At 38.0% G+C, this 58,486-nt stretch overlaps 5 protein-coding genes and 2 pseudogenes across 6 annotated transcripts; 3 read left to right on the top strand and 4 right to left on the bottom strand.

Moving 5' to 3' along the window:
* Window positions 1-3,458: 3,458 nt before the first annotated feature.
* LOC143533442 (non-specific lipid-transfer protein-like) lies at window positions 3,459-4,138 on the bottom strand. The gene is made up of 2 exons (XM_077028229.1): window positions 3,722-4,138; window positions 3,459-3,566 (listed from the first exon to the last, which is right to left on the bottom strand). The coding sequence occupies exons 1-2, from the start codon at window positions 4,060-4,062 to the stop codon at window positions 3,557-3,559; spliced, it is 351 nt and encodes a 116-aa protein (XP_076884344.1). The 5' UTR covers window positions 4,063-4,138; the 3' UTR covers window positions 3,459-3,556.
* A 9,918-nt stretch (window positions 4,139-14,056) lies between these two features.
* Window positions 14,057-14,608, bottom strand: LOC143533423 (uncharacterized). The gene has a single exon (XM_077028219.1). It carries the CDS (start codon window positions 14,606-14,608, stop codon window positions 14,057-14,059), a length of 552 nt encoding a protein of 183 aa, XP_076884334.1.
* Window positions 14,609-14,749: 141 nt separating this feature from the next.
* Window positions 14,750-17,423, bottom strand: LOC143533422 (uncharacterized). The gene is made up of 3 exons (XM_077028218.1): window positions 15,966-17,423; window positions 15,712-15,861; window positions 14,750-15,400 (listed from the first exon to the last, which is right to left on the bottom strand). The coding sequence occupies exons 1-3, from the start codon at window positions 17,421-17,423 to the stop codon at window positions 14,750-14,752; spliced, it is 2,259 nt and encodes a 752-aa protein (XP_076884333.1).
* Window positions 17,424-27,676: 10,253 nt separating this feature from the next.
* On the top strand, window positions 27,677-31,719 carry LOC143533465 (BTB/POZ and MATH domain-containing protein 4-like; annotated as a pseudogene). The gene is made up of 4 exons (XR_013135362.1): window positions 27,677-28,033; window positions 29,641-29,982; window positions 30,072-30,339; window positions 31,509-31,719. The product of XR_013135362.1 is annotated as a BTB/POZ and MATH domain-containing protein 4-like (transcript).
* A 962-nt stretch (window positions 31,720-32,681) lies between these two features.
* LOC143533466 (calmodulin-7) lies at window positions 32,682-34,234 on the bottom strand. Its single transcript, XM_077028243.1, has 2 exons — window positions 34,148-34,234; window positions 32,682-33,213 (listed from the first exon to the last, which is right to left on the bottom strand). Exons 1-2 carry the CDS (start codon window positions 34,221-34,223, stop codon window positions 32,840-32,842), a joined length of 450 nt encoding a protein of 149 aa, XP_076884358.1. The 5' UTR covers window positions 34,224-34,234; the 3' UTR covers window positions 32,682-32,839.
* Window positions 34,235-40,302: 6,068 nt separating this feature from the next.
* LOC143533441 (root allergen protein-like) lies at window positions 40,303-40,989 on the top strand (annotated as a pseudogene).
* A 2,328-nt stretch (window positions 40,990-43,317) lies between these two features.
* On the top strand, window positions 43,318-45,044 carry LOC143533420 (protein LURP-one-related 10-like). The gene is made up of 3 exons (XM_077028217.1): window positions 43,318-43,554; window positions 44,529-44,759; window positions 44,847-45,044. The coding sequence occupies exons 1-3, from the start codon at window positions 43,318-43,320 to the stop codon at window positions 45,042-45,044; spliced, it is 666 nt and encodes a 221-aa protein (XP_076884332.1).
* The last annotated feature ends 13,442 nt before the right edge of the window (window positions 45,045-58,486 follow it).

The raw sequence follows: 58,486 nt of genomic DNA, 5'->3' as shown, positions 1-58,486 counted from the left end.
AGCTACGCTTAGTGAGTTCTAGTTAATTAACATACAATACATTCACTTGCTTACCAATACGCGTCCGAAGATACGTATTAATACTTACATGTTCGTCTATCATTCAATCATACATACGTACATACATTTATACATTCATACTTCTTACTGACAACATACCTCGGATACTATAAAGATCCGGTCCTCACTTACCTTGGATATTATAAGGGTCCAGTGCCCTACATACCTCGGAATTTATATGGATCCGGTGTCCTTCATACCTTGGATCTCCTCAGAGTCCAGTCCCTACTTACCTTGGATATTATAAGGGTCCAGTGCCCTACATACCTCGGTAACATATCATACCATTCTAACTCCATTACATTTCCTTTCTAATTCCTTCAATCATAACTAATATACATTACGTGCACACTAGTTAATCAATCTATAACATTCACATTCATACACAAACATATATCTAATATACACTTACCATTTAAGTTAAGTGTATAAATCTAAACACATTGTAGTATGCACACAGCCCCGAAAACATACACATAAAAGGGGCTAGAACTCCTGTTACGTTCGCCGTTAATAGTAATTCTCTTCCTGAGTTGTGTGCGGCTAACTATTAATTCTCTATATTTGTTTATTATTTATTTTCTTGAGTTAACGGGGTTAATCGTTAAATTAACTGAACCGTCATGTATTCATCTTAAACCGATCTTATTCATTTATTATACTTAACTTCGTTTTATTAACAAACCGACTTCGTTAGTTTATATCCTTGACGATAGTTATATATTTGCTATTATATTTACTTCATTATTATTAATTCACGTTCTTGACACGTCTACGAGTCAACGTTTCTTTAAACAAGTTCGGGTTCGCGGGTTTGGCTCATCTTCGTCTCCTATTCCTTCGCTTGAGGCGGAATGCGTCGGAATAGGGAGTTTCGCGTCGGAATGCGAAATCAACCTTTCGCATGGAGGGGTTCGCAAACCGGGTTTCGCTTGGGTTCATTTGGCGCGAAGTGGGTGTTTCGCTTGACCTTTTTCGCATGAGACTTCTTCGCTCAGACTTTTTTTTTTCGCTTCGCTTGGTATGCGGAAATCTTATTTCGTATGTGATGCGAAATCCTCCCATCGCACGGCCTTTCTCCAGATCTGGTTCGAGTTCTAACTGTGGCCATCGGGGTTCGTTGAACAATCGGTTTCGATCCGGGTTTTGTTCAAGCCATTTAGGATTTCGGTCCCGTCGAAACCCGTCTACCCGAGCCTCTGCTACGGCCGTGCTTCCCTTAATATTTTGCAATTCAGTATTATTATCTGAATTATTTGTAGATCTCATGTTACTGTTATTTTTATAACAGAAGTCGTATTAATATTTATGTAAAATTGTAATACTTTAGCTATATTAGAATAATGTTATAATAATCAAGTGCATAGTTATAATTAGATGGTTCACTGTCGTATTCATTCAATACAGGTATATGTATAAAATATAATAGAATATTTATATGATTAACTCAGATGACGTAAGATTTGGTTGTAATCCGTTTATCATGGTTCGTTTACGTCGGTTTTGACTCGGTTTACTTGTTAACAATCTTAATAAGAAATATATTGAAATCATTATAATGTTTACCTTTTGGATTTGGTTACACTTGAATAACTTGAATGGATGAGATTGGATTTAGTAATGTTGGTGTACAAGAGATTTTGTGTGTATGGGTGTGTGTACAATGATTGGTATGTTGACGGTGAAATGATAAGGATAGGGATAAATTAGGGTTTAAATAGGCAAAGCCCAAAGGCTTTTAGGCCCATAAACATGCTTAAGTCCATAAGTCCTTCTTACCCTATCAAATTTCTACATCTTATTTAACTAATTTAAACGACATCTAACTAAAATAAACTCGATCGTTTTATTTATTATTATCGAAATTAGGACGTTACACTTACAATGCACTTTGGATATGAATGAACAAGAGAACCATTCTCTTCACTTGCCTTGGTTTAATACAACAAAGATGCAGCGGAATACACTTTTACCATGAAGCAACCATCAAATATTTTATCCCCTTTCTTGTTCCATTTTGAAGGTTTTCAAGAACCCCGTCATGCAAATGATCACAAATTCAAACTTCTGATCCTCGATTGTCATAATACCAATAAGATGACTCTTACCCATGATCATACTTTACCATCTCGATCCATGAAGTCAGCAAGATTTATAGCGGAAGAGCGTTAACACATTTTGGGATTTCTTGACAAGAAGAACTCTAGATGGACTATAGCGCCCAGAATAATAATGAATCGGTAAATCAAATGCCCATGGCTCTGATACCATGTCATGAACCATGGATTTACACACGAAATACCCAAACCAATTTTATTAAATCCCAAATTGTTTATACAGATATAACAATTCTCTCATCAGAATGATGGAGAACAATACAAACATACAAGGAACACTTAAGATCAGAAAAAAATACAAGTTGATCTTAAGACTTGATCTGTATAAACAACTAAAGAACATACCCTAATTTTACTTTACCAAAAAATAAAATAGATGAATGAGATGCCCAATTGAACTTTAGTCCTCAAAGAATCCAACAGCTCTGCTTAGCAAACCCCCTATTTTCCAAGACTTGCATAATAAGCCCCTCACTTTATCTTGACATGCAATCAACCAACAAAACAAACAACCAACAATTAGCACTAATCATCTCCTTAATATTTAATATTGTTTGCTATTGAATTGAAGTTTGACATATTTCAACACATTTCTTACTTTTGGGTCTTATCTAACATTCAAAAAGCAAGTAAAGTTTCTTAATCTTCAGCAAAAAGCACATTTCTTGCTATTGAATCGATTGCTATAATAATTGCTTATAGGATTGTTTGACCTGTTAATTGCAATAAAGCATACGTTTGCCCTTAGTTGAGTCACACTGGCAGGGACCGTTTGATAACCAGTGCCGTGTGTTAGCGAGCGTGGATGCCTAAGGTTTAACCGGTTAGTCAGTCTGTAGTTGACACAAGATAGTTAATCTGTTAAGTTTGTATGAGATTGCTGTTTGATTGCTTACTTGGATTCCCATGTTTGATTTGCTTTATTTGATTGACTGAATCTTGAGTACTTGTTCGTTTCTTATACAACTAAATTGTTTGCTAGTGTGATTAGCACTTTAATTGAATTACTTCATAAGTTTAGAAATTAATTTCACTTCACACTGATCACATACTCCTGGTGGATACGATACCTGACTTACCCTAGCTGCTTAGGTTAATTAGGTTTTTGCATGACTCAAACGACGGTCATCATTTACCGATTTAGTCTTTGAGATGTAGAGAAATAAAACAAAATTACACAAAAGGGTAGGTTTATAACCAAGTTGGCAAGACAACATAGTTATATAACAAGAACACTATTTGAAGTCAAAAGGCATTACGAAGCAAAGATGCATCACACATGCAGCCATATATGTTATCTTCTAACAAAACAGTGTTCTCTTTATTTTTTATTATAATTTATATGCTTCTTTAAACTTCCAAAAGTATTCCACATATCCTCACTGAACCCTGCAAAAAAATCACAATATGTAACATATTTACAAGTAGAAGTGTTCTGCATATATATAGTGTGTGCACAAAAAGCGTATGAATGTATGCACAAGCCAAATATTATCCAGAGTAAGAGAAATTTAAATACAAAAGCACATATTAATTAAACATACTTGGTACAGTCAGTGCTTGGGCTTATCTTGTAAGGGATGTTGACACCACACTTGCCGGGAAGGCCGGCAGCATTGGCGGCGTTGATGCCGTTGATGGAGCTGTAAGCACTCTTTAAGCAGTTGCAGGCAGCCTGACGATTAGGGGTTGTCTTTGCGGCGTTGTTGAGACTTTTTACCCCATTGCAACATCCTGGTGGCACAACACCACCTTTGGTAAGGTAGCCAATGCATGGTGCTAGGCTGCTGGACACCTGACCACAGCTAAGAGCCTCTGCATAGGGTGCAGCCAACACCATGCAAGTCACCACTGCACATAAAACCATCGTTGCAATCTTTGCCATTTTCAAAGTATTTGTGGTAAATGATATATGGCTTTGTTATGTATGTATGTATGTATGTATGTATGTTTGTAAGTTTGTTTGTGCTAGAATATGCTGTCCAAGGTTACAATTTATAAGAGTGTTTGTCGGTGTGCATCTGCGCATGAACGAATAACCTGAGGAGGGTTGGTTTGGAACTTGTTAGTTGGAAGTTGGTTTAACATTAATTAACCTTGTTCATCTTTGATCTTCACCAAGTGTAAGGTTGAGATATTTGATTTGATCTCCTCATAATAATGGAGTCGGGTTTTATTAGATTGTGAGCAAACTAACTCTGCCAGTGCCGACCATTTTTGACATATTGAAAGCACCGTGCCTAGAAATCAAAGCGTCTACATTAGAGAATGGTAAGCAGCATCTGTTGTTCACATTTACGGTACCTTAATAGGGGCGGATTCAGTGTTGGGTCAGGGGAGCGTAGGCGCCCACTCAAATCTCTAGTTTATGATAAACTTCAAATATATTAAGCACAACTATCCATGTGCCCCATCTTATTATTTTCAGTGCCCAAAACCCAACCTTTTGAGCTAACTTTCCAAACCTAAATTTTATTTTGTTTTGAAAATTAACAATTAAGCTCACATTGCTTAATTGTCTAACCACGTCATAAATTGAATATTTGGAATCTGCAAGTTATACGGGAGCTATAGATGAAAAGGTTTTAAAATATCAGATCAGGTATATGTCGTCCAGATTTTTTTGTGATTTCGGTTTCTTGTTTTATTTTGAAATACGAGATACGCTCAACTATTTACAGTTTTTATTTTGATTTTTGTTGGTTTCGTTTTGATTTAATTGGATTGTTTGTGTTTCTTGAAATTCAAAAGGTGTGAGATTTTTGTTGTCATTTGAGAAACGATGATTTGGATTCTAGATTTTTAAAACATTCTAGCTAATTTAGAGCCTAATATGAATGTTATAACAATTAGACCAAAGTATGCATTTATTCATAGTATCATTTTTAATGATTAATAATTCTACACTATTTAAATGATGAAAAAAAAGCACTCGCAGGTGTTATGAATGAGGCTATAGTTAACCGTTTTCAAAAAATAAAATCACGTAAAGATCAATTTTAATATGTATGTTGTTTATTATGTTTAATGAAATTTGTTGCTTAAATTTATATACATGTTTTATTTCATGTAACTTTGTTACCCGTCCCATTTTTGTTTGACCATATCCATCTTGGGTTGACCCATTTTAGTATGACCAGACCCGTTCTAGGTTAACCTTTTTTGGTACCTACTGACTAAAATTTCTGGATTTGTCACTAGACTTAATACTCATGGGCACATGTATTTTTTTTATTTTGACCAACTTCTTATTAGATCAATTTCTTTTTCACTAGTCCTACCCATTTCTTTTTCTCAATTTGACTCTATTGTAATTAAAATCCGTCAACATTAGGCCAGCAAGCGAGCGAAATGTTCAATGAAAAGTTTAATAAATGAATGAATATGAAGAAAAAATTTTGTTCATTCAATTTAACAAAAAAGACATGAATATACTTTTTGTTCGTTAATTTATTTATATACAATATTCGTTTATGTTTGTTCGTTCTTTTGTGTTACTTTGCTTGTTTATGTTCTTTTGTGTTTGTTTACTTTCGCAAATTGTTTTATATTATAAAAAAATTGTATGATTATATGGTCATGCTCATGTTCAGTTAAAGTTTAATAAACGAACAAGAACACAAATATTCGTGTTTGTTGGGTTTTTTACAGGCCTAGTCAACATCATTAATTAGCTAGATAGCTGATAGCTTCCAACTTCCAAATTATTACAACTAGGTTTTTAGTTTGATACTATACTACATACATAATTTTAAAACTCGACAATTTTCTCATTGGTCACCATTATCGACTCATAATTTTAGCTTAGTGAAAACATCAAAGATCAACTCGAGTGAGAAGTAAATACCACACAGTAACTAATTTAACATAAGTTGAAACATTGCATCAGGAGGTTGTTGAGATTATTTATACTAGTGTTTCCTAACACAAAAAAACATATGATAAATTTCTTTAATTGTATGTGGGCCGTTTTCTGTAACCTTTTAGACAATATAATACGTGTAAAAAGGATTGTGGATGAAAATAAATCAGCCATTAAGACATAAACAACTTAAAAAATACAATAAATTTGATTTACATGAGATTTTCATAATATACGACTCCTTGTTTGATTCCTTTAAAAAGCTATTGGATCTTTTTCTGTGTTTGGGAATCCCCTCCCTTCTTCCTCAGTTATATGAGAGCTGACAACCATCTTAGCCTTGTTTCTACTGAGCTATGCAGAAAACTATATTTGTATTATAAAGAACTTAAAAATATTTTAGAGTCAGTCAACCGTTTCACGAGCATATCACTGACGTATTTTTTAACATATCTAGTAACTAAGATTAAGCAGCATATATTAGGAGTCATTAATGAAGACAGAGGATCACGACTCAAAGATGGCTCAATCTTGTTCATTAAAATCCTTGTAAACGAATGATACAAATATTTTGTAAACCGAATACTCAGGTATTTAATTCCGAAGAAAATTTCAACGTAAATTAATATGATATTTTAAACTGTTTTAAGTAATTATAACTTTTAAAATTACATATGATACATATTTCACATGCAAGCTACATTCAAGTTCTCTCATCTTTTTAAAACGTCAATAACCTTTTTATTTTATATTTAAAAAAATTACACCGTAATAATTGGTGATTTTATGTTTAACTAGTTTCTCTACCCGGTGCGTTACGCCGGGGGCTGCCGGCAAAACCCAAACATGTTGAAATCCAGGCGTTGGTAAAACCCGAGCGTTACGACAGTGATTCGACACGAATGCGGTTAGTACCTGTTGCGTTCGTTACATTATAGACACCATTGGTAAAATTTGAGCGTTAAACCCCAAAAATTTAATTCGTCAAATTAACACAAAATAAAAACATTAACATATAAAGAAAAAAATATTTAAGACGATGTATATTTGGTTGGCAAACCCGAGCGGTGTTAAAACCCAAGCGTTGTCGATCCCGAGCATTGAGGCGGTAACTTCACACGAATTCGGTCGGTTTTGATTACGTACGCTACGTTACCGGAACTAAAAGAAAAGAAAAAAGAATATAAAAATTGAGGTGGACCAACGACCAATTTGGGGAGGGGGGGGGGTTGGTAAACTTGCGCATTGGTAAATCCCGAGCGTTGCCGGTCATGGGCTTTAAATAAAACCGTGAGTTTACGCGAGCTCGGCCAGTTTCTTTCAGGTTTGTTATGGTACTGGGATTAAAACAAAAAAAGTTGATGTCTGGTCGGTTTCCATTACGTTTATTATGGTAACTGAACTAAAAAAAATTCCTGATCAATACGGTGCCGCCAAGTGACCCAATAGGCTACTTGCGACACCAAAGTTCTTTTTTATATATATTAGTAATAGTAATAGTAATAGTAATAGTAATATGAGTGTGTTATTGCTACATAACGTTTTTCAATTTTTTTAACTGTGTTTTTTGTTAATTGTATAATTTCTTTTCCTATAAATAAAATATAAATCACCAACCTACCTAATTAAGTGTTGTGATCTCAGCTGAATTACGTGGGCACCTCTCTAGTATCTGTGTAGTATGTGTGGCTCAAGTTCTTTCTAAGTACGAAAAAAAGTAATATCTTCAAAATTGTCATTTTGAACAAGAAGTAAAATACAAAATAAAAGAATTTTGGTTTAGTCAAAATCACAAGGACCCAATATGAGGTTAACACCTCACTTTAATCGGCAAAGAAAACACCATTCTAGCTACCATTTTGAATAACACAAACAAAAATAATTATAATATAAAAATACTTGGGTTTACACAATCTCCAACCAACATCGAGGACGTACTAACTCAGTTATATGAAAGTCGACAATCACCTTTGCCGGATACTAAGGAGTCGGGGCTCTTGTGTAGATGAAAAGTTGGTAATTGAGCTCTCTCAAACTCATGGTGGAGACGCCTATTGTGTAGTCGAAAAGTTGGTAATCTGACTCTTGGATACATATAAGGTTGCATGTAAGATGATAGTAGATGCCCAGTTGGTTTTTCATGTGTGCCTGCTAGAATGATGCATTCTCTACTAAACTAGCTAAGATGTCAACATTCGGTTGGGTATGTCTTTTAATGTTGCATTTGATTTGGTAAAATATCTTTATCGATCAACTAGACAATTTTAGAGATTTTTTCATAATTTATTTTTATTTCTGTGATCAGATAAGGCAGTTTCTTTAGACCCTTATGATCCTTGTATTCACATGATCAGCCCTTATGCTTTATCAACCAAAGTCCTAGTTTTGGGGCTCATATTTTAGGCCCCCACAAAAAATTTAGGTGCTAGGCTAACATTTAAGTGAGAACTATTTTTTTTTTCTCTTTGAACAACTAATTTCTGTTTTGTAGAATACGTGAACTCAAAACTTCTTAAATTCTTGATGTTTAAACTTTAAAGGCTTTGTTTACCATCAATCTCATTAGTAAGTGAGATAACTACGTTGTTACATGATGTTAATAGTTTATCCTTAAATAAATTGCCCTAAACAACATTCATATTTATAGTTTTTTAATAGGTTATTTTACATATTTATGTTTTTTATTTTAGAGGAAATAATTTAGCAAACATTCCGGTGGTAATCATTTATAATACCACAAATTTTATGTTTGTTTAATGAACAAAAGAGTCCAAATTTTGTGAGTCTGACTTTCTATCTGTCTTCGTCGCCTTACAATACATGTCGTTATCCAATATTGATCTGTATTTCGACTTATGAGAATTTTTGGCAAAATATTAATTATTTTTCACCAAAAGGGTCCTAATTTTAGAATTCGCTTTACGCCACCTAATCGTTGGGCAGGCCCAATGTGTTCATATTCCTAGTTTTTAACTTCATTGGTGATTAAATCATTAATTACGAACGTGTGATATAAAAGGAAAAGATTACGTAAAATGAAAGGTTTATAGATAAGATGGAGACACATATAGTTATATAACAAGAACACCATTTAAAGCCGTGGGCATCACAAAGCAAAGAGACACACACAGTCATATGTCTTCTTTAAGCTAAAACAGCGCTCGTTAATTATGTTTATTGTGATTAATATATATGCCTCTATAAGCTCCAACCCTTTTTCCATGCATGATAATCCCATCCTCACTGCACCCTGCAAACACCAAATGCCAGATCACATATTAATTTCAATATATTTGGAGCCGGTAAAATGAATATAATTATAAAAGCACATATTATATGAACATACTTGGAGCAATCAGTGCTTGGGCTGATCTTGTAAGGGATGCTGACACCACACTTTCCGGAAGGCCAGCAGCATTGGCGGCGTTGATGCCGTTGATGGAGCCCTAAGCACTCTTTAAGCAGTTGCAGGCAGCCTGACGATCAGGGGTTGTCTTTGCAGCGCTATTGAGTGATTTTACCCCATTGCAACATCCCGGAGGCACAACACCACCTTTGGTTAGGTAGCCAATGGCTGCTGGACACCTGACCACAGCTAAGAGCCTCTGCATAGGGTGCAGCCACCACCATACAAGTCACCACCGCACATAAAACCATCATTGCAGTCTTTGCCATTTTCAAAGTATTTGTGGGAAATGATATATGGCTTTGTTATTTATGTATGTTTGTAAGTTTGCTTGTGCTAGAATATGCTGTCCAAGGTTAAGATTTATCGGAGTGTTTGTCGGATCTGCGCATGAACGAATAACCTGAGGAGGGTTGGTTTGGAACTTGTTAGTTGGAAGTTGTGGTGTGGGCGAGCCAGGTGGCTGAATTCATCCCTCAATTCATCCGCTAGTTAGCCACAACGAACAAGCTTATATAACGCTCTTTATTTTTTTTAACGGCTATAATGCTCTAGTAACTAAGTGATGATAAGAAATGGGTCAACGTACTGTCAAATTACAACGGGGCAACGGGCTGGCAAAAAATGAACCACGTAATAACACATTAAATCATAACAACAACAAAAAAAAAAACTTTATTATTAATTAATAATAATAAAAAAACAGCCAACCCACAAGAATATAAATGTTTTAACCGCATGTATACTTGAAGTGCCAAGTCATTTTGCTACCATATAACTTTGTTTGATTTACGATCAATGAAAAATAAAAGAATATATATGATATGATTTTTTTTGAAACTGGTCCAGGATACTTAAAATTTCGAAGACAACCCAACATGTCCTTACACGCTATAAGGGTGGTCGGAGTGGGGACAGGAGGGTGCGGTACCGTGCAATAAGAGCGGGAAGAATGTCCTGTCCCATTTGGTACCGATGAAGACATGTCATAGCGGCATGTTGTCGTACCCGACCCATCCCCTTTTTCTTCCTTTTTCTGTTTTTCTTTTTGTTTAGTTTATTTAATAAACATATCTGGTGGGAGCATGATGGTGATAGTGTTGTGATGATGGAATGGTGTCTGCGGTGACAGCAACTCTTGGATGAGGAAGATGAAAGACTAAAGTTTTTTTTGTTTTTTGTTTTTTTTTTCTATTTTAAGGTTTTATTTGGGCTGGGTTGAGTAATAATTAAAGCTCAATAAAATTTTTCTAGATGTTTTAAATTTTAAAATACAGAGTTAATTATAATTGTGGTTCATGTGATGAAACTCAAAACGTCCGTTTCAACCTCATGGTAACATTTTAGCAGATGTGGGCTCTGTGATGGTCATTTTTTTTCACTTTTGGTTTTCCGTTAGTTTGACCAGTGAAAGAAAGACAAAATCGTCTTTTCATGTGTAAACATAAACATAATAATAGTGGTGGTGGAGGTTGCGGTAGTGGTAGTGGTAGTGGTAGTAGTACCTCGTTCCTTCATTCCTTTGTTTTTAAATTTGTTCGGTGTACAGCAGTTGTCTTCTTCAGATCCCTTCATCACAGATCCAGCACTCACTAAATCCACGCTGATCTATCATCTCCATCGTCCAATTCAATGGCCACGATGTCGGAATCAGTGGCGGTGGTGGGGATGAATCTTTGACGGTTTTGGTTTTAATTCATCTTTCTTGGGTTTCATTGTTCTTAGATTCTTTGGAATGATCTCTAGAGCTGATTTAAACAAGAAAGTTCTTGGAATCTTTCGAATGAGTTCATTTCACTTGGATTCTTGGGCTTCACTCCCTTATGGCTCACCTGTCACATACCACCGACCACTGCCACCACTCGATATCTATTTCGCCGTCTCTCTCGATTTGATATAATCGATTTTGAAGTTGATTTTGGTCAATTTGATTTATGGTTTGGCTTTCGATTTCCTTTTTCATCACACAATTAGTTATTATTTTATTATTATTCTCTTCAATTTCTTCACTAGTTGTTGTTGTTATTATTATTATTGTTGCCAAGAATTCAGATGGGAAAACGGGTTTTTGTTTCCTGAGTTGTGAAGAAAGAAGAAGAAGAAGAAGAAGAAGAAGAAGAAGAAGAAGATAATAGGGTTGCAAAGTGTAAAGTGCAGGGTTCTTCATTATAATCGATCAGGGGTAACATAGTAATTGCACCTTCAATAAGGATTGTGTACACTACAATATCATAATTTAATTTGCTATCACCCACCAACGAAACAATGAGAGCGCCTCTTCTACTTGATGGTTGTTACAAAGGCCGTCTAAAATTATTCCATAAGTAAATTCATTTGGAATTTGGCTTTGTGATCGCATCTCATCAAAGAGTTTGCGTGCATCTCCACATCGACCGACCCGAAACAATCCTTGTAACATGGTGCTATAAGTGACAATATCAGGTTTCAAACCTTTTATTGTCATCTCATGAAACATATTCATGGCCTCTTCTATTTTCAAATTCTTGCAATACCCATTCAACAAGCTGCTATAAGTAACAACATCAGGGACGAGACCTTTAAAAGTAAGTGAATCAATAACTGTCTTGGCTATGCTTATTTCACCACGTAGACAGTAACCATCTACAAGTGTATTTTATGTGACAATTATCAACTTTTTTGTGTGACAAGAATTTGTTAGATATGCAGATTCGGAAACAGTGCAATATAGTGGATTCACCTTAATGATTTGAACTGAGTTGGGAGCTGGCTTAGCTACAAGACACATGCATTCTGCAAGGTATATATATAAATAGAGTTTTAACTGTGCTTTTTAATTTTGATCTATATAAATCGATCTGAAATTTAGACCTTTACCATATAAAGGTCATTTGACAAGAATGATTTTGAAAATTGTTCGGTTTTGGTTTCTTATCTTGAATTGTAGTGTCTTAATTATGTACTACTGGATCTGGCTCTTAATTCTTATCATATAACATTTTTGTTTTTTTTATAATATTTGAGTGAAAGGCAAATATGTTTAATTATTCGGTTAAGTCGGTTAGTTGTTTGGTATGGTTAACTCGGCTAAGTTGGTTAGTTGTTCGTTTCGTTTAATTCTGTTACGGTTCGATTAAATAAGTTATTTTGGTTAGCAGATCGATTCGGTTAATTTGGTTATTCGTTTAATTCGGTTAAGGAACAGTTTCTGGCGGTGTGATTTATGTTACGGTTTAATCGGTTTTGAAAATACTTTGAGAGTGACGCATAGCCTCGGAGTTGTGTGTGCTTTTGAATAATATCAAATCATTATATAATATTTAAGCTACGACAGTTTATCATTAAAACTGTGTTATCATTAAATATATAACTATTTTTTCTAATGCTCGTATAAAATTTAGACATGGCCGGGCGCCACCACTCATTATTTACTTTCATAAAACAAAGTGGCGTGCTAATTTTTAAGTGCATGTAATTCTCACCACCTCAAGGTTTTAAGATTAAGGTAATACTCGCTATGACTTATCGAATTTTCAGCTTCACTTTCCCCCCCTCAAGATGAGAACCCACAAGGTTTATGACTATTAGGTAAATTAATAATAATCAGGGAAACCTTTCTAGGCTAGTTGGACCGACGCATCCCAAATTAAGTACGCTTTCTATTTTTTATATCTCATATATATTAGTATTTTTAAAAACCAATCCCCAATTTTTCTATCATTTTCCATTTTGTCACAAAATATTTAATTCAAGGGACATTTTTTTTAAATTTATTTTATTTTATTTTATTTTATTTTTGTTTTTTTAGATTAATATATACTTTTTTATATATAAATATATACTTTTTTTTATTTTTTTATTTAAACTACCTAAATAACGTCAGTTTCCCATCCCTACACTTACATTTCACATTGTCTTCAATGTGAGACAGGAAAAAGACCAAAATAAAGCAGAAATAAAATAAAATAAAGCAAAGCATAAAGAACATTGAACAGACTCCCCTGGTAATAAGGCAATGATCTTCATAAGTCAAGTTCCGATAAAGCGACCGTATAGCATTTCATTCGCGGCCGTAGCTTTTGGGTACTCTCCTAAAATCAATAAGCTCAGAATGCCCCCGTCCGAATGGAGATTGAGTACGAATGTTAGCATCCAAACCTGCAAAATAAAACTCAAAGCACCCAAAGCAGACATCAAACAGACTCTAAAACTTAAAACTGACTCAAAATACAAAAATAAAAGAAAACAAATAAGAACATATACAAACTCTACACTCGGCATTACCCGAGTCCTATCCCTATCAAGTAGTCAGCCTAGGGATGTCGAGGCGAAACGCGTCCTCCTCAACCGAATCAACCGGCCCACCAATATAATGCTTTAACCTATGGCCGTTCACCTTCCACGAGCTCCCATCAACATCTCGAACTTCAACAGCACCATGCGGGAACACCTCCTTGACCGTATATGGTCCTCCCTATCTCGATCTAAGTTTACCTGGAAATAACTTCAGACGGGAATTATAAACCAACACTCGATCCCCACACTTAAACTCTTTCAACTTCTTCAACTTCCGATCGTGTAACGCCTTCATACGCTCCTTATAACTCCACGATCTCGCGTACGCATCATCTCTCAACTCCTCAACCTCATGAATTGGAGATACCGGTTTTTCACAGCCTGGGTTAGGTCAAGATTAACGGATCTCAACGCCCAATACGCTCTATGCTCTAACTCAACCGGTAGATGACACGCCTTTCCGTAAACCATCCTAAAGGGTGTGGTCCTAATAGGCGTTTTAAACGCTGTGCGGAAAGCCCAAAGCGCATCATCTAACTTATCAGACCAGTCCTTTCGGTTCTTGCCGACAGTTTTCTCCAAAATTCGCTTCACGCCTCGGTTTGCGTTCTCCACTTGCCCACTCGTCTGTGGGTGATAGGCGGTGGATAACCGGTGGGTGACCCCATACCGTGCCAACGTCTTCTCCATCTGGGCATTGCAAAAATGTGTGCCCCTATCACTTATCAAGGCCTTGGGAGTACCAAACCGACTGAACAACCTCTTCAAGAATCCCACAACAACTCGGGCGTCATTAGTGGGAAAGGCTTGAGCCTCAACCCACTTGGAAACGTAGTTGATAGCCACGAGAATGTATCGGTTCCCTAGAGAAGAAGGGAACAGACCCATGAAATCAATGCCCTAAACATCGAAAACCTCACAAACCTGAATAGGGTTTTGGGGCATCTCATAACGGGCTAAGATGTTACCAGTGCGCTGACATGCATCACACTGCCTGACAAACTCGTGTGAGTCTTTGAAAATCGATGGCTAATAAAAGCCAGAATCTAGAACTTTCCTAGCGGTGGAAGACGGACCATGGTGGCCTCCAGTCAAACCCTCATGACAATGTCTAAGAATCTCACGGCCCTCTTCCCTACTCACACACCTCCTCAACACTCGATCGGCGCCTACACGAAACAAATACGGTGCATCCCATATGTAGTTGCTAGCATCTGGGAAAAACTTCCTCCTCTGCTGATAACTCATGCCCTTGACCACCACTCCTTCGGCCAGATAATTCGCAATGTCGGAGAACCATGGTAAACCCTCATCTTCAGCACTCACGTACAAAACTGGCTCGCTCTCATATCTCACTCTTACCATCATCAACGACTCGTGGGGAAACCTATCCCCGATGGTGTCCTCTCTAATATCCGCTCTCTTCGGATCCTCCAAACGTGACAAGTGATCCGCAGCAACATTCTCCGCTCCCTTTTTATCTCTAATCTCAATATCGAACTCGGAAAGCAAGAGCATCCATCGTATCAGACGAGGCTTGGCATCTTTCTTGGCGAAAAGGTATCGTAATGTCGCATGATCAGTATAAACGATGGTTTTAGACAGCACAAGATAAGAACGGAATTTGTCGAACGCGAAGACCATTGCTAGAAGCTCCTTCTCGGTAGTCGTGTAATTCTCCTGAGCATCATTGAGGGTCTTACTCGTGTAATAGATAGGATGGAAGTGCTTGTCCTTCCGCTATCCTAGAACAGCACCGACTGCAAAATCACTAGCGTCGCACATAAGCTCGAAGGGTAAGCTCTAGTCGGGTACTACTAAGATAGGGGCATTAACCAGCTGCCCCTTGAGAAACTCAAACGCCTTCAAACAATCAACATCAAAGTCGAATGTAATGTCTTCTCTAGAAGGCGAGTCATGGGCCGGGTGATCTTAGAAAAATCTCTGATGAACCTACGATAAAAACCCGCATGCCCGAGAAAACTACGAACGAATTTCACACTAGTCGGTGGAGGTCTACTGATGGTGTCGATCTTAGCTCTGTCTACCTCAATACCATCTCGCGAAATCTTGTGCCCGAGCACAATGCCTTTAGTCACCATGAAGTGGCACTTCTCCCAGTTCAGCATCGCTTCATCATCCTCTCAAGATTAGAAAGACATTGATCAAAAGAGTCCCCATATACCGAAAAATCATCCATGAAAACCTCCATGGAACTCTCGATCATATCCTGGAATATCGCTACCATGCAACGCTGGAAAGTAGCCAGAGCATTACATAACCCGAAAGGCATACGTTTATACGCGAAGGTACCGTATGGGCATGTAAAGGTGGTCTTTTCCTGATCTACATGTGCGACCGGGATCTGGAAATAACCTGAAAATCCATCAAGAAAACAGTAGAACTGTCGTCCCGACAGACGCTCCATCATCTGATCAATGAACGGAAGAGGAAAGTGATCTTTCCTAGTAGCGTCGTTAAGCCTCCTGTAGTCAATGCAAACCCGCCAACCTGTGACTGTGCTAGTCGGAATAAGCTCGTTACGTTCGTTAGTGGCAACTGTCATCCCTCCCTTCTTAGGGACGACCTGAACAGGACTCACCCATGAAGAATAGGAGATGGGATAGATCAGGCCAGCGTCGAGGAGTTTGATAACCTCCTTCTTGACCGCCTCCGACATGTTAGGGTTGAGCCTCCTTTGAGATTGGATTACAGGCTTGTACTCATCCTCCATGAGTATCCTGTGCGTGCAAAAGTTCGGGCTGATGCCCTGAATGTCCATGAGTTTCCACGCAATAGCCTTTTTGTGTGCCTTGAGCACATCAACCAACCTCGACTTCTCATCATCCGTCAACCTAGAAGAAATGATGGCGGGTAAATCGGCCTCACCATCCAAGAAAGCATACTCCAAATGAGGAGGTAGCTCTTTAAGCTCAAGGGACGGTGGTGCCTCAATCGATAGTCTCTCCTTCGGTCCCTCGGTGTTATCGACAATTGTGAACACCTCGGGGTATTCAGGAGGTGAGCTAACAAGAATGCTCAGGTCATGCTCCGGGGGAACATCGACCTCGTCCTCCTGATTAAGCAAATCTGCTCCAGAGATGTAGTTAAGACAGCGCTCGAACTGAGATATAAACGTGTCAAGAAAGTAAACAGAATCATCTTGACTACTGGAGTTCCTCATCGATTTGACAACATCGAAGGGGACGTTCTCCTCCCCTACACGAAGTGTAATTTTGCCGTCGAAGACGTCAATAAGCGCTTTAGCAGTACGCAGGAAGGGTCGTCCCAAAATGAGTGGGACCTGATCGTCAGCCTCCATGTCAAGAATAACAAAATCCACGGGGAAAACGAATTTATCAACTTTAACGGGTACGTTTTCCACGATTCCCCGCGGATATTTGTCCGAACGGTCAGCCAAGGATAAACTCATGCGCGTCGGAACCGGCTCGCTAAGGTCTAGCTTTTTATAAAGAGAATATGGCCTCATATTTATGCTAGCACCTAAATCGGCCAATGCGTAGCTCTCAGTCGAGCTGCCAAACAAGCACGGGATCGTGAAGTGTCCCAGGTCTACTAGTTTCTCCGGCAGCTTGTTCTGGACTACCGCAGAGTATCCTTCATTTAGACAAACCATCGAAAGCCCCTCAAGTTTCTTTTTGTTCGAAAGAAGATCTTTTAAGAATTTAGCATATTTGGGCATATGCTGGAGTGCTTCGACAAACGGAAGATTGATTTTCAACTGTTTAAACATGTCCAAGAAATGTCCATATTCCTCCACATTGCAGAAGACGAGCAGGATACGGAACTTGAGTAAGATCGACTTCGGGACTCTTCTTCTCTTCGATCTTCTTCTTAGCAACCTTCTCCACAGGAGACTCGCCGTTTGACGCGGTACTTGCTGAGGCTCGCCTCTCGTGCGTCCTTGCAGGAGCCTCCGTCTCTATCTCCTCGTCCACCGGCTCCTCATCATCTGCCGGCGGCTGCTCTCTATCGCCTCCTCTACCACTGCGGGTGGTCACCGCCTTCAACTGTGCCTTCGGGTTATGCTCGGTGCTTCCCTGAAACGTTCCGACCTGCTTATTAGGTAGCATATGCTTCATCATCTCATCCACCTTTCGAGACATATCCAAAATTGACGACTGCTGGTTCTTCAATAAGGTGTTGTGCTCAGCCAGTCTATGCTATGTGTTATTGTCTCTATCAATTAGTTGGGAAAGCATGGTAGATTGCTTAGTTAGAAACTCCTTAAGATCCGGATCCATACCGTTGCTCTTCCCTGCACTCGAACTCCCTGCCACCTCTGTATCTTTAGCCTGACTTTGCTCCTGCCTCGGCTGAAAGCCCTGAGCATTACCTCCCGACCTCCAACCATAGTTTGAGCTATTCCTCCATCCGGGGTTCCCGTAGGCATTCGGTCCTCTATTCTGATTTCCCAAGTAGTCCACCTGCTCCTGCTAATCGACCGGACAATCAACTGTGTCTTGCCCTCCTCGGCAGATCTCGCACCTATTAACTTAATTTCCCTCTGAATTGCCTTTAAGGCAGCCGTGATGCCAGTATCATTCGAAACTTGATGGACGCCTCGAGCGGAAGAAGTGGTGGTCTTAGAAGTACCTCGGGCGGACGGCCCCTGCTGCTCGGCTAGGGCGAAGCTCTCAAACATCGACTCGCACTCATCTATATCCAGCTTCTCTAACATGTCCCCTCCAGTTGACGTGTTGAATCTCTGTTGCATCTCAAAGGTCAGCCCGTTATAGAATTTCTCGACTACGGCCCATTCGGACAGACCATGCTGGGGGCACCTACTAAGCATATTATGGAACCTTTCCCAAGCCAAAGGGTACGACTCGTCAGGGTCCATGCGGAAGGAGTAGATCTGATCACGAAGTCGCGAGGCTTTAGATGGCGGAAAATAATTCTTTAGAAATCTATCTTGAAGTTCGTCCCAGATAGTGATGGACCCAGGGGGAAGGTTTTCCAACCATGATGAAGCTCGACCCTCAAGAGAAAATGAAAAAAGATGAAGGTAAATAGAAGCACGAGTGACGTTGGCGATATGAAAAGTGTCGCAGATGCGAGTGAATTTGTTTAGATGGCCCGGCGCGTCCTCGTCTTCAAGTCCATGAAATGGGGAGGAATTAGTAATAGAATTCAGAACATTGGGCGAAATATGCCAGTTATTAGCATCAGGCATCGCTGGACGTGTGATAGCAGACCGTCTCCCCATAACTCCCTCATTCGCTCTCGAGTGAACCGTACGCCTAGGGGGAATAGCGCCCCATATCTAAAGTGGAATCTGGAACGTGTACCTTCCTTTCGCGTAGATCACGTGTAATCTCCCGAAGCTCCCTGCGGCCCTCACGAAAATCTCTCTCGGATTCGTCAAAAACTATGAACTCTGGTGGTCCTAGAGAACGGGTACGTCGCATACGCTGAAAAACAAATAAAATAGTGAGGACCTAAGCTTATCCCTACAGCACACGAAGCACATATAGCAATTAAGAGCAATTAAGTAATAAAATAAAATCTAATTAATTACGCTAAAACTAAAAACAAAGAAAAAGCAAATAGAATCTAATTCGCCAATTACCAAGTGTCCCCGGCAACGGCGCCAAAAACATGATGCGCTTAAAGTGGTATATAAAAATATTGCAATTAATAACCTAGCACAACGAGTAATAAAAACAAAAAATACCCTAAACCAAACCACTAGCAAAGGCAAGTGAACCTATCGGGTGTAGAATAGCTATGGGAAGTCCGGGAATATCGAACCCTAGAGACACTTATTGAGTTAACGAACTTAGATTCTAAAAGTTAATTAAATTAATATTAAGTAAAAGATTCTTTTTGGATTTTTATTTATTTTAATATAAAACTAATTATTATTTAGACTAATTAATTAATCTAAAGTAAACTAATAAATTAAACTTAAAACTCTAAGACTTAAATGAAGACAATATAAGAAAGGTATTACCTAGGCTTGAAATCCTATTTGTGAATCTTGGATGCTTATCGGCTATGGAAACTGTGATGGATCCGGGATCTAAAGATACGACGCCCTAGACATCCTAGTGGATCCCTGATCATTCTCTGGGTGTCACCTAAAAGGAAAACCTAAGGAGCGTATGACGCAAACCGGTTGGTTGGATTACCTCTCAGTCTCTCCAACAATATTAAAGTATTCTAATGACTAGATCACCTCTCAGTCTCACTAATCACAATACATCCGGTAGTGTAAGGGACGTAAGGAGTAACCTAAAGATGCTCAAAAAGACTTAGGATATCAAAAATCAAAAGACAAATAAGGGGGAAATTCACTCTCGTGTAATCTATGCCCAAACCACCTAATGACTAAGACAACCCCAACTATCTATTACCTATCAGTCTCAAGATAAGTAGAACACTTAAAATCTCTAAACCCTCAAACAATAGTTCCTATGGATTATGTCGACTATAAAACATAAACTAGTTACGAACACACAGTAGGTAACCTAATATGCGTCTACACATGAAAGACATTAACAAAGACACATATGGAACAATTCAATAAAAGTAAATTAATATTAAGCATGCATATTCATCTTAAAAACATCAAAAAGTCTATTACAATAATATTCGTCCAACACTAATAACCCAATACCGACAAGCAAACCAAAACTCAACAAATATTCATTCAAAACCTAGGCAACTAATAAGGTTCTAGCCAATAATCATGCTCAAAACAATAAAATAAATAAGTTCAACACCAAAGTTCATAATAAAAATAATGAAGGTAAACGAAGAGAACCGTGTTTAGATGAGTAAGTGTAAACCCGAACACCACCAAAATATAATTCTTGCGAATGTCTTGGAACCAACAAAAAATAATATGTGATGCTCTTTGTCTTCTTGTGCTTGCGGCTACTGTTCCAAGTCCAACCACACTCCACGAATTTCAAGAGAAAATACAAAGTAGAGGACTCCTTTTTTGCTTTCTTCCTTCTGTGTCACGAAAAATAAAATAATAATACCAAGAGGCGGCGGCTTCTGCTTTCTTCCTTCCGGGATCTAAAGATACGACGCCCTAGACATCCTAGTGGATCCCTGATCATTCTCTGGGTGTCACCTAAAAGGAAAACCTAAGGAGCGTATGACGCAAACCGGTTGGTTGGATTACCTCTCAGTCTCTCCAACAATATTAAAGTATTCTAATGACTAGATCACCTCTCAGTCTCACTAATCACAATACATCCGGTAGTGTAAGGGACGTAAGAAGTAACCTAAAGATGCTCAAAAAGACTTAGGATAGCAAAAATCAAAAAACAAATAAGGGGGAAATTCACTCTCGTGTAATCTATGCCCAAACCACCTAATGACTAAGACAACCCCAACTATCTATTACCTATCAGTCTCAAGATAAGTAGAACACTTAAAATCTCTAAACCCTCAAACAATAGTTCCTATGGATTATGTCGACTATAAAACATAAACTAGTTACGAACACACAGTAGGTAACCTAATATGCGTCTACACATGAAAGACATTAACAAAGACACATATGGAACAATTCAATAAAAGTAAATTAATATTAAGCATGCATATTCATCTTAAAAACATCAAAAAGTCTATTACAATAATATTCGTCCAACACTAATAACCCAATACCGACAAGCAAACCAAAACTCAACAAATATTCATTCAAAACCTAGGCAACTAATAAGGTTCTAGCCAATAATCATGCTCAAAACAATAAAATAAATAAGTTCAACACCAAAGTTCATAATAAAAATAATGAAGGTAAACGAAGAGAACCGTGTTTAGATGAGTAAGTGTAAACCCGAACACCACCAAAATATAATTCTTGCGACTGTCTTGGAACCAACAAAAAATAATATGTGATGCTCTTTGTCTTCTTGTGCTTGCGGCTACTGTTCCAAGTCCAACCACACTCCACGAATTTCAAGAGAAAATACAAAGTAGAGGACTCCTTTTTTGCTTTCTTCCTTCTGTGTCACGAAAAATAAAATAATAATACCAAGAGGCGGCGGCTTCTGCTTTCTTCCTTCCGGGATCTAAAGATACGACGCCCTAGACATCCTAGTGGATCCCTGATCATTCTCTGGGTGTCACCTAAAAGGAAAACCTAAGGAGCGTATGACGCAAACCGGTTGGTTGGATTACCTCTCAGTCTCTCCAACAATATTAAAGTATTCTAATGACTAGATCACCTCTCAGTCTCACTAATCACAATACATCCGGTAGTGTAAGGGACGTAAGAAGTAACCTAAAGATGCTCAAAAAGACTTAGGATAGCCAAAATCAAAAAACAAATAAGGGGGAAATTCACTCTCGTGTAATCTATGCCCAAACCACCTAATGACTAAGACAACCCCAACTATCTATTACCTATCAGTCTCAAGATAAGTAGAACACTTAAAATCTTTAAACCCTCAAACAATAGTTCCTATGGATTATGTCGACTATAAAACATAAACTAGTTACGAACACACAGTAGATAACCTAATATGCGTCTACATATGAAAGACATTAACAAAGACACATATGGAACAATTCAATAAAAGTAAATTAATATTAAGCATGCATATTCATCTTAAAAACATCAAAAAGTCTATTACAATAATATTCGTCCAACACTAATAACCCAATACCGACAAGCAAACCAAAACTCAACAAATATTCATTCAAAACCTAGGCAACTAATAAGGTTCTAGCCAATAATCATGCTCAAAACAATAAAATAAATAAGTTCAACACCAAAGTTCATAATAAAAATAATGAAGGTAAACGAAGAGAACCGTGTTTAGATGAGTAAGTGTAAAACCGAACACCACCAAAATATAATTCTTGCGACTGTCTTGGAACCAACAAAAAATAATATGTGATGCTCTTTGTCTTCTTGTGCTTGCGGCTACTGTTCCAAGTCCAACCACACTCCACGAATTTCAAGAGAAAATACATAGTAGAGGACTCCTTTTTTGCTTTCTTCCTTCTGTGTCACGAAAAATAAAATAATAATACCAAGAGGCGGCGGCTTCTGCTTTCTATTCCCCCCCCCCCCTCCCTCAAGCTGTTGTATTTCTCATTCTTTATATATTGTGATTATCTTTCTTTTCTAGTTACTCTAGTGGGCCCTGCCCTATTTGACATGACAAAACAAAAGAATCATTATTTATTATTATTATTAATATTATTATTATTATTTATATGATACGTAACTTACTTTTTATTTTCTTTTTCTTTTTTTTCTTTTAATGCTATATATAATATATATAAATAGTTAATTATAATAAAAATTAGTACTATATAGCATATGTTCGACCCTTCATTCGTCGGTCTCAAGTTTAGTAAAAGCGTTCCATTTTAACTTAGAGTCTCCTGAAACCATTAAACTCACACATAAACCAAAAATTAATAATATTCGATAAAAACTTGGCTCAAAAGGACTTAAAAGTATAGGGAATATTTATATAATAATATGTATAAATTAAACCACATCAACGGTTACTGTCTACGTGGTGAAATAAGCAAAGCCAAGACAGTTTTTGATTTACTTACTTTTAAAGGTCTCGTCCCTAATGCTGTTACTTATAGCAGCTTGTTGAATGGGAATTGCAAGAATTTGAAAATAGAAGAGGCCATGAATATGTTTCGTGAGATGACAAGAAAAGTTTGAAACCCGATATAGTCACTTACAACACCATGTTACAAGGATTGTTTCGGGTCGGTCGATGTGGAGATGCACGCAAACTCTTTGATGAGATGCGATCACAAGGCCAAATTCCAAATGAATTTACTTATGGAATAATTTTAGATGGCCTTTGTAACAACCATCAAGTAGAAGTGGCGCTCTCTTTGTTTCGTTTGGTGGGTGATAGCAAATTAAATTATGATATTGTAGTGTACACAATCCTTATTGAAGGTGCAACCAAATGTGGGAGGCTTGATGTTGCAAGGGATCTTTTCCATAACCTTACTGCAAAAGGTTTGCAACCTGATGTTCAGCTATATAATGTGACAATTACCGGCGTTTGTGGGGAAGGTATATTAGACGAAGCAAAGAACCTATTCCTTAAAATGGATGAGAGTCTTTGCCCGCCAAATAATGTTACTTACCGTGTTTTTCTCCAAGGCTATCTTAAGAACCAATATTATGATGCTGTAGAGATGCTTTTACATGAAATGGATGGAAAGGGCTACTCACTTGATGCTACAACTGTATCATTGTTAATAGATCGGATTGCAACTGGTACAGTAGATAGAAGTATGCTCAAGTTGATAGGTAAGCTTGTCCCAAAAGAATTGATCAAAACGCTTGCCTAGGTAATAGTCTGGAAGAGAGACCGAAATAGTGACCGAGTGATTTTTCTATTAATTTGCGAAATGAGGAATGAAGATTGTGCCTAGAAAATGTAGTAAGGTGGAGATATGTAACATTTGGGCATTTTCTATTTAATGAATTGAAAACCTTAACATAATTTTATTTTGTTGCAGTTTAATAATGTTCAACTAATTTCATTGATGCCCTAGCAGCTACATGTTGTTTGCGATTTATATTTTGTTTCCGATGTGGCACATTTCGAGACACTATATGTTAGCTTCTGTTTTTATTTGTATAAGGTGGATATCGTTACTGTTGTTTAGTGAAATCAGCTCTGAATTGAAAGTCAACTCCAAATATTCAAATATATACTGGCCTGCTACTGTTGTTGTAAATGAATTAAGTTTGACCTTTACTCAAATAGAGTCATTGTCAGTTTCAGCAAGATGTTTAAAAAGCCCACAGCACTGATGAGAATTCAGAAGTAATATTAGGCTGAAAGGACATGTTGCAGAATCAACGGAACACGAGCATGCCTATGACGCAAATCCAGCAAAATCAAGGGCCTTCATAAGGTGTTAAAATGGAGGCATGCCTAAAATCTAGTCAGTTCCAAAAGGTCCATTTAGATATTTTACTAATGTTAAAATATAGAAAACTTATTAAATTGTTTTATTTATATTGATAAAAGAATGAAATTTGTGAATATTTTGCATTATTTTCTACAACTTCACTGTAGTTTGCATTTTTTTTTTAATTTCAGTTTTGACCTGCAGGACTTTATTGACCAAAATGTTGACTAATGTAATTTTAATGTTTTGCTAGTAAAACATATGCAGATATGCTGCTTATTAAGAATTTGAATTTGATTTTTCTGGCTTGAAAATGAAACGGAAATGAATTTGATTTTCAGTTTGTCTGAAACTGAATTGGTAAAATATTGACTTTCCTTGAAGTAGTCTAAAAATAAAATAAAAATAAGCCTCTCCTCTTTCAGAATTATTTTAAAGAAATTGCTAAGCCCTTACACAACACATAAAGGCAATTTTTGTTTTTAAAAAATGCATGGTTATGATTGTTGATATGTATTAATTGTTATCTTTCGTTAAAATAGTTTTGTTTCCTCTGGTCAATGTGCTTTGGTGATTTTTTTTCTATGATGCAATGAATCAACATGTATTATGTATATGTTGTTAATCAACTCTTAACGTAGAGGTGATAGCAAGATCAAGATGAACTTGTGAAACAAATTTGAAGTATTTTCTTCATTTATGAGAGCGCATAAATTAGGTCGGTAGTATATCTATGGAATTTTTGTTGTAAAAAATGGAAGAGAGTGGTTGCATTTATAGGCCCGGACACGTTTCAAACAAGTGCAAAGTGTGACATATTATGTCCAATGACGATTCCATGTTTTTTGTTATAGAGGTAAAAGTGAACTAGTTGGAAAACAATAAGCTGAGAAGAAAATGTATGGATACATGAAAACCTTGTGCTTGAAACCGCTAAATAAGGAAAAACAAACATGTGGACCGAGAAGATAACCTTAGAGAGTTGGCATATGTTGAAATTGTTATAAATATTATTTTTAAAGTTTTGAAAATTTTCCAACAATTAAGTAATTAACTCTTCTATTGACAAAGAATATATATTAAACTGATGATAATAATAATAATAATAATAATAATAATAATAATAATAATAATAATAATAAACGTTCCACTAAGAAACCAGAAGCCGTAAATACAACCAAACTAATTACAATGAAAAACTTAAAAATAAAAAGTTATCGATCATTCTGGCATGAAAATTTTACCTAACCTTCTATGGTTCTATCTGTAAAAACAAATTCACCTTGATTTCCATTAATACCGGCCATTCCCAACCCCATCTTCATATTTTAGAAAAAAAAAAAAAAAAAGCTTAAACTAACTCATTTTATTCCATCCGCTATCGTAATGTAATACCTTAACCTCATACTTTTAGGAGAAAAGCAAACAAAACATATCCCTCATATTTTTTTTTGAACGGCGACTTTCTCAGTTAAGTGATAACGCGACCGCATTCACGGCCCCATCACCCTCAGTCCAGACTATGTTGATATTATTGAGACCCACGCTGGAACCTAAGGATCATTTGGCATTCCCGGTAAAACCCCCGCTCATCCCGCCCGAAGGCACGACAGGCTTTATGCATCAGGGAAAATCCGGTCGGCATCAGGGATCGAGCCCGGGTCTCCCCGTGTCCCAGCTGGTTATCCCTCATATTTGATGTGTCAATATTCACTCCATATCTATTTTTTTAATATTATTCATGAGTGAGCGTGAGTGGAAAATTAAAAAAAATAATTAAAAGGGAACAAAAATATACACACATTGTTTTGGATTGACAATTGGGTTGGGATATTTCACTAAAAGAAAGGATCCCCTCTTTGCTTAAAATTGAACTGTTTAAAGGGTTGTAAAGTTTCGCATAGATTGCTTATGCATGACGGGGAATTATGCGGGGGCGTGGAGCTGGTTAAGAAGACCGGTTTTGGGCGGCGTGATTGTTGAATTGAAGCATATGCTTGTTCTCTGTAACGGGATACAATTAGGGGAAGGAAGTGATAGGTTGTGTTATGGTCCGGATGAGTCGGACACTATTTTGTGTAAGAGCATAAAAAACCGGTTGGGGGGGGATTATACTATCCTGATGTGGTTTGCTATTCCGAGTGGAATAACTGGATTTCAAAAAAGGTATGCGTGCTAGCTTGCGGGTGGGGTTGGAACCGGTGGCATCGTTGGCAGAATTGTTGAAAAGAAATATTGTTTTCGTTTCAAACTCTGTCCATTTTTGCCGAGAGGTTGATGAATCGGTGGAACACCTGTTTAATTCTTGTGGGTTTGCTCAAGATGTGTGGCATGTAATTTCTTTTTAGTGTAAAATACTAACTACTTATGCATTTAGTGCATAAGACTTCTTGAAGTTGTATAAGTACACAGAAATTTCTAATAACAAAAAGGTGTTTCATGTGATGTGTCTCGCTATGACGTGGACAATTTGAAAGACTAGAAATGATCTAATATTTAACAAGAGACCGACTATTTTGAGAAATGTGGTGGGGAAAATTAAATCTTTGCCTATTTTATGGTTTAAGAATAAAGAAATGGTAGAAGAGTAGAACACTAATACCCGGTTTGTAATTTTTGAATATGAGGTGATACTAAGGCATTGTAATTTTTGTGTAACTTTGGTCTTTTTGACATGTGAATATATATAAAATTAGAGGTGCATAAATCAGGGTTTATTAATACCCGGTTTCAGGTATGGAACTGAGTTTGGGTATGACAGAGTAATGAGTATTAGAAAATCGGTATTGGTAATACCCGGGTCGGGTTCGAGCCTGGTTATTGTCTCTAAAAACCATACCTTATTCACTGGGTTCGGGTTAGATATAAAACCGGGTATTTTAAAACTGGGTATTTGAACGTACTATTTAGTTCTTGTTAAAGAAAAAGAAAAAGGATAAGCACTATGAATGCTCCAACACTCAAACAACCAAACCATCCTTTTCTTTTTCCTTTCAAAACCCCGTCATCAATTGAATCCCAAATTCTCAAAATCAAATCATCCACATACACATACACATCTCAATGTCAGAAACCACCAGCAGCAAGATCCCAGTTCCAGACCCACCCACAAGCTCCTGATCCGTAACCGAAACCATAAACGGGTCACACCAGTTCGTAATCCAAGGCTACTCCTTAGCCAAAGGCATGGGGATAGGCAAGCATATTGCCAGTGAGAGCTTCACGGTGGGAGGCTACCAAGAACCCCGAAGACAACTCCACCTATGTCTCCCTCTTCATCGCCCTTACCAGTGAGGGCTCCGATGTCAGGGCCTTGTTTGAGTTGACTCTGAGTGGCAAGGGCAAGCATAAGGTGCATAGTCATTTCGATCGCGCCTTGGAGAGCGGCCCCTATACCCTCAAGTATCGAGGCAGCATGTGGTGACGCTGTTTAATCTCTTTCATTGATGTGTTGTTGTTTATTTGCTTAGTTTATAGGATTGTTTGTTTACCAATACGGGACTTCGGGTAAAACCTTTTGCTTAGAAATAATACATGAAATGGAGCGAATAAATGATATGGAGGTGTAAAAGCTAGAAATATATCAAAGTATGAATGGTTTGATTCGGTTAGGTTAACTGAAGCTACAAAAATAGACCGATAACCGATTTTTGGTTAATGGTTCGGTTTCGTTGGTTTTTGGTTAATGGTTTAGTTATTGCTTACTTTTTATTTTAATCTAACTATTGTAGGTTGTTTAATGGCTATTAGGGTTTTATCATCAAGAAATTAGTATGAAATGTTTTACTTACTTCTTTGTGGGATTCTATTATAGTATTTGAGATTCTTACCTTTTGCTTGCATCGAAATTGTATTATTTGGTTTTTTGTTGATCGGTGGTCTTGTTTAGAGGCGCGTGTTTTGAATATCACTTAGGGTGATATAACATTATAATTAAGCTTAGCTTTTTTCCTTATAAAACCTAATAATTGGCGTTTGTATTAGCTAAATGTTGTTAATGCATATTCTCTTGTTCATTTAGATGAGTTGTGTAAATGGATTGTATATTTGCTTGTGGTAAGCTTTTGAGCTCTTACTTAGTTTCAGTTTATTTCATTCTGATGTTTTATGTTATAGTATAATTATTTTAGGCTATTAGGGTTTATCATCAACAAATTAGTATGAAATTTTGGCCTATTCTGTTTCCTTTTCTTCGATTGATGCACCAGATATTGGGGGTTGCTTACAAAAAAATTGTAGTACCTCGTCTTTTGTTAATCAGTTGGCCTGTTTAGACTTTTTAGAGGTATATGTTGTTGGTATCACTTAGTGATTTGTGATATTACATTATAACCAAGCTTACCTTTTTTTCGTCTTATAAATCCTATAAATTGGCTCTTTGTGTTAGCTTAATGCCATTAATGCATATCCTCTTGGTTATTTAGACGAGTTGTGTAAAATAAATGGATTGTGTATTTGGTTGTGGTAAGCTTTTGAACTCTTAGTTAGTTTGTGTTTATTTTATTTTGATTTTTTTGACTAGTTCATATGCTATACTATGATGTATCTTGTGTGACGATGACACGCTGCTTTGGTAAGATTTTTGTATAAGATAAGACGAATCAGGAGATGTTTGTTGAATTTTTTTGACATTGCTTTACAGGCTCCTCTCTTTAAATTTATGGGCTTGGTTTGCTTATAGAGATTAAGTTGTTGATTTAAAATATATTTTATTTACTTGTAAGTCGTCTACACAAGTAATCAAGTATTGAAGGTACATTAGGGGACCTATAATTTAAAGTACTATAGACAATGCCCTTTTTGACATTTTCATCTAACTTGTGCCTTTTCTAATTCACATCCTTCACTTTCTTTTAGTTATTTTATGTATTAAAGTTGGTTACTTTTGGAAGAATGAACAACATTTATAGTTTTGTGTTAACGAAATTGCATCATGTTTGACTTAAAAGACTCTTGAATTTCTCTAAAGTCTATGTTGGTATAACTCATCTTGAAATTTAAAATGAAATTCACTTGTACTTATGCAGGGGATACAAGCGTTTTTACAGGCGAGCATTACTTGAAACCTCTGATTATCTCAAAGATGACTGCTTGAAAGTAAATTGCACCGTGGGAGTGGTGGTTTCTGCAACACATTGCCCGAGGTTACATTCGATTCAAGTCCCAGAATCTGATATTGGATCAAATTTTGGTATGCTGCTTGATAACATGGAAGGTGCAGATGTTATATTCAACGTGGCTGGTGGACATTCCATGCCCATAAGTTGGTATTGGCTGCTAGATCCCATGTTTTCCGGTCTAACTTTTTTGATCAAGATGAAGATGATCATGAGATTGTCATAACTGATATGGAACCTAGGGTTTTTAAGGTAATGCATACAACCTTTTAAATCTTTTTTGTTTAAAGTTTTTACATTACAATTTTCTAAGTTTTTTAAGTTTGGTTCATGTGAAACAGGCTATGCTTCACTTCATTTACAGTGATGAACTTAATGAAGATGAGTTGGCGGCTTCTACTGAACCCCATGTGGCGGATACACTATCAGCCAAGTTGTTAGCTGCTGCTGATGAGTATGATTTGTGTAGACTCAAACGAATGTGTGAGTCTCGTATCTGCAAGGATATTTCTGTAAATTCAGTTGGCCAAATTCTAGCAATTGCAGATACTTATCATGCTATGGAACTCAAAGCTATTTGCCTTAGATTTACTTCAGAAAACCTTGCAGGTATTCTGTCTTTAAAGTTTAAACTCTTATCTATTATAATTTATAATATCACATGTTGAGACGTTGAGTTAAGAGAAGGGATAAATTCACCTATAATACTTGTATGAGTTATAATATTTAAGTTAAATGAGAAAAGCGATGCTCATTTCAATATATTGCATGAATTACTAGATGCTTGAGGTGCCAGGTGGCATTATTGACTCATTTGCTTTTGCATGAGCTGATTTGGTTCTGTTTTTGTATCAAATAAAAAATAGACTCAAAACAAATTAAACCCATCTGAGTTTATTAATGCATACAATCTCATATTGCTGTTTTTTAATTGGGCCAATTTCATGAAATAGAAACAAGCTTTACACTTTTTCCAGATATTAGCTGCTAACTTTAAGACTCTAAACAGAAAACAGTTTACAGTTAATGTTTTTAACAATAAATATCATTTTAACTAAAGCGCCGGTGTAGCAATAGTTGATGCCACACAACCTGTCACATCGGATGGGATATATGCAATAACACTTGTGCTAAGAAAAGCAGAAAAAAGAGATGGAGTGTGTTTGGTTAGACCTCTTAATGGGTAAAAAAGCATGCTGAACCATTCAGAGGTTACCTCTTAAATCACTCGGATCTCTTAATGGTTCAGCACTAGATTGCCAAACAACCACATAGATATCTTTTTAGTTGTATCCAAAAATAATTTAAAATGCTGCATTAGATATTATGTGGGCATAAACCTAACTTTAATTGTATTTGAAAAAGTTTTAATATTTATTAATTGTATGTAGAAATAATTTAAGGATTAATTTTATAGATACCCTTACAAAGTTGAATAGTTTCATATATACCCAATTAAAACTAAAATTCTCGTATATGCCCAACTTTAATGAGTTTCACTTAATGACCATTCTACCCCTTTTCATTGTATTTGTTTAAACCTTATTTTTTATTTGGATTTTGATCGAAGTTATGGGTGATAATAAAAAATAGAAAATAGGTTAAAAGGGTAAAAAAAGAAGCTAAATATGGGTAAATTAAAAAATTTGAAGTTAAGGACATATGCGATATTTTTCAAGTTTGTAAGAGTATATATATGAATGCCCCCTAAAAATTGTTTAAATACCTCCACAGATAGCATTGACGTGTACTTACTAGATTTCTGTTACAAATGGCAGCTGTTATGCAATCAGACGGGTTTGAATATCTGAAAACCATCCACCCATCATTGCAATCTGAGATTCTGAAGACGGTGGCTGGCTGTGAAGATGGCTATAGCAGTGGCGGTGGTGGTGGCGGTGAAACAGAGACCGTCTGTGCTCAGCTTTCAGATGGTGATGCAAATAATAGCAGGAGGGTAAGACAAAGGACTTGATGGTTTTCCTGTAGCTATGCAGAACAAAAGTGTTGTTGTTGAGTTGTATGTTAGAGGTTTTGTTGTTGAGTTGTATGTTATAAAGGTTTTGTTGTAGTTCTGATGATGAAGATGTGTATAATACTTGTCATGTAGGTGAAATGAGTAGGTTTCTCAATCCGCCTGAAATATTTTGGCTTGATGATTTCTGTTATTTCACGCACGTGCGGCATGCACAAACTAAATTGGCTTGTTAAGGTCACGCTGTTCAAAAGTAGACAGGAAGCAGCACTGTTGTGACATGAATGTATGATTTGCTTGATGACATGCAAATAGATAAAGTTGGAAACCTTTCCTCTAGGGTTGAAAATTTAGTTATCATTAATCATGACCAAACCGAAATTAAGTTTCGGTTTTAGGAAACCAATCAGTTTAGTTCTTTTGATTTTGGTTTTATGTATGGGTTTTGCTTGGCTATGGGTTGGTTTGTAGTTTTACAGTTGGGGTTTTAAATGTTTATTGAAGAATATGGGTCTTTTTGGTGTAAAATTATTGTTAAAAGCTTATTGAAGAATTTGAACTTAAAGCTTTTGGTTCCAGATAATGCATTTGTTTTATAAAATCCAATAGCAAACATTGAAGTGAGTTTTGGTGCTGGATGGCTTTAACACTTTTATTGAAAACTAACAAGATTGTCATAATTTATAACATTTTAAAGACATTTTATGAATGTATATTGCCACCTTAAACCTAAAATCTGTGAAGAAAATAAAACCCAAATGTTCTGAAATTAACAATTTATACCCACATTTTATATAATATTTACTAATAGCACATTTTATATAATATTTACTAAAACCCAAATGACTGATTGTCAAATCTTGATGAAAACACCATGACATAAAGGGCAAAAATTGAAAACAACTCAATTGATTAAAAAAGTAGCAAAACATTGCAAATTGTTCTAGGTTTATACCCAATAGGAAACAAAAAAAAAAAAAAGAAAAAAAAGGAAACTAACTCAACCTACTCACCAAAATACAAAGAAAACAAGTAGAAACCAAAAGCACCCAAACAAACACTAAACACAGGAAAACAAATCAAAACCACAAACAAATTCATCTTTCTTAAACCCAATTTCCAAATTAAAGATCATCACTTAGCCATCATGACTTTAACAAACTCCTCATAGTTGATCTGTCCATCCCCGTCCACATCAGCCTCACGGATCATCTCATCAACTTCCTCATCGGTCAACTTCTCACCAAGATTGGTCATCACGTGGCGGAGCTCGGCTGCAGAAATGAAACCGTTCTGGTCCTTATCAAAGACCCTAAAAGCTTCCTTGAGTTCCTCCTCGGAATCAGTGTCCTTCATCTTGCGGGCCATCAGATTGAGAAACTCCGGGAAATCAATCGTCCCGTTGCCATCAGCATCCACCTCGTTGATCATATCTTGAAGTTCAGCTTCGGTTGGGTTTTGTCCAAGTGACCTCATAACAGTTCCAAGTTCCTTGGTGGTGATGCAACCTGCAAAAACATTATTGTTAATATTAATTATTAATATGCAGTAATAAATGTCTATTCAGTTATGATAGCGGGCCAAATATAGTTGATGCAGGACACGATAAACAAACTTGGCTAAAATGACAACGGGCCAAATTTAACCGATTTAGGCTGTGATTTAACTTAAATGGGTCAAACAAAAACAAATTTAGCATAAACAATAGATCAAATTTAGTTGACTAGGGCTATGCTTTAACTTGCTAAACATAAACAAATTTAGCCGAAATGACAACAGTTCAAAATTTAGTTGATATGGGCTGTGTAACAACATAAATGGGCCAAACAGAAACAATTTAGCTAAAATGACGAGCCTAATTTAGTTGATATAAGCCAAACAAAAACAAATTTAGTTAAAACGTTAACGAATCAAATATAGTTGATTTGGGCTGTGTGTATTCACCCATGACTCAAATAAACTAAAACCGATCAAAGTTAATATTAGGCTAAAAACATTCACAATTCTCGTCCAAAGCCGACGCTGGAAAAGCTGCCACACTAGTAATAAATTATTAAGAACATAAGCAATTAAACTGATCTATTCTAGCATATACAGTCCTTAAAACCAAACAGATCTGACACAATACCGATAATCGAACATCTTCACCTTCAATTTCATCACACTAAGCACTAAAATCCTTAAGAAAATCATCCATCCATCCTACATAATACAAATCCAAATAAACCTCTAATTTGTGACACATCAAACAACCCCAACATCCTAAAAACCCAAAAGTCAACCAACAAAAAATAGCAAAATCAGCCCATCAAAACCCAGATCTGGAAAAATGAAACCCAATACAGCGACCCTAAAACCCATTTCTAAATCATAACACATTCAATAGATAACTAATCACAAAAAGAAGGATTAATTTTGATGGACAATAAAAGAAAAACTGACCGTCTCCATCTTTGTCGAACAAGCTGAAGGCTTCCTTGAATTCAGAGATCTGATCATCGGTAAGCTGATCGGCCATTAGGAGAATAACGGAACGAGTGTGGTAATAATAATAATAATGGTAATGGCGATGAAGGAATGATGAGGTGAGGTGTATATATAAAAGAGTGGTCCGAGAAGCATCAGATCCTTCCTCCCACGATGTTATTACAATATTGCCATTTCATTTTATTTGTCTTCTTTCTTTTTCTTTGGGGTGGTGCCTTCAATTACCCCTCAACTTTTACTAACGCTTTCACTTTACTCTATTTTGTTTTATTTGTTTTTTTTATGGAAAAACTGCTGTTGCATCTAACTTATGTCATGATTATAAAACGTATTTTTGTAGTAGAGATGCACAAACAGGTTTGGTTTGGTTAATAAAGTCAAAATCGGTTTATGATCGGTTTTCATTCGTGTTGAAATCGGTTTCTTGACCGGTCTACGATCCGTTTGGGTTTGGATTAAGATCGGGTTTTTTTACTGATTTTATCCGGCTTGGGTTTGGTTAACTGGTTTTGGTAAAGATAATTACAAACTGGTTCTGAGCCTACAGTTTTAATCGGTTCCAAACCGATTTCTACGTCATCGGTTTCAAACCGATTATGTTTGATTTTCGAGTCGGTCAGCTAACCGGTTTTGGTAAAGAGAATTACAAACTAGTTCTGAACCTATAGTTTCAATCGGTTCCAAACTGGTTTGTATATAATCGGTTTCAAACCGGTTCTCTTTGATTTTATGATCGGGTAACTGGTTTTTTTATTTTTTTGCCCACCTCTATTTTATAGTAGTAAAGATAAATTAAAATAAATAAAATTTATGTCATTAAATATGGAATAAATAAATAAAATAAAATACAACAAATAAAACTTATATCATTAAATAAGGATTGAATGTAGGTCGAGTGACTAAAAAACCATTTTACCTCTTAAAAACGTTGTAATTACTTCAAGTGATTGCATTAAGTATTATATTATAAGAATAAAATTTTTTAAACTTTTAAAATAAAAAAAAAAAACCTCTTAAAAAATGCGTTACCCAGACACTTTAAAATATGTTCGGATTGCTATACATATGTGCGGACGCTAGGCAACACATATACACTCCTCATGGGTATTATACGTGGAAGGATGGAACCCATACACTCATATCTACTAAGGTGCATTGACGATACATTGGTCAATACAATAGACTATACGCACGTATTGAGATATGGTATTCTTGTGAGTTGTGCCATGTTTTTTTTATGGATTGATAATTGAGTGTACGCTTACTTAGTTAATAATAATAAGTTTTACACATGTATATTAGTGATGACTTTGGACAAGTCTGAGTCGGTCAAACAGAACATTCTTTTGTACAATACCAAATAATATAATAAATTACCTTGGCTTTGAACTATCTTAGGCGATGTAAATTAATGGCAACAATGTGTATAACTTCAAGTTAAACTTCAATGAAAATATTCTAATGAAGATGTCAATATACGTCATACCTTTTTTTTTTTTTTTTCTCTCTGATAAACATTTTCAAAACCTAGCGATACATTTTGGATGTCACATTATCCTAGTAAGGAGAAAAAAGAGGTGATCACTTTATTGAAAGTGAGAAAATATTAGTGGTCCATACTGAAACGTTATGGTGATCTCTACCACAACTTAGTAGAATATACATTAGTTGTGATTTCAAGGTTTAACACACAGTTCACAATCTTATCTTAAAATTTATAAAATTTGTTTGTGTTAAAGAGTTAAGAGATCATATGACCTTGAATGTTTGCTCAAAAGGAAATATGACCATCCAAGTTCATAGCTTCAACCGTTAATCCATTTGAAGGAAGAAGTACAAATATTCATCCTTATATAGTTCTTATACTCATTCCTTGGGTTCTTATACATGTGAGTGACATTTCAATCAATTTACCCTCATAAAAACGGAATATCTTATGCTTAACCGGCCCCCACCCCAACCCATTCCACACCATTTAGTCAAATTAGGTTAAATCCCCATTAATAGCACATATATGAATTTTTCCTATCTCAACTGACTAGGAATATGAAACTATTGAATTTCAACCATTTACAAACATAAAAAATGAAGGTTTTTAGAGTCCATTAACACCTTTTGTTAATATTTGGTCTTAGAAAAATAGACTTTGGTTGAGAATCACTAAAACCTCAATTTTTAAAGGTTGGAACATGACTAGTTGTTATGTGATTTTTCAGGAAGTATGGTATGACAAGTGAGTAAAAATGAGATGGATTTACGCCCTTACCTTTTGATAAAATAATCTAATTTATAGAATAGTTTGATTTACCAGTACCCAATTTATGATAATATATGTTTGTAGCATGCATGATTAATACATTTATCTAATAATTATAAAGGTTTAATTGTTTTTGTTTTTAAAACCAACTTGAAATAACACCATTCCGGGTTAGAAAAGCCTAACCTGAAGGATAAAAAGAATTACATACATAGCAGAGGGGTTCTAAGTCACTCTACCCAGTTCAAATGAAAGTTACAATTACGAGATGAAACCCATAAAAAAGAAACCGAAACAATCGAATAAAAAATATGATCTCTATAATTTTCACGGGAGCCAAAAATATCCTCGTTTCGAGTTCTCCAAATGAACCACCAAGTAGTAAAGACAATCGCCTCGACCACATTTTTTTTCTTTTTCAACCATCTAGCATACTCCAACCAAACAAATATACTTTCTGGACCTTTATTGGAAGAAAATACCACATCCAGCCACCTACCAATCGCGCCCCAAATCCTCCCAGCTTGAAGACAACCTCCAACACATGATCCAAAGTCTCCACCGAATTCGAGCAAACCGGACATAAGATAGAAGGAATATCTATACATTGAGACTGAGATGTTGTTTAGCAGGGATACGATTCATAAGAAAACGCCAAACCAAAATATTTACCTTTTTAGGCACAAACTTGTTCCATCTAGTCGGACGCGAAGCATCAGAGAGCTCCATACGATCAGGGTACAAGCAAACACCTTTAACCAAAAACGAGTCATCGGATTCCCAATCCCACTCCTATTTATCCTTGGCGCCCGAAAGCACTACAAATGAAAGAACCGAATCGACAAATTTTTGGGCTGACTCTACACCCCCCCCCCTCAAAACCGCGCTCTGGAACAATCTAGGAAAACAGACCTGTAGATTAGAATCTACGATCCAAACGTCCTTCCAGAAAAAAGTATTATCGCATTTCCCCACCTTTCTTCGAATGACTGAGTGAGGTAAGATCTGATCGTCATCGAGATTATTAACTAACTTAGAAATTCAAGGCCAAATATCACTCCCGTTAATATTTCGAGAAGTACCGCCTAATATTCACACCATAAATAGATTTAATAGCATTAGAACTATTTACAAATCTCTATCTCCATTTGTATAACAATGCAGCATTAAAATTCTTCAAACTCCCTTTATCTAAACCCCCTTTGCTTTTTTCAGCTACAATGCTCTCCCACCTTACCCACGCCATATTCATGTTATCATCCCCCCCCCCCCCCACTCCCCCAAAAAAACATCGCCCGAAGAGATTCTAGTTTTTTTTTTCTTATACCCATAGGCGTAAAAAACGATAGATAATAAATCCCCATGAAACCAAGCACTGAAGAGATAAGAGTCGACCTCCCTCCAATAGACAAAAGGTTTGCTTTCCAATTAGACAATTTTTTCCCAAACTTGTCAACGATGCCATCCCAGTTGCTTATTTTACCCATATTTGCACCCACCGAAATACCCAAATGCATAAAAAGGAAGTTTATCTGGTTTGCAACCAACAAACTCCGCAAACAAATCTACCTCTCTTTGGACCACCCCCCACTCCAAAACGATAAGATTTATGTAAATTTAATTTCATACCCGAAGCCAAATAAAAGAAGTTTAAAAGCCATAACAATATGCTAAAGATTCTTTGCTGACCACTCACCCAGAATAACAGCGTTGTCAACATAAAACAAATATGAAATAGAGAAAGTTTACCTTCTCTGATCTTGGCTCCTTTGAAGAGGCATGCCTGGACAATATCTTCATTAACCACATGAAGCCTCTCCATAACAATGATAAACAATTAAGGTGAGGCCCAGAAGATAAGCTCTAGCGAAAGGTTTAATTGTTTTTTTAAGTAGATTAAAATAAATAAAGAAATAGTAATTCGTTTATAAATCTATTATAGCATTTTTTATACATTAGAAAATAGATTTAATTGTAGGTGGTTACGCGAAGCTACCACTATCATCATTCATCAATCTTAAACTCTTAAGTAGCGTTGGGTAGAAGGGAATGAGAGGCGAAATGGAATGGGTCATTCCAAGGAAATGAAAAAAACCATGTTTAGTTGTCATGTGGTAATGGAATAAATCATTCCATAATGAATGAAATTCCTTCTAAGTATAGGATTTTCATTCTTTAAGGAGGTAGGTGTTTTTTTTTATTCCTTCAAGAAATGAAATCGACAACACCACCACCAATTAATAATAATAATAAAATATTATGATTATTTTTATATTAGAATTATTATTATATTATAATTATTATTACATTATCAGATTATTATATTATTGTTATTAATTTTATAATAATAATAATATTATTAATTTTATTATTATATTATTATTATTTTTATATTATAATATAACAAGTATTATATTAGAGTTATTATTGGATATCAATATTATTAAAATTATTTGGCGAGTCAACGCTTCATAGCACGCATGTGTGATTCAACATTTTTATGATTATTTTTATTCGCTTTAGTGGTCTCGTTGAAGCGCACATGTCTTAAAAATAAGTTAATACGAATATTCATATTATTAATATTATTATTGTTATTATTAGTAGTAGTAGTAGCAGCAACAACAACAGTAGTAGTATAGGGATGATCATTCCATTCCTATATAGTAACCAAACATGACAATGAAATGGTAATGGTTCATTTCATTCCTTTGTTCATTCCATTACCATATCCATTCCATTCCCCCCATCCATTTCATTACATCATACCAAACATATCCTTACTTTGTTGGTGTAGATGGATTCCCTCCAAAGTCAACATCTTTACTATGAGAGCCTTAAAGGGTCGCATTTCAACTTAAGGAACCGTTGCTCGGAGAAATGTCCTTATTAATTCAAATATTTGCCCTTTGTTTGACAACTGTTTTAAATTTTGTTGAGAATGTACTTCTTTTGTGTGACAAGACGTCTCTGATTTGGCATTTTGTATCTAATTGCTGTCAAAACCCATCTATATACGGCTTCTTAATTCATGATCTCCTAAAGGTTCATCGGAATATGCAGTTGGGTTTGGTAAAAAAATGGCAGTTGATGTTGTGATTCTCTCGCCTTGTTGGTATTTTTGAAAGTCCGGAACGAGCAATCTTCACCCATAAGAGGCCATACATCGAACACATCGTGAAAGAGATTAAATACATGAGCTTCATATGGCTAAAGTATTAGGACAAAAAGAATTATTTTCATTGAGGTGACTGAGGTGATTGGTGTAGGTTTATTTTTTATTATGTAATTTGTGATTTGGTCTTTCTATATGGATAGTCGGCTTAGCTCCTTGCTAAGCATTATTCTTTATAAAGAACTTTGCCGTTAGTATAGTATATAATACATTTGGTGTAATATTCATCAGCTTGTTTAAATAGTTCGTGATTGAAAACTTACTTGAATCTCATTCGAAAAAAATTTCTCAAAATTGGGCCAATTTGTAAACCTTCAATATTGCTCAAAGAAAACCATAGATGGGCTTTATGTCATAATTGTGCCAGGTCACATTTGTTTTGTATCGATAGCATATAATTTACATCTTTGCATGTTAATAATATTATTTTACACCCCACATCAAACCATTTTGAACACTGTTCACACTCTACCCCTGAGTCAACTCAAAACACTAAAAAAAATCAATTAATATATAATAAAATGACATACGCGTTATATTATTCCAAAATAGAAAAACCGGTCGAAGTTGGTGTCTTTCCACTTTCCACTTTCCATCCTATAACTTTACTCAAATATCATCATCCAAATAAAATCTGAACACTTTCATTAATCATATTTTCATTCAAACTAGTTAATAATGAGTACCGCCAGCATTGAGATTGAAGTTACTTCCCCATTTTCCCGTGAGACAGTTTTTAAGGTTTTCAACGATTTTCATGTTATTGCACCTGAAGTCAATCCTCAAGTCTTCAAGTCCATCGACACGATTGAAGGTGACGAAGGTGTTGGAACAATAAGACTTTTCACATTTTAAGAATCACTACCTACACATGCACCGTGCGGGATTTGAACCATCTGCCTTGATATTACAGGGGAGACACCTTACCACCATATCATGTTCAAAAGTTTAATTTTGCAAATATGACTCTTGAACTAAAGCAAGTTTGTGTGGGATGCACATATTTTTCCTGTCAAATATGATTTATACACCTTCTAACATAAAATTTTTAACCCAGGTGTTCCATTCACAAGTGGAAAGTATAAGCAAGGCGCGATTGATGCAGGCAACTTTAGTTGTAACTACACGTTCTTTGAAGGCGACAATTTGATGGGTATATGAAATTATGTTAAGATTGTACCTTCTGCTGATGGAGGAAGCGTGTTCAAACAAACCGTCATCTATAATTGCAAAGGAGATGATAAGCCATCTGCGGACATTCTTAACTTTGAAATAGAGTTACATGAGAAGACTTACAAGGCTATTGAGGCTTATGGGGTTGCACATCCTGAGACTTATTAATATATCTTGCGTTAATGTATCCCTTCATTTGATATGAAATTCTTTCGCTATGGTGTTTTTTTTCTAGTGCCTTCTATATGACCGCCACTGCTATAGCCGACCATTTTTACCCACCATGTCCCTCTCCAATGCACCCCCTTGTTCACTGCTCATGACCGGCAAAAAGTTCTGCTATCATCACTTTAATTCTCCTGTCTACATTTCAACTACTTTACCAACCAATAGTATTCTGAGGCAAAACTCTGAAATATGAGTAACTTAACCCTTTTGGTCTGTCGATGATTGCTTGATCATTGGAGTGATATTTATTTCAATTACAATAAGGTATCCATACAACTAACTCTAGAGTTTGTTAAATAGTTAATCGGGTGATCAAAGCAAGTAAAAAAGATTTTACAGTAATTTACTAAGAAAATTACTAAAATTAAGGTTAGAGAATTATTAGCGAAACGTTGACCATTTCTTAGACATACGTGTTAGTTGTTTGTTACCCATTACTCTCAAAGTTTCATAGAGATCAAATTTATAGTAATTACATTTGACAAGGAAAGCACAACTCCACCTTTTAAAATCAATGTAAGAATACCATATCCTTTAAAATATCGTCACCCAATTGATTAGATCCAAGATTCTCCTGCTTTAACTTATCAAATAAATCTGCATTGGGTGTCATAACAGAGTTTTCATAGCCTTTGATAGACCCTTCAGGGGAAGAGTTGTTTTGAGTTCTATGGGAACTATTAGGACCCTAGCTACTTCTTGCATTCAGTGCAGTCTTTCTTTAAGTATTTCTCCGAATTGCAGGTATAACACTTTCTCCTCGTTGACCCAAGCCATGTCATCGAGATCTCGGGATTAAATGCATGTTGGAGGTGCTCTTGGGATGGGCAGGGGTTCTACTCGTCATCCCACGTTGGAGGTGCTCTTGATAGGCTTGCGAGTAGTAGAACTCACTCCGAACATGACTATTTATTTCCACATTTCTTGATTTTCATATAAAATATATATTGAGTTTGACTAATTGACTACCTACTTGTTCATTCATTTCAAAAATTTATTGTGATAAAAAAACTTCATATCTGATAATACTCATACTAATATTCTTTATTATCATAAAAATATATATTATAACTTGAACCAAATTATTAGTCTTTTTCATATAAAAATATAAATACGTGAGTGTAATTGACTGAAAAAAGTTATAGTCACATACATTATACCCTTCTTCTCCTCCTAAGAGGAGAAGGGGCACACATGGGTATCACCCATGCACCGATCAATTTCGTATTGCCATCTCATTTCTACACTCATGTACCCACAAATCACAAATTCATCGGCGACACATACCCACAAATACCCTAGAACTTGCTGTGTTTTTGTTTTTTATAATAATAATTAATTACTCATTTATTTTTTCCAATTATCATATATTCTTCATGGCAAATTGCCATGAATTGCAATTTGGCAATTTACTCACATAGGTAGGGGTGGGTTTGCTTTGTGACTTGAAACCCATAAAGCTTACCCTTACATGTGCCCCTTCCCCTCTAACACCCGCCAATGCAATGGTGCCTTCCACCCTTTGGCGACCATCTCGTCTAACGCCCGCCTCTTGTAATGGTGTTTGATGTCGGCTGTCGCCTGTTGGTGATGTGACAATAGGTTAACACCTATTACACATTATTGAATAGGAATTGTTTATTACAAGGTCATTCATATTTAATTTGATGACAGATGGCAAATTAAATATGATATTTTATTTATCAGTTTAATATCAGCCCCCTAAACACATATACCATGAATACAACTCGAGATGTAGCATCAAGTTGAAGATAAGAATTGGCGACCATACAATATCCAAACTGATAAGAATTGTTTATTACAAGGTCATTCATATTTAATTTGATGACAGATGGCAAATTAAATATGATATTTTATTTATCAATTTAATATCAGCCCCCTAAACACATATACCATGAATACAACTCGAGATGTAGCATCAAGTTGAAGATAAGAATTGGCGACCATACAATATCCAAACTGATAAGAATTGTTTATTACAAGGTCATTCATATTTAATTTGATGACAGATGGCAAATTAAATATGATATTTTATTTATCAGTTTAATATCAGCCCCCTAAACACATATACCATGAATACAACTCGAGATGTAGCATCAAGTTGAAGATAAGAATTGGCGACCATACAATATCCAAATGTGGACGTAACGTATTAATTGCTCAAGTAAACTATCATGTTAAAAGAGTAAAAGTCTCACCACAGCTTCCTGACAATATATATATATATATATATATGCAATCATAGAACTACAATCTTAGTGTTAGTTTGTGATGATGGCTCAACCTAGTGATGAACCTTTATCTCCTCCATTTTCCGTTGTCGGTCCTCAGTTCATTGTACCAAAACCACTTGAAATCATAGTCGATAAGTATCCTTGTAGAAACCTTGTTATAACTGATATTAACCATAGTATCATACTAAAAGTAAAACCATATGACACAAGTTTCCACCGTCAGAGCGTGCTACTTGATGCTAACGACGAACCCATCCTGATGCTACGGAAAAAGGTAACTTTAAATTTCGACGTTTCAAATCCATGGTTTTTTATCAGCTGGTTCACATTTCTTTGGTTTCTCAAATTTTCATGACCAAAGGTTATAATTTTCGGGCCGGTCAAGTCGGGGCGAACGGCTAAAATTAACTGATATCTGGACAGCCACCAAACCGAATTAACTAACAATTACGGTCAAGGTTGGATTTTTGGTTATGGCTAAAGATGTCCCATAACCAAATGTTAACCGAACCGCTGCATTTATAGTGATGATTAACCAAATTAATTTTTGAAATATGATGACCGGTCTGATTTTTGCAATAATCAAAATAAAATTGTGACGGAATGGTTCAGTTTAAATGTGAATTGTGAAGTATCAAATATATATCACATATTTGAGACCCAAAAACAAGACTTTTATACTAACTTTTGGTTGAGACCCAAAACATAAAAAAATATTAGCTGAAAGCTAAATGCATGAAATGGGAATAAATACAAGTAAATTTCTAAAAATTTTTATGCAAAACAGTTGACTAATTTAAAGAACCGGTAAAAAAGGTGTGCACTAACCTGGGAGAAATGAGCAATGAAGGAGTTTTGTAATTAATGTAGGTATATAGACTATAGTTATATATATTACAATTAGGTGATTTGATGGTTGTAAATTTGATCCTTTGTGACCGATGCATATATAATACAAGTTTAGTTGGTCGATCAAAAAACAAATTGGGGGGGGGGGGGGTAGGGAGAAATCGAAACTATTGACCTTTCAAGCAATGGAGCTTAATGGACAAAAAATTTACCATCACACCAACTCTAAAATATTTATGGGTTCACTGGAATTTTTTTCTTTCATTTCTACAGAATTTCTAAATATCATTGGGTTTGTGTGAACCCGGTGGATCCTATGTGGAATTGACTATATTTTATTTCTAGTATTTGACTTTGCTGCTGAAGTCCACATTGAAATTGACTATATTTTATTTCTAGTATTTGACTATGCATGGTAGATGGAATGCATTTAGGGGTGATAGTAAAGCAGATTCGGATATAATATTTAGCGCAAAAACCGAACATGTGATCCAGTTCAAGACCAATGTTAGCGTGACGCTGGCAAACAAAATGAGCAGCAACAATGATTGTGATTTGAGGATCAAAGGAAGCTGGTCGAAAGGAAACTGCACTATTTATATGGGAGATTCTTCAACAGCTATAGCCCAAGTAGTATTTTTAGTTGTTATTTAGTTTGATATATAGTAACTGATCATACCGAACCTAGCTAATTAATAAAGTGACTAATTCTTGTAGATGCATAAACCAAAAACTTCCAAGTACGCTAAGAGCAAATTCACCATGACAATTCAAGCTAACATGGACTACGCATGTGTGGTCGCGCTTTTGGCAATTGTTGATGCAATGGAGAACCCATATGTGAAACAAGGGTCCGCTGCAGATGCAGCTGCCGGAGGTGCCGCTGATGTTGTTGGTGCAGTTTTAGCGAATTAACGTCCTAGTCCGGTATGCTCCATTTTTAATTCATGATTCACGTGCGTGGTCGTCTATTAGACAAGTGTTATAACCTTGTCATTTGTTTTAAAGTTCTTTATATTTGTACTTATACTTGTAACAAGATTATTTATGCATTATTTGTACTTAGGTTAATAGGTAATACAATAGATTAGCGGTTGTTGGTTGTAATATATAGTCGTAACTGTATTTTGTAGTTACTCAAAACCGTTGTATTGTATGCATATAAATAAACGAAGGGTGATCTATATGGTTACCAAGTTCTTTAGACTATCACAAAATCTTAGAACTACATATTCGACGCGAACACACTTTGTTATGTAGGTCCAGAAACCAGATACGACAATGAACGGATTTTGTTTTTGATAAGCGATCAAGGCGGGTGCGGTATAAACAAACGATCGAAGAAAGATATAAAGATAATATTGAACGACTTTGTAACCGGTAATAAAAGATTCATAACGTTAAGCGAACCGATCCCACCCAAGGTGAGCTCCCCTTGGGTGGGTGATACACACTAGAAACACACATACATATGACTTGTAAAGTCCTATTTATAGCTAAATAAAAGCATTCTAGAAGCAGTGGCGAAGCTTGGGTTTTGCCATGGCGGTGACCGAAGTCACGGACCCAAAAATTTTCGGGTCAACGATTCGGTTCGTGTCGATGGTTTGGGCCGTGTCGGTGGTTCGGTTCGTGTAGGTGGTTGAGGCCGTGTCGGGTCGGATCAAACAATATGACATCTGTATATCTAATTTTTTTTTCATTCATTCAAAATGATTGTTCTTACAATTAAAAAAAACAATACCTAAAATATCCATAATATGATAATAATACGAGAGCCGAGAGGAGGGTGAGTACCTTAGAAGAAAGAAAAAATTGTATCTTGCTTTTTCATGATTTACCTAATTAAGAAGAATCAATAGGGTAAGTTAGAGTCAAATTTCACCATACAATACCAATTACAAGCTTAATTGACTAATTTTCCCAAATCCCCAATTCACAATTACAAACCCTAATTTTATAATGCTTGATTTAACAACACAAAGGTAGAGGAAATAGACCATTACCTTGAGGTGGTGGATGAGCGGGGATGGCGGGCGGCGGTGGATGACCGGTGAACGACAGTGGGGCGGTGGCGAACTCAGAACTCAGAAGGCAGGGTAGAAGGGAAGCAGTATGAAGGGCGATTGTTTTGAAAGAATTCCCGTTTTTTTTAAGTTATGTTATGTAAAAATTTACAACAAGCCCCTCCAAATTTGAGTGTTATTAAAAACTAAGTTTCTTACAATTTTTATAACTTTTGTTTATAAAAAACGTCAGGTTTTATAAAAAAAAAATCAAACGATAGGGTATTATATTTAAAAAAAAAATTGGTGGTAACCGGTAGCTTTTTGGAAAAATAAATTGGCAGTGACCGCGCTTAATACATATAAAAATTTTCGGGAAAAATCGTGAAATTTACCCTATTAACGGAGAAAACGGCAGTGACTGGGGTCACCCCCGGTCCCTTCTAACCTTCGCCCCTGTCTAGAATATCTTTTCTCCCGTTGAAGCTAAACGCGTACCGAAGCTCTCGCCTCGTATCCGGATTCCCGCCTGATGCTAGGATGTCGCTATCTAGTAAAAAACAATATAAATCAGTGTCCTAATCACCTTAAACTAGTCAGGGTAAGTAGGGTGTCGAACCACGAGGAGTATTTGGTCAGTGTAAAGTGCAACCGATTCCTAACATTATGAAGTAAACTCTTAACAAAGTGCTGATCACACTAGCAATTGATTTGGGTTTTATAATAAACAAACAATTAATCAAGTATTTAATCAATTAAACAAAGCAAATCACACCCGGTAATTCAAGTAAGCAAACTAATAGCAAACTCATGCACATAACAGATAAACTATCCTGTGTCAAGTACAGACTGACTAACCGATTAAACCTTAGGCATCCACGCTCGCTAACACACGGCACTGGTTATCAAACGGTCCCTGCCGGTGTGACTCAACTAAGGGCAAACGTATGCTTTCTCACAATTAACAGGTCAAAACAATCCTATAAACAATTATCATAGCAACTGGCACACTAATCGTTCTGATCGATATAAACCTAAACTGACGTTGTGCCCAATAATACTAGACATCAATACTCACAGATTAACATCAAGATAATTACAATCAATCGTTCTAGTACATGAGAAAATAACTGAAAGATTACAAACTATACATCCCGGGTATGACTCGAAGGGTCTAGCCACGTCTCGACATCTCTCGGTCTTCAGTTATGATGTTATAGAACATGTAGATGGCCTTGAGATGAATAGAAGTGATGGTGGACAGCTATTCTCCTCCAAAAATGCTCTGGAAACTGAATAATGACGTCTAGGGTCGTCAAAACGAATATAAACTCAAAACCCTAACTTTTCCGTCTATGCGGACCATCGCGTAGCGCGATGGTCCCCTCCTCTAGTCCATCTCGCTACGCGATGGACCAAAAGTCAACATATCAATAAATGAAGGGCATCGCGTAGCGCGATGCCCTGTCTTCCACACCCATCGCGCTAGCAACTCCAAATAACTGCCTCGGTAAGCGTGCAGGACATCCTGGGTCTTCATTCCGTGCTCGTACAGGTCCAAATTAAGCGCGTTAAGTACCTGTAACCTGAAACACAATAAACACGTATGAAGTACCAAAGTTCCTAAACTAAACAATTAAAACGACTATGTTAACACGTTAATATATGTACAAATAAACCGAACATCACCGCCTACTTTATTTTCTTGACCATAATATATTTAACGGGTTTCGCATATTAATATCGCAAGTCACTAATTATTGGCCTTACAACCCCCCCCCCCCCCCCCATTGACTTGTAATATCAACTTTGTCAAACCGTGTCTCACATCTTCACAAACCACCCAATAAACCGAAACCTCTTTGTTTCAGTTCACCCCCTCAAGGTATGACCCACCTATTTCTTTCATGAAGAAATTACCGCTTCTTTATTCATTCTCTCAAATCTTAAGCAATATAGGTTGAGAAGAGCTTGAATATCCACAAATTGTTTTCGAATTACCGAATTAAACGGTCTAATGACAAAGCTTATTAATTCGTTCGAAGTTCACCTTTCGGATCCAACTTCTCGAACGCCTTAGAAATAACAAGCTTTGAACACTGTTAAACAATGAGAAAACCCGCTCAATTTTGATTTTCTTCAGCTTGGTCAATCCGAACATACAATTATTTCTTGGCCCAAAATTATCTTGAAAACATGTGGCTCGGTGTTTTATCTTTTATAAACTTTAACCAAGTGTCCAAGAATAACGCTTTCAAATAGGCCAAAAAAAATATTCCAGCAACCCATAGTTATAATGTAGCATGCTAGCTTGCTTCTTGATTAGATAAAACAGCCCACACACAGACACACAGACTAGGCCCAAGCAGTCCAAGCTTATTTTCCTTTAAAAATTTAGGGCACAAAGCAAACATACACATGACACATGAAAGTATGAAACATCTTCAACCGTCATCTAACCTCTTGACGATGACCGCGCCGGAAAATGTATTTCGGCCACCGTAGCCGCCGCCGTCGTATTCTACCATGGCATATCATGCCGAACTGCCATCTATCATCAACCCTACCTAGCCGCCATATCAAATTTGCCTGTCACCCATCTTCAATCTGTGGCTAAACGGAAGTTCACTGGCGTTGCAAGAGAATCGTCAAAAAATCAAGACATGTCGCCGGGAAACCTATTTTCATCAACAGTTACCGGCCACTGGTCATTCGTCAGAAAACCGTACCTGCCGCCGACCACCTTCAACACCATCACCACCACCACCAGGAGCAGTGGTGGTCGGCCATCACCGTTAAAACGCAGCCACCCTTTGTGGCCTCTGCTGGAAAACCGATTATCGGTTACCGGCTGCCGGAAATCAGGTTCCGGCACTTAGTTAATCAGGTTCCGACACCTAGTTCTGCTACCGCTGCCGCCACCTTTTCTTTTGTGATGTTGGCAGAGAGAGGGATTGGAAGACCGTGGAGGATTCTTCAGTTTTACATGGTGGGGATATTAGTTGAGGTGTGGTGGCTGTCGGTGGCAGTGATGTTGACTGCTGAGGTGGTGAGAACGATGATTTGATGCCCAAGAGGTGTTGCTGTGGTGGATTCGTGAGCCGAAAAAACGTACACCTGCCGATAGAGTTGTTTTTTATTGTTTTTTTACTATTCAACTGAATACCGACCTCCTTGAACAAACAGAGATAATCGACACTCATGTCAGAGTTTGATGTACATCTCCAATCTCTGGAATCTTCGCCGAAGAAGAATCCGGCTCGCCGGAATTTCGGTGCATGGCAGAACTGTCCAGAAACGCCGGATCTACAAAAAGAAACTTCTAGCGCGATTATTTCCAACTTTATTTCCAAGATCTTCAAACTTTTTTTTCAAAACTTTAACGGGTCTTCAACAAACTAACGTCTCGGTCAGGTTATCGCGGAATTAGAACCCGAATATCAAGAAGAAGTTGAATAAGTTGATTCAAACCCGCTCTGATACCAATTGTAGGTCCCGAAACTGGATCCGACAACGAATAGATTTTGTTCTTGATAAGCGATCGAAATGGGTGCAGTATAAACAAACAATTGAACAAATATATAAAGATAATATTGAATGATTTCGTAATCGGTAATAAATGATTCATAACATTAAACGAACCGATCCTCCCTAAGGTGACTCCCCTTGGGTGGGTGATTTACACACTAGAAAATAAACATACATATGACTTGTAAAATCCTATTTATAACCAAGAAAAACATTCTAGAAGATCTTTTCCCCCGTTGATGCTAAATGCGTGCACCGAAGCTCTCGTCTCGTATCCAGATTTCTCGCCTACTTTATTTCTTGACCATAATATATTTAACGGGTTTCGCCATATTCCAATTATTGACCTTACATGTTATTGGTGATTCTACTGCCACACAACATCGTCAACTACTATATAACAATTCATGTCTTAACCGAGAAATCTTTTGTATTCTATAAAACACAAAACCGTCAGAATAGCAACGGCTTGAAACCGTAAGTGAGCAGGCCTAAAAAATTGAGTAATATGTTTGTAAATATTTTTTGTTACTGCTACAAGCAGAGGCCGATATAGAAAATTTTTATACGAGAGGCAAAATACAAAAATATTTGTACGACAATGGTCGGGCTTTCACTTGTTTTCGTTTAACTTGTGAAGCATCACCAATTCACTAAACAAGTAACCGATAAAATCACCAATTATTAAATGAGAAAAAGGATCTAAAAAAAGTTAATGGAAATTTTCATGTTACTTGCTAAATATGTTGTAAAGCTATCTCCAAATAATTTAAAAGCCCAAAAAATCCTTGTTTTTCCATTTTTTTTAAAGGTCTTCTAGTAAGTATTTGTAACGTCTTGTAAGGTGTAAGGGTAAAAAACCTTCTAAATCAATTAACTAAAAAACAAAAGAGTGGATGCAAATAATCAAACTAATTTAGTATTTGCAGGAACAAATTTTGGTGCATGGATAAAACAATGCAGGAGGTTAATGCAGAACGCACAGAAATGGAAAGGAATGCCACAGATATGAAGATGAATACAACGACGAAGACAACAAAAGTAAACGAAATCTAACTCAAGCTAGAACTATGGACGAAGTGACAAAGGTGATGAAAGAATGATGGATCGAGGAGAGGATGCTAATGCAGGATATGTAACATGATATATTGATGAAGTGAAGACCTTCGTAAACTATATTTAGTTTAAGAGGAAGAGTTCAAAATTACTAAACTAAAGATTTAAGAACAATATTATGTTTAGGAAAAACTCAGGTGAATCACTATATTTTTGATTCACTATTCATCACTCAAATTCAATCAATGAATTGCATGATTACACATAAGCATATTAGTTAAGTTATAAATGAATAAATAATACAAAATATTATATAGATAGGATAAGGAATAAGATATGAAAGGCTTTTGAAAAATGATAAATAAATTTAGGAAATAGGATTTTTAGTTAAACCATTAAAAATTTGGACATGAAATGAGATGTAAATGTTTTAATACCTAATCTTGCACTTACGAGGAATTAAACCCACACCATTTTAGAGACAAGCATCATATAATTAGACTACTAGGTCCTTGTTATTAATTTATTAGTTTCAATTCGACTGCAAATGGTTAGAATTTGCCATAAAAGCAGCTGAAGAAACACTAAGTGACCCGGTACAGATTATAGATAATCTGGGGGTTAAGTAATGTTTCCCACGAATGAGGTCTAGCTGAGAAGGCTGTTCTTCAGGAGACCTGCAAAACAAACACCGTAAGCTCGTCACTGAGAAGGGGGGGGTTCCTCCTTGTGACCACCCTCCGGCGTGAGAATCAGACTAGGTTGCTCTGAATATAAGTGTATATTAAGAGATTGCTAGATAACTGGATAGCAGATGATCTCACCATTCCAAGATGTTGGAGTATTTATAGCCGAAGGTAGGTTTTCTAGAAGATACAGCCGGCTGAATAGTATTCCTGTTCAACCAACAGTGGACTATGCACAGGCCATACTGGTTGGTGGGTAGGTTACGGCCAACAGTAACAAAGTCGGCTGCACTATTCCACCAACTGTAGATTATGCACGTCCTACTTACTGTGGATTGTGCGCAGGCCATGCTGGTTGGTGAATAGGTTACGGCCAACAGTAACACTATTCCACTAACTGTAGGCCGCGCATGCTCCTCAGTAAGGGTTGGTGAGTAGGCAGCGGCTAATAGTGACAAACAGTACTAGAGGGTGCTCCTCCTCGTCCTGTTGTCGATGAGCTGTCACCCTGTGATTGGCTCATGGGCTGTTCTGGTCAGATCGTCTGTCCTATCCATACTTCTGTAGGTATGGTACAAGAGATCTTTCAGAATCAGACTGGCTCATTTAGGCGGGATTGTTCCCGCCTTGCTCATCCCTTCATGTGACTACTGAAGTAGCTAATGTCTTGTGCGTGTAGCCCTGCTGTCTGCGGGTAGCCTTTCCTGATGGCTTGTATCCGCAACTGCGGGAACAGGCGGGGTACTTCACCATTGGGAGGCTTTCCCTGCGTGTTCAGCTTGTGTACTGCGCGTAAGATCCTATGAGCATGGTGGGTCCTGCGGGAGCAGATGGCCTTTGCGCAGACGTCCCTGCTCCAGGTGAGTCTTGCGGGACCAACTGGTCTCTGCTGGGACCTACCTCTTCAAGTCCCCCCAGTCCAATGTTCTTCTCATGAATGTTTAATAAAGTGAGGTGAACTTTTGGACTTAGAGCAAGGGGTTTTGAAAAGGGTTTCTAGTTTTAAGGTTCTCCGTGGGGATTCTTCCCGCGTGTTTCCTAATGTCACTTGCAAAAATTCCCGATTTTTTTGCTTGATCTTTGGGTATGATGCGGGTAGGTATGTAACCTTCTCGCAAGTCAGGAGCGTTGAGTCTCACTTGTGTGGATTCTCCTTGAGGTTTTAGTGGTTTTGAACATAGTGATCAATTATGTTTAAACCACCAATTCCATCCTGGAGCCTCAAACAATGTAGTTCTCGACGTTCCCGCTATGCGGGGATGTTATTTCCGTTTCCACAAGCATTGCCCAGAAGATCCTTCCTGGTTTCAATTCCCTGCCGAGCGCTAGGTATGTGAAGGGTTTTGCCTTAACACTGTACCCGCGCTCGTCTTACGGTTACTTTACTTTCAAGGTACTCCTGGCGTCAATTCCCTGCGGGTGCTAGGTACGTGAAGGGTTTTGCCTTAACACTGTATCCGCACCCGTCTTATAGTTACTTTGTTGCCGGGGTATTCTTGGCTTCAATTCCCTGCGGGTGCTAGGTATGTGGAAGGTTTTGACCATAACACTGTACCCGCATCCGTCTTATGGTTACTTGGTTGCCAAGGTAAGGGGTATTTTCCCGCTTATTTTTGAATCTTTTTGAATTTTGAATTTTGAAATTCGAAAGGTTGGTGAGGATAAGAACAATCCAAACATCTGAAACGTCATGTGACGGTTTCTTCTGACTGTGTCAGGACGTGCAGGAAGTTATGGTGACGTGACAGAACATGGTCATTCCAGTCGCTTTTTCAGGCGCGTGGGCATGTTTTTTCGGGCGCGTGGCCGCGAAGTTACTGGCACGTCCTTTCAACAGCTGTTGCCAGCTTGCTTTTTGCCACGTGTCATAGTTTCATTGCACTGTCGATTTCTCTCTCCTCCGCATTAAATTCACCGCATTAATTGCGATTACTATATAAAGGGGAAGAGGGTTATTTGCAATTCACACTTTCACCTCTCTTCTTCTTCTTAGTGATTTCCGGCAAATACTCCCCTTTTTCAGGCAAGCATTTTCCCGAAATCACTTCTTTCTGCAAAAATGTCTTCTCATGATGCTGAAGCTGTAGCCGACGATAGGAGTACTGCTGGCGAGTGCCAGTGTGCTCTACCTGTCGATCAGTACCAGTACATCGTCAGGAAGTTCATGCTCGAGTCTCTCGAGCCTGAGTTTCCTGAATCTCACCAGACTGTGTACGATGCCCCCAGTGGCAAGATCGGGGTATATGCTGCATTCTTTGTTTATGGAAACCTTAGGTTCCCATTGACAAAGTTTATGTACCGTGTCCTGGAGAGGCACGGGGTGCACCTGACCGAGGTGCATCCGATGGCGATTGCCAAGGTCCGGCACTTCGAGTGGGTGTGCCGGATTCTGGGTATTGAGCCCTACGTGGACCGCCTGATGACCTTCTATACTTGGAGGTGCGTCCAAGGGTGGTACACCCTGACAACCCGTATAAAGGGTTTAAAGATCTGCGTGACCGAGCGCAGTCTCCGTTCGTGGAAGCGGGAGTTCTTCTACATCTCTGCCCGCGCCATCCCCATTGCTATGAAGTTCAAGAAGGGCCAAGCGCTTCCGAGCCTTCACGCTTCCAGCTACCAGGAAGCGGAATGGTTCGCGAAGATATCCCGGGTCCAATCTCCGGTTTACCGGTTTGCGGAGTCCGGGATGGTGCTGCTGGGGATGAGCCGGGTATGGAAGGATGCGTCACGGTTTCCTATCCTTCTCGAATACGGTTTGAACTCTATTCCTTATGGTATGTCTTGTCTTTCTTGCTGATATTAGTTTATTTTTCTAACTGTTTCTTTTCTTTCAGAGGGGAATAATTTGGAGTCGCTCCTGTTCCCGCGGGAGGCTGACCGTCCCGTACGGGTGGGCACTCGTGCTCTGGACGACAATGAGTTGCCCATCCTGGAGCAAACGGCGGATAGGTTTGTGGAGGTCTATCCGCCAGGCCAAGTGATCCTGAGCCACCGGCGGCCAGGTAAGGAGATATTTTTTCCCGAACCCCTCAATGCTGTACCCGCTGTTGGAAATCCTTACATCCTATCTTCTTCTGAGGAATCCGCAGATGGTCCTCCCCTTGTGCGGAAGAAGAAGACTGCTGCCGGCGTGAAGGGGAAGGAGAAGGCCACAGCTGATCCAGTGGTTCTATCTGACACGGAGTCAGATAGTGAAGAGGTGGCGGGGAAGCCCGGTGGTGAGAAGACCACTGCTCCGGAGGCTACGACCGTTACCTCCGGAGAACCAACGAAGACGACGGTGACCGGTACCAAGAGGCCGGCTCCATCGGGTTCCTCCCCGCCCGTCCGTACGTTCAGGGTCAAGAAAACCCGTAAGTATAATCATAATGTCTTTGTAGATTTGTCACTTCATAATTTTCTTTTAACACTTTCTTCTTTGTGCAGGCGTGGATGTTGACGCAATCCTGGGTGAAACGCAGGGGAGTACCTCTTCGCCAATGACGGTAGGCTCGGTCAGCCTTCCTGAGGCGTCGACCCAGTCGCCTGCGCTTGCATCCGCTGGTCCAGTTGCTCGTTCCATCGAGCCAACTGTTCCGGCCGAGATGACGTCACCGCCGGCCGTGAGTGCGATTTTTACCGCATCCTTCACGGAACCGGCGGTTACTGCTGCTTTTAAGGAGGCGGCGACCGCGGCGGAGACCACGACGGCGACCACGGCGGCTGCCACCATGCCCGCGCCACCGGCACCGACAGCCGGACCATCAGGTACGCACAGGGCTTCCCGCCGATCTTTGCCACCTTCCCATCTGCCTGACCTGTTGGATGGATTTCCTTTAGGTTCAGGTGATGGGTTTGGCGGATATCGGCCTGTCATTGACCCTACAGGTGCGTAGGGTTCCTTTGTTTTTCCCCCTTTTTTTATCATCTTTTCCTTACTGTCTTTGTTTCTTTTGCAGTGTCGGATTCCAATGAAGTGTATGTTCCACGATGGAACATACGCCGAGGAACAACCCTTCGTACCCCTGTGGAGTGCGTGGACTGGGCTCGCCACGCTGCTCCTCATGGTGCGTTGGGGGAAGCCATGGCTAGCTACCAGGAGGGTAGGCTAACCAATGAGCTTCGGGTTCTCCAGGCCCGGATGCAGCCGCGCATCGAGCTGCTTTGTCGTGAAAACGACAAGTTGAAAGCAGCTCGCGCCAAAGACGTATCTGAAGCGCGTGCTCTCCGGGAGGAGAACCAACAGCTGGCGGCAGCTGCCGCCGCCAAGGAGAAGGCCTTCAAGGCCCTCGAGGTTGAAGTTCAGGCGCGACTCGAGGCCCGTTCCAAGGCTGCCCAAGCTGTGAATGAACAGCTTCGGCTGGCCAGGGAAACTGCGCGAAACGCAACCGAGAGGGCTGCCCAGGCTGAAGCCGTTGCTGAGCCTCTGCGTTTGGAGAATGAGGAGCTGAAAGGCAAATTAGAGGCTCTCCAACGCGCTCATGATGCCTTGGCAATGGAAGATGCCAAGAAACTCCAGGAAATCCTGGACCAGAGGGGGGTGCTTGACCAAACTGAGCGGAAGCTTAAGGGCGTCGAAGAGGCTGCCGCTAAGGAAGTTTTACTTGCCAACCTTAACAAGAGCGAAGCCGAACGCGCCCATACCGAAGCTCAAGCTGCCCTCCAATGGCTTCTTCGAGAAGCGTTGCCTCAGGTATGTTTAGATTTATCTTCACGCATTTCTTTTGTAAGAAAAAGGTTCTAATACTTGTATTTTTTCTTTGTAGGTTGTGCGTCGGGTCTTTTCAGAGACCTCCTACGATGATGCTATGACCGCAGCCCTCAACGCTTCTCATGATGATGGGGAAAAGGCCGGCTTCATGCTTGGTCTAGGGTTTGTTGAGAAAGGCGTCCCGCCTTCCAACTTCCCATTGTTCGATGTGGATACCGAAGCCATTTACGACCAAGCATTGAACCAATACGCCGCCTTCCCGCATCCAGTGGTGGAAAAGGTGGATGAAGTAGCTGTTGCTGATGATGGGTTAGCTGTCCTCAAAGCTTTCCTCGAACCACCCCGTTCTTCTGACGGAGCGGGTCCTAGTGGAGGTGGCCCTGAAGCTTGACCCCGAGGATCCCTTTCCATTGCTTAGACTTGTATAGATTCTCTTCTAGGCGGGTAGTAACCCGGCCATTCTTGTAATATATTATTGAAATATAAATCTTTTTTGCGTATAAGATTGTTATTTCCTTCTTTGGATTCCTTGCTTTATAAACTCATGATTTGCATACTTAGTTTAAGTTAGCAATTTTCCAAGTGTTCTAGAATAAGTTAACCTCTTGAACGTGGTTGATGATGGGTTAAAGTTTCGCTTCCTCTTCCGTGATTGTGCGGGTAGAACCGTCACTTGCACTTGGTAGGATGGCTAAACTTTAACCTTTATCTGACCTGCGTGCAGGTTTTCCTCATTTCTAAGTATTTAGGATAAGTTAACATTTGAACGTGGTTGATAGTGGGTTAAAGTTTCGCTTCCTCCTTCGTGATTGTGCGGATAGAACCGTCACTTGCACTTGGTAGGATGGCTAAACTTTACCCATACCTGACCTGCGTGTAGGGTTTCCTTTTTTCCTTGTATTTTTTTTTTTTTTTTTTTTTTTTTTTTTTTTTTTTTTTTTTTTAGGATAACCTTTGAACGTGGTAAATGATAGTTTAAAGTTTTGCTTCCTTATTTGTGATTGTGCGGATAAGACCGTCACTTGCACTTACAAGGGTGGCTAAACTTTACTTACATCATACCTGCGTGTAGGTTTCCCTTATTTTTAACGTTGTGTTTATGCGGGTTTTGCCGCCTTCCACACGTAACGACTTACTTCTCCCCCTTTATGGTAAACACCGGCACCCGCGGGGAGTTCATAAGAATAAAGGTAAACACATTATGAAAGGAGAATCATTTCCATTAGAAGTGGCTCTTGGCCTTTTCTTTACAAGTATTGGAATTGATCTACATATAACATTTGCGTAATTGAGCTCCATTCCATGTTCTTGGGATGGGAGTGCCATCGAGCCTTTCGAGCCGGTATGCGCCCTTTCCCAGAACTTGTTTGATAACATATGGCCCTTCCCAGACTGGGGCCAACTTTCCTGGGCGTTCTTGGTTCGAAGCCTCGTTGTTACGCAGTATGTAGTCTCCTTCCTTGAAGTTGCAGAGTTTTACCCGCGTGTTGTAGTACTTTTGCATTTGTCGTTTGTAATTCTCTTCACGCACTGCGGCTAAATCTCTGCGTTCCTCGGTTAGCATAAGATCCAACCGTCTTTCCGCATCATTGTCTTCTGGCTGACTCAAGACCCTTGGTGAGGGTAGACCAATTTCGACCGGGACCATGGCTTCCGTGCCATAAGTGAGGCTGAACGGGGTTTCCCCCGTACTGGCCTTCTTCAGCGTTCTGTTTGCCCAAAGGACGTGCGGAAGCTCGTCCACCCAGCCGGATCTGTGTTTCAAAAGTCTTTTCTTGATGCCTTCGACGATGCTCTTGTTTGCTCTCTCCACCTCACCATTACCTTGCGGGTGTGCCACTGAGGTAAAGGTGTGGGTGATTTGAAGTTCTTTCAGCCACTGTTGTAGCTTCTTGTCAGCAAAGTTGGTGCCGTTATCGCTCACCAAATTCTGTGGAAGTCCAAAACGACAGATTATAAATTCCCAAATAAATTTTTTGATATGCTTTGCGGTTGTTTGGGCTAAAGGTTTTGCTTCTATCCACTTGGTGAAGTAGTCGATGGCTACCACTAGGAACTGAACATTTTCTGCTGCTGTAGGAAATGGGCCTGTTACATCGATGGCCCACTTCTGAAATGGCCACGAAGAAGTGACTGGAACCAGTTCGTTTTTTGGGCGATGCGTGTTAGGTGCGTAAAGCTGGCAAGACCTGCATTTTCTGATGTATGCCAGTGCATCCGTATGCATCCCCGGCCAAAAGTATCCCGCGTTGTTTAGCTTGGCTACAACAGCGCGGGGGCCTGCGTGTACCCCACAGATGCCTTCGTGTACTTCCCTTAGGAGGTAGTCGGCATCTTGGTTGTCCACACATCTCAAGAGTGGGCCAAGAAAGTTACGTCTGTAAAGGATGT

The sequence above is a fragment of the Bidens hawaiensis genome, unplaced genomic scaffold (assembly GCF_021521415.1).
Source record: "Bidens hawaiensis isolate Kalapana, Puna unplaced genomic scaffold, B.hawaiensis_p1.1 tig00009693_1, whole genome shotgun sequence".
NCBI classification, from domain to species: domain Eukaryota; kingdom Viridiplantae; phylum Streptophyta; class Magnoliopsida; order Asterales; family Asteraceae; genus Bidens; species Bidens hawaiensis.
Note: the sequence above shows the minus strand (reverse complement) of the source record. Positions and strands in the feature narration are given on the sequence as shown.

Coding starts and splice junctions, on each gene's coding strand:
- LOC143533422 (XM_077028218.1), bottom strand. CDS start 17,423: ATGCCCAAATATGCTAAATTCTTAAAAGATCTTCTTTCGAACAAAAAG. Junction 15,862..15,965: donor CTACTTTCCAGCGTTGCATG/GTAGCGATATTC, acceptor TAATCTTGAGAG/GATGATGAAGCGATGCTGAA. Junction 15,401..15,711: donor CACCGACTAGTGTGAAATTC/GTTCGTAGTTTT, acceptor AATGATGCTCAG/GAGAATTACACGACTACCGA.
- LOC143533442 (XM_077028229.1), bottom strand. CDS start 4,062: ATGGCAAAGATTGCAACGATGGTTTTATGTGCAGTGGTGACTTGCATG.
- LOC143533423 (XM_077028219.1), bottom strand. CDS start 14,608: ATGGGTCTGTTCCCTTCTTCTCTAGGGAACCGATACATTCTCGTGGCT.
- LOC143533466 (XM_077028243.1), bottom strand. CDS start 34,223: ATGGCCGATCAGCTTACCGATGATCAGATCTCTGAATTCAAGGAAGCC. Junction 33,214..34,147: donor GTTCGACAAAGATGGAGACG/GTCAGTTTTTCT, acceptor ATGTTTTTGCAG/GTTGCATCACCACCAAGGAA.
- LOC143533420 (XM_077028217.1), top strand. CDS start 43,318: ATGATGGCTCAACCTAGTGATGAACCTTTATCTCCTCCATTTTCCGTT. Junction 43,555..44,528: donor TCCTGATGCTACGGAAAAAG/GTAACTTTAAAT, acceptor TTTTATTTCTAG/TATTTGACTATGCATGGTAG. Junction 44,760..44,846: donor CTTCAACAGCTATAGCCCAA/GTAGTATTTTTA, acceptor TAATTCTTGTAG/ATGCATAAACCAAAAACTTC.